The 72,089-nt window shown below is 41.2% G+C and overlaps 2 protein-coding genes across 3 annotated transcripts; both read right to left on the bottom strand.

Moving 5' to 3' along the window:
- Positions 1-18,508: 18,508 nt before the first annotated feature.
- Positions 18,509-48,250, bottom strand: LOC110537732 (uncharacterized). The gene is made up of 3 exons (XM_021624079.3): positions 48,045-48,250; positions 30,142-31,529; positions 18,509-20,078 (listed from the first exon to the last, which is right to left on the bottom strand). Exons 1-3 carry the CDS (start codon positions 48,154-48,156, stop codon positions 19,944-19,946), a joined length of 1,635 nt encoding a protein of 544 aa, XP_021479754.3. The 5' UTR covers positions 48,157-48,250; the 3' UTR covers positions 18,509-19,943.
- Positions 48,251-48,763: 513 nt separating this feature from the next.
- On the bottom strand, positions 48,764-65,765 carry LOC110537731 (non-selective voltage-gated ion channel VDAC1). Of its 2 annotated transcripts, none has more exons than XM_021624076.3 (9): positions 65,392-65,765; positions 61,859-61,928; positions 60,896-60,945; positions 58,671-58,823; positions 58,219-58,271; positions 57,761-57,988; positions 53,627-53,777; positions 53,370-53,427; positions 48,764-49,760 (listed from the first exon to the last, which is right to left on the bottom strand). In XM_021624076.3, the coding sequence occupies exons 2-9, from the start codon at positions 61,923-61,925 to the stop codon at positions 49,669-49,671; spliced, it is 852 nt and encodes a 283-aa protein (XP_021479751.2). In that variant the 5' UTR covers positions 61,926-61,928; positions 65,392-65,765; the 3' UTR covers positions 48,764-49,668. The 2 variants fall into 2 exon arrangements, with proteins under 2 accessions (XP_021479751.2, XP_090048862.1); XM_090192736.1 differs by having other exon boundaries at positions 61,859-63,544; positions 65,392-65,737.
- Between the last annotated feature and the right edge of the window lie 6,324 nt (positions 65,766-72,089).

Raw genomic sequence — 72,089 nt, 5'->3', positions numbered from 1 at the left:
AAACACTTATCTCCCTCACTAGCTTTAAGCACCAGCTGTCAGAGCAGCTCACAGATTACTGCACCTGTACATAGCCCATCTACAATTTAACCCAAACAACTACCTCCTTCCCTACTGTATTTATTTATTTATTTTGCTCCTTTGCACCCCATTATTTCTATCTCTACTTTGCACATTCTTCCACTGCAAATCAACCATTCCATTGTTTTACTTGCTATATTGTATTTACCTCGCCACCATGGCCTTTCTTTTGCCTTTACCTCCCTTATCTCACCTCATTTGCTCACATTGTATTTAGACTTATCTTTCTACTGTATTATTGACTGTATGTTTGTTTTACTCCATGTGTAACTCTGTGGTTGTATGTGTCGAACTGCTTTGCTTTATCTTGGCCAGGTCGCAATTGTAAATGAGAACTTGTTCTCAACTTGCCTACCTGGTTAAATAAAGGTGAAATTAAAAAATAAAAATATATATAAAGAGCCCTTATTGCCTGTAACTTCCATCCATCTCATATTGCTCAAATAAACAGCAAACCTGTTTTCAAAAAACAGATAAAGCAACACCTCGCGGCACAACACCTCTCCCCTATTTGACCTAGATAGTGTGTGTGTATGCATTGATATATTGGCCCCATGTGCCTTTTTAAAACAGTGTGTAGTTCTCTCCTTGAGCTGTTCTTGTCTAATGATGTTCTGTCTTATGTCATTGTTTTGTGTGGACCCCAGGAAGAGTAGCTGCTGCTTTTGCAGCAGCTAATGGGGATCCTAATAAAATACCAAATACCAAATGTAGTAACCAAAAAAGTGTTAAACAAATCTAAATATATTTTATATTTAAGATTCTTCAAATAGCTACCATTTGCCTTGATGACAGCTTTGCACTCTCTTGGCATTTTCTCAACGAGCTTCATGAGGTAGTCACGTGGAGGTAGTCAATTAACAAGTGTGCCTTCATAAAAGCACATTTGTGGAATTTATTTCCTTCTTATTGCGTGTGAGCCAATCCGTTTTGTTGTGACAAGGTAGGTATACAGAAGATAGCCCTATTTAGTCAAATACCAAGTCCATATTATGGCAAGAACAGCTCAAATAGGCAAAGAGAAATGACAGTCCATCATTACTTTAAGACATGAAGGTCAGTCAAGGCAGAACATTTCAAGAACTTTGAAAGGTTCTTCAGGTGCAGTTGCAGAAACCATCAAGGGCTATGATGAAACTGGCTCTCATGAGTACCGACACCAGAATGGAAGACCCAGAGTTACTTCTGCTGCAGAGGATGAGTTCATTAGAGTTACCAGCCTCAGAAATTGCAGCCAAATAAACGGTTCATAGAGTTCAAGTAACAGACACATCTCAACATCAACTGTTCAGAGGAATCAGGCCTTTATTGTGGAATTGCTGCAAAGAAACCACTACTAATGGACACCAATAAGAAGAACAGACTTGCTTGGGCCAAGAAACACAAGCAATGGATATTAGACCGGTGGAAATTTGTCCTTTGGACTGGAGTCCAAATTTGAGATTTTTGTCTCGTGGTGTGGGTGAACGGATGATCTCCGTATGTGTATTTCCCACCGTAAAGCATGGAGGAGGAGGTGTTTTGGTGTGGGCTTAGTGGGACTATCATTTGTTTTCAACAGGACAATGACCCAACACACCTCCAGGCTGTGTAAGGGCTATTTTACTAAGAAGGAGAGTGATGGAGTGCTGCATCAAATGACCTGGCCTCCACAATCCCCCAACCTCAACCAAATTGAGATGGTTTGGGATGAGTCGGACCGCAGAGTGAAGGAAAAGCCGCCAACAAGTGCTCAGTATATGTGGGAACTCCTTCAAGACTGTTGGAAAAGCATTCCAGGTGAAGCTGATTGAGAGAATGCCAAGCGTGTGCAAAGCTGTCATAAAGGAAAAGGGTTGCTATTTGAAGAATCTCAAATATTAAATATATTTTGATTTGTTTAACACTTATTTGGCTACTACATGATTCCATATGTGTTATTTCATAGTTTTGAATTATTCACTATTATTCTACAATTCTACAATAGTAAAAATAAAGAAAAACCCTTGAATGAGTGAGTACATGTTGTAAAACTTTGACCGGTAGTGTATTCCTACACAAGGTATAAGGTACTTTATTGCTTCAGTTCACCTTGGTTGCGTCCCAAATGGGACCCTATTCCCTATACAGCACAATACTTTTGACTAGGGCACACATGGCTCTAGTCAAAAGAGTACACTATAGGGAATAAGGTGCGATTTGGGACACAGCCCATGACTTCATAGAGTTGTGTCTTGCTAGCCCTGTCACACATGGAGGCTCCACACTCTACAGTAATAAGCAGTAATACACCTTTATTAATCCTCTGTCTGAAACCATTTAAATGACGCCATTTAAGTGGCTTTAATGTACCTGTTCTGATGAACCTAATGTCCCACTTCATTCTCTATTCCCCCTGGTTTGCTCCTCCTCACAGAGCTCTGGCTGCATCCTGTCCACCACTGTGTTGTTTATTTTCTCGTTAGCATCTGTTAGGCACCTGTCTAAGGTAATGCCTGTCTCCACACACCACAGGAGCAGCTGCTGTAAAGTCACTGAAGAGGGGAAAAGTTAAGCACCCCAAAAACAGGGGGGGAATCAAATCCACCCTCCTCCACCCCTATCGATTCCATCAGCACTTACTTAATAACATATTTCTTTGGCAGCTTTGCCAGACAAAAGTACTATTGAGGACAACCACAAAGGGACTTTGCGCGACAAGTGTTTATTGTTTGATGGAATGTGGACAAGGAGGCTATGTGAGGGAATTAACGCCATGATAAGGATAGGGAACTTCTATTAGCTTTCAACAAACGTCCGGTAGCAACAGACCAATCAGGTGAGACGTGATGAGAAGCGGACCACACAGATTTCATTGTCTTGTGTTTCATTTCTACAGTTAGGGGGCTTCGTCCAAAATGCCACCATATTCCCTACATTGTGCACTACTTTGACCAGAGCCGTATGGGCCTTGTGCAAAAGTAGTGAATTACATGGAGAATAGGGTACCACTTGGAACACGCCCTAGATGATGAAACCCATCATAGTGTTGTAATGGCCTTTTAGGAGCTGAGCTGGAGGTTAAGGGACACAGGAGGGGTGGACTGTTTTATACAGTGTAGAGACACTATAGGTCTGATCACTGCGATTGCTTTTCCAATGGAGATGGTTAACCACTGTCTCGGATAATTAAAGATTTCTTCTCCATCTTGGTCACGGCAAGTCACAGACCCTTGCTAAATGTTTCCTTTTGAGTTTGTAAAGAGAACAAGACAATCAATTGAGAAGCATACCAGAGGACAAGACAGCGGGAAATCATTACACATTTCTAGCTTTACATCAACAGTTAGATATTCTAGGCAAGGTGAGCAAACTACTGACAGAGCTTCTTTCCCTTCTCCACATTATATTTCCCTTACTACCGCTGCTTTCAAATTATCAAATGGTTTCCCTGACTAGATCCCAGCAAGGATAGCAGTTGTTTTAGTGTTGAGGTTTTAAGAGGGCTATAAAGCATTGCAGGATAACCTGTTTTGACAGAGAGCTATATTTAATCTGGCTGTCCCACTGCCAAATCACCTGCTGAATTTAAATTAAAACCGAGAAGGCTAACTAGAAGAGACTTCTCTATCAAATCATTCTGCCCCATAATCAAAGCAGCATCTTTATCAATATTACAGAGGTGCTCAAACTTTTGGTGGGTCAAAACGTAATCTGAGTGGTGGGCTACGGGGCCAAACAAATAGAAACTATCCATTTAGAAATATAAAAGGTAAACAATAGCTTTTTTTAAAGCATCATTCAAATCATAGCCATATAACTTGATACCTAACAACACATTCTGATTACTAGAATGGCAAGAGTTGTTAGTTTGTTAGAACTCTGCGCTTCGGCTAAAAAGCATTTAACATTGTCAGAAATGCTACAAAAAGGTAGCAGATCGTTTTTTCTTAATGGATGGAAATGTGCACCTGAGAGCGATAAATTCTAAATGTAATAAAAACTGTTCAACCTACAAACTTTTTTTATTTTTTTAGGGGTGGATCAGCTTAATATTGCAGAAAATTGTTGCTTCCATCAATGTAATTTTCTGTATAATTTCCAATCCAAAATATATTTTTGTTGGTAAATATCTATATATCCATATACATACATGTACATACCCATACACATACATATGCATACATAAACATTCATACATATACATACTGTCACGTTCGTCGTAAGGATCAGACCAAGGTGCAGCGTGGTATGCGTACATTCTCTTTTAATGAATGAAACACTTGACAAAAACAACGAAACGTGAAGCTGTACAACTTAGTGCAGACAGGCAATTAAACATAGTCTAGATCTCACAAAACACAAAGGAGAAATGGCTGCCTAAATATGAACCCCAATCAGAGACAACAATAAACAGCTGTCTCTGATTGGTAACCATATCAGGCCAACATAGACATACAAAACCCCCTAGACATACTAAACCCTAGACATACAAAAACTAGAGTACCCACCCTAATCACACCCTGACCTAACCAAAATATATAGAAAAACAAAGATATCAAAGGTCAGGGATTGACACATACCTACATACTACCTACTACCTTTTTTTAGAATAAACTTTTATTGTTCCCCGCAAACCCTACCACAATTCCTCCAATTGGAGTAAACTAATAAACAACAACACTTAGGCTTCTACCTTCAGTTTATACATATTGTACACATTTTACAGACACAATCTATTTTACAATAGTTATATTTTGTTTGTTTTTAGTCCTTCCTCTATTTCTGATGTCCATCCAGTTTCTATTTGTAACTGTACTATTTAACAAAATTCCTGAACCTGTATACATTTGACAGACCCCGTATGTTTTACATTGGTTATCTTGTTATTAGTCCCACCCTTCAGCTCCATTCAACCCCTCCCATCTATCTCTTCTATTTGCCATATATTTTTCAACTGTGCTGTGATGCTTCACAAAAGTACGGAACCTTTCTATTCTCATAGCTTCTACAGATTGTAAATTAAAGATAACATTTTTAGCAAAGATAATAATTATATTATTGATTGACTATGGCTTTTCAAATCACCCAGTATTGCTATCTTCAGCGTTAGTTCTAGGCAAATGTTGAAATTCTTCAGCCATTCCTGGACCTGCGACCAAAAACGAGACACATATGGACAATACGAAAATAAATGATCTAATGACTCTGCCTTCTCACAGCAAAATCTGCAGAGCTGGGAAGATTGTATCCCCCATATTGGTTGCAAGAATTTTGTATAGTAATTTAAATTGAAAAATTCAAAGTTTTGAATTCGGCGTTGTTTTGCGTGTCAATTCATAAACCATGTGCCATGGAATGGGTACATCAAAAATCTCTTCTCAACTATTATGCAATTTATATGGCACAGCTGTACATTTGTTGGTGCTTAAATTAAATTGGTAAATGTTTTTATTTATCACACATTTCTTGAACCATTTATGTTCTTTAATGCAGGGCCGACAGAAAAGTTCCTTACTTTTTTTCCTTTCTACAATTGCTGCAATTAGTTGGTTGTAATTTTGTGTAGAGCAGACATTTCCATATGTCTGTGTTAGCTGCATGCGTGACATAACTCCACCAGTCCTATTTATGATATCATTCACTAAAATTATACCGTTTTTAAATATTTCATCAAAAAATACACTTGTTTTAATCAATTAGTATATTTGAGTTTAACCACAATATTTGTTGTATTATTTGTTCTGTCTTTTCAGGTGGATAAAACTGAAATTGCAACAAACTTTCTAAGGCTTGTTTAAAAAAATAACAATATTTTGGAGATATTTCCTTTGCAAAGAACTGAAAGTGAGCAGTTATAATCTGAATAAAGGGGAAAAGGCCATTCTTGAACATGGGGTGAGACATTCCTACCAATTTACTAGAGAACCAGTTTGGATTGAAGTATAACTTTTGTATGACTGATGCCTTTAATGAGAGGTCTAATGCTTTAATATTTAATTTATGCCCTCCGAAGTCATATTTGTTATATAAATAGGCCCTTTTAAGTTTGTCTGGCTTGCCATTCAAATAAAATTGAATATTTTTTGTTCATATAATTTAAAAAGCTGGTCACTAGGTGTAGGCAAAAACATAAGCAAATAGGTAAACTGTGATATGACCAAAGAGTTCATCAGGATGATTTTTCCACAAATAGACAAGTATTTTCCTTTCCATGGTAGCAAGATCTTATCTATTTTTGCTAATTTTCTATAAAAATGTATATGAAGTTAGATCATTTGTTTATTTTGGGATTTGTATACCGAGCATGTCTACATCCCCGTCAGACCATTTTATTGGTAAACTACACAGTAATGTAAAATTAGCGTTTTTTTTGTGGTCTTATACGTAATAAGTACACTTTGGTTTTAATCCAGAGAGGATAGCAAAATTATGTAGATCCTCTATGAGGCTGTGGAGGGATTCTAATTGTGGTTTTAAAAGAAAACATGAATCATCAGCGTACAATGACACCTTTGTTTTTAAGCCACGGATTTATATCCCTTAATATTATTGTTAGATAAATAATAAATAGATATGCCGATAGTGGACAACCTTGTTTGCACCTACAAATTTAGTCAATTAATCTGACACCTATAATTTGAGCTAGATAGCAGCTGTAAAAAACTTCTTCTTCATCTGATGAGGAGTAGGAAGTATCAGACCAAAACGCAGCGTGGTAAGTGTCCATGTTCATTTTAATAAATAAACTGAACACTGCAATAACCAAAAAACAACAAAGAGAGAGAGTGAACGAAACGAAACAGTTCTGTAAGATGAAGACACACAAAACAGAAAACAACTACCCACAAACACAAGTGGGAACAGGCTCAATCAGAGACAACAGCTGCCTCTGATTTAGAACCATACCAGGCCTAACACAGAAGACTAAGGAACTAAGGTCAGGACGTGACAGCAGCAAGTCATACTCTTAAAACTCAATTGCTAACGACGCTGTTAAGAAATCTGGTATGTGGTTCTCGGTAACAGATGGCTCATTACAAGAGGCAGGGATTGTGTTGTGTACATATTTTCATAGAGGTTGGTGTCATATTGGCTTAGATATAATGATAGGGAGATTTGAATTTAACACTGAGCTTCATCCAATTCCTATATAGACACAGCTATCGTCAGATCAATAATGTATCCTGGATGCCTAGTCACTTACCTCTACCTACATGTACATACTGTCACGTTCTGACCTCTATTTCTGTTGTTTTGTATTTATTTAGTATGGTTCCAGAGCCTTCCTCCTCTCCAGCGCCGCCAGTGCCGCCCGTCTGCCCAGCGCCGCCAGTGCCGCCCGTCTGCCCAGCGCCGCCAGTGCTGCCCGTCTGCCCAGCGCCGCCAGTGCTGCCCGTCTGCCAGGAGCCGCCAGTGCCGCCCGTCTGCCAGGAGCCGCCAGTGCCGCCCGTCTGCCAGGAGCCGCCAGTGCCGCGCGTCTGCCAGGAGCCGCCAGTGCCGCCCGTCTGCCAGGAGCCGCCAGTGCCGCCCGTCAGCCAGGGGCCGCCAGTGCCGCCCGTCAGCCAGGGGCCGCCAGTGCCGCCCGTCAGCCAGGGGCCGCCAGTGCCGCCAGTCAGCCAGGGGCCGCCAGTGCCGCCAGTCAGCCAGGGGCCGCCAGTGCCGCCAGTCAGCCAGGGGCCGCCAGTGCCGCCAGTCAGCCAGGGGCCGCCAGTGCCGCCAGTCAGCCATGGGCCGCCAGTGCCGCCAGTCAGCCAGGGGCCGCCAGTGCCGCCAGTCAGCCAGGGGCCGCCAGTGCCGCCAGTAAGCCAGGGGCCGCCAGTGCCGCCAGTCAGCCAGGGGCCGCCAGTAAGCCAGGGGCCGCCAGTGCCGTCAGTCAGCCAGGGGCCGCCCGAGCAGCTGCCCCTCTGTCCAGAGCAGCTGTCGCCCCTCTGTCCCGAGCTGCTGCCGCCCCTCTGTCCCGAGCTGCTGCCGCCCCTCTGTCCCGAGCTGCTGCCGCCCCTCTGTCCCGAGCAGCTGTCCCTCTGTCCCGAGCAGCTGCCCCTCTGTCCCGAGCAGCTGCCGCCCCTCTGTCCCGAGCAGCTGCCGCCCCTCTGTCCCGAGCTGCTATCGCCCCTCTGTCCCGAGCTGCTATCGCCCCTCTGTCCCGAGCTGCTATCGCCCCTCTGTCCCGAGCAGCTGCCCCTCTGTCCCGAGCAGTTGTCCCTCTGTCCCGAGCAGCTGCTTCACCTCTGTCCCGAGCTGCCCCTCTGTCCCGAGCTGCCCCTCTGTCCCGAGCAGCCCCTCTGTCCAGTGGGGTCATTGAGAGGGGTGGCCATGGTGAGTAAGCCAGGGAGGCGGACAATAAGGCGGACTAAGACAATGGTGAAGTGGGGTCCGCGTCCCGCGCCAGAGCCGCCACCGCGGACAGACGCCCACCCAGACCCTCCCCTATAGGTCAAGGTTTTGCGGCCGGAGTCCGCACCTTTGGGGGGGGGGTACTGTCACGTTCTGACCTCTATTTCTGTTGTTTTGTATTTATTTAGTATGGTCAGGGCGTGAGTTGGGTGGGCAGTCTATGTTTGTTTTTCTATGTTTTGGGGCAGTTCTATGTTTTCGGCCTAGTATGGTTCTCAATCAGAGGCAGGTGTCATTAGTTGTCTCTGATTGAGAATCATACTTAGGTAGCCTGGGTTTCACTGTGTGTTTGTGGGTGATTGTTCCTGTCACTGTGTTTGGTGTCACAGGATAGGACTGTTTTGCGTTTCACATTTCTTGTTTTTGTTAGTTTGTTCATGTGTAGTGATTTATTAAAACATGAATAACCACCACGCTGCGCTTTGGTCCGCTTCTCTTCCTCCTACAGACGAACGCCCTTACACATACTGTATTACCTCAATTACGTCAACTACCTCGATATCTCTGCACACTGACTCGGTACTGGTACTCCGTGTATATAGCCTCATTATTGTTTTTATTGTGTTACTATCTCCTTTTTTGTTTAGTAAATATTTGTCTTACTTTTTAACTGCATTGTTGGGAACAGGCTTGTAAGTAAACTTTCTTTCTTTCTCTCTCTCTCGGAGGACCTGAGCCCTAGGACCATGCCTCAGGACTACCTGGCATGATGACTCCTTGCTGTCCCCAGTCCACCTGGCCGTGCTGCTGCTCCAGTTTCAACTGTTCTGCCTGCGGCTATGGAATCCTGACCTGTTCACCGGGCGTGCTACCTGTCCCAGACCTGCTGTTTTCAACTCTCTAGAGACAGCAGGAGTGGTAGAGATACTCTTAATGATCGGCTATGAAAAGCCAACTGACATTTACTCCTGAGGTGCTGACTTGCTGCACCCTCGACAACTACTGTGATTATTATTATTTGACCATGCTGGTCATTTATGAACATTTGAACATCTTGGCCATGTTCTGTTATAATCTCCACCCGGAACAGCCAGAAGAGGACTGGCCACCCCACATAGCCTGGTTCCTCTCTAGGTTTCTTCCTAGGTTTTGGCCTTTCTAGGGAGTTTTTCCTAGCCACCGTGCTTCTACACCTGCATTGCTTGCTGTTTGGGGTTTTAGGCTGGGTTTCTGTACAGCACTTTGAGATATCAGCTGATGTATGAAGGGCTATATAAATACATTTGATTTGATTACACTGTAAAATCTATACCTGTTGCATTGGCGCATGTGACCAATACAATTTTATTTGGATTTATTAAACATTTTGCAACCAGGTTTCTATGTTCAGAAGGCTAATAACTTGAATATGAGCAGCATTATGGGGGCCCTAAGAGAGATTCGGTTGACCCTTAGTGGTCCTGGTGTGCCAAACCAAACGTCATTGTGGGAACCAGTTTGGTCGACCTGATCAATAAGTATAGATCACCCATCTACATATAAAGCAGTTTTTCAATTTAAAATGTTGTACTCAATTAAAAACCTTAAAAGGCAGGCTAGATGAATGTATTTAGATTACCTTTGGTGTAATCACTGCAGCTACAGGAGAGGAAGTAGAAAACCAATATCGGAAATTGGATGGTGGGACAGAGGGGGGTTCGCTTTTGACACAGCAGTGGTTCTTATTAAAGAAAATAAAAAGTTACACAGAACTCAAAATTGTGTTCAGGAACTATTTGTCCTGTAGAGTTCTTCAGTTCACATTATTCTGTTGTTGTTGTTGTTTTTTCTTAGAGCGTTTGTCCTTTGAGTGTGCACAATCAACACACCCATCAATAGCTCTCTCCCTCTCTCCTCCAGAAAAGCAATTTCCTCGATCCCCGGAGCTCCATTGTACAACATGAATGAACTCATTATTTAAAGCCATGCAAAGGGCCTATGGAGGGCTCAGAGCGAACGGTGTCCCCTGGTGCCCTCACTGCCAGCAGCTGACAGCACCACCACCACTACACAATCATGTCAATGGGCCCCACTGTTCCAGGGCTGTCTAGACTGACCCGGGCCTCCCTCCTGACTGCCAGAATACAACTTCTTCTACAATCCTGAGTCAAGTCATCCACTCAGACATACACTACACTCCTGCTGTATGTACACTCTGTCCATCTACAATACACACACACACACACACACACACACACACACACACACACACATACACACACACACACACAAACACATATTTTAAATGGATCGAAGTCTTTGATCAAGAGCCAAATCTTTGCTTTTCTGACCAGTTGTAAAAGGTTTTGATAGGCGAATAAACAGTAGACATGGGCTAGGTGTCACAGTGAATTCAATAACCTTTATTTCTTCTAGGGAGAAGTAATATCATCAAACCACAAAAGTTCATTCAACACATGGAAAGCAAGGTGATCCCTTTTTTTCTACTCCCAAAATGCAATATAGTCAGAAACATTGAGGACCCCCCTAAAATAAAATCTCTCACCAAGCAAGGTCTGCATAATGTATATATCAGGATTTCATAGCGACCATAAAACATTAATAGGGGCAATAATTTGGGACCATTGTGTTTGACCTGGTATGAGTGAAATTCTTGCTTACTCAGGCGTTGGTAATCGCTGTCACATTGAGAGCTGGTGGAGAGGTCGTTTGTGTGACAGCAGAACGCAGCAGAAATACTGTTACATGAGGGAACGTCCGCCAGTTGGGTGGAGAGGAGGGTGGAGAGGAGGGTGTGTAAGGGGCCTCCTTTGCTGAATATGCACCAGCTCAATGGGGGGGGGGCATTGGAATTGACTTCATTCTTATTTCGGCTGCAGCGTGTGACCTTTGCACACCTCCATCCATATATTGTTCTTCATTATTGCTGTTCCTCTGCAGCGTTGGCGTGACCACGGGCCTTCGTACCTCCATCCCACATGCTCAGCTGTATTTCCCGCTCTTCCTTATAGGAACTGCATCAACCAAAAGAAACTCCACAGAGTCAATGACTGGAATTTTAATGGTGTTCCTTTCAGCCTGGCCTCAGAGCCATGTGAAACATACTTTACGTATTTCTGAACACCTCCAAGACGTATGATACCTACTAATGGTCTAGTTACTTTAGACAGAGATGAAAGTAGGGAGGTTGGTGGAGAAGGATGGGTGGGCGTAATCCGTGACAGTCTAGTGATCAAAAGGTTGTGTGTTTGAGTATGAATAACCCTTATTCTAAAATTAACCCAATTCACCTATCCTGCTAAGTAAATTTACCTACAGATGTAGGATCTATTTTGCAACTATTTTGTTGCAGAGAATCTTCCTGTACAGCAGAAATGCAAACGTCTAGTGAATTTGAGTTTTAAAAAGGCTTCTAAAGTTTTTCATTTCCACTTTGAAACTTCAGACTTGATTTGCCCTAATGGAAAATGTATCAACCCCTACAAAAATGTCCATTAATTATAATACACATAATAATTTGCATTTCCTGTTGCTGCAGGATTATTTTCCTCTTGTAGCAAACTGACTCAAATGAAGATCCTACATCTGTAACCTTCGTCATTTTAGTTCCCCTAACCACCAACGCAAATTATCCCTGTATTTTTAATTTGTTGTTACAGTACAACAAGCAACCTGTCCTCCAAATTGTATGATAAGTTATGTCATCCAATTCGTATGCTATTGTACAACCCGGGTAAGACGTATGATTCTATGCATCCGATAATTTGTATGATGTTGTACGACCGCTACTCCATTCATAATGTAACCTCACGTAACGTAATATATGATGCTAAATGGAGTGCTACAGATTTACTTACAGAATAATACGAATTGCCCAGAGACCACGTGCTTCCTTCAGAATGCTGAGATTGCTCAGTGTTCTAGTCAGTGGTCATGCCTGAGCCTGTTAATCAGGTGTTTTATCGCCCGGGGGACAGAGGGTGACGCATGTCCATGTTGTTGTGACTGGCCACGACTCCCCAATAAATTCACCCTGCCTCGTCACAAGGTGATCCCATGGATTTATAATGGGAGGGGCAAGATGTTGAGGGAACTGCAGATGGTGTCAGTGAGAAATCCCCCTCCAATTCATGCATAGACATACCTACAAATACACAGACATAAAAAACTGCACCGCATCATCAGAGACTGAAGGGAAGATCAAAGTAGCATATGAAGCCACGAGGAGACGCTAGTCTGAGAGCTTTGGACAGAGCTAAGATTATAGCTCCAAACTGAATAAGAGAGATATATGGACCCTGCAGGACTCTGAAGACACTACTGGTAGAGAGAGTAGAAAGGATTTTGAATAGCCCATACAGAGTTGACAGACAGCGTAGACTAACTTACTCCTCCTACAAGAGAGAAAGGGAAGAGGAAATATAAGACAAACAACAAGAGCTAATACCCTGTTCTGAGAGGACCGAAGGAGAAAAGTAAATTGGGGAGATGCTGACGAGGAACTTAAGGCATGAAGCATGAAGCAGCTAACATTTTAGGTCTGACAGAACCAAGCAGCCAGACACTGTATGGCTTAGCATGGGAAGGTAGGTGGAGGCAGGGGAGAAGCACACACACAGATATGTATTCGATTCCAGCCATTGCAATGAGCCCCTCCTCCTATAGCTCCTCCCACCAGCCTCCTCTGGCCTCCACCAACCATCCCAAGCTAAGCCATATAGCAGGGATCATCAACTAGTTTCAGCGGTAGATCGATTTTTGTTTATTGAGCGAGGAGAAGCACACACACACACAAACACAATGGATGCTTAACAGCAATCAGCTGAGAGTAGAACTGGAGGCAGCCGGACCAACATGCCGATTAAGACTACGAAGGGGGTGTCGCTAATACGCAAGAGTTACTGAAGAAGACGGAAGGTTACATTTAAACGTTTTGTTTTTAACGGATGAACCATTTCATCATCTTAAATCAACAAACCAATGACAACCTCTGAGCTAACAGTTTGTTAGAGAAGGAGGAGGAGGGTTTGAAGGAAGGGAGGTGCTTTGATGGTGAGTGAGTATTGAAGGGGAGGATGACAACATAATGAGAGAAGCGAGGGAGGCTCCAGGGGAATGGGCCCCTCAGAGAAGAAGGCAGGCAGTCTTCATTACAGCAAAGAAGACATATGGTGTGGTGTTTATAAACAAGAGGTAATCCAAGAGTCAACACTGTACACTCGGTAGGCTTTCCCCAGACAGAAACTCAGGACAGTAAAGCTATAGTCAATATTAAAACCACACACCCAGATAAAACAAGGCACACAGGACTAGACAGTCTAGACCACGCATCACCAACTAGATTCCGCCACGGGCTGATTCTTTCTTGAGCGGATGGTCAGGGGGTAGGAACATTATTAAAAGTAATTTGTAGACTGCAAATTGACCGCAACAAGCCCAAACAGATATAATACTGTATTTGAGTAAAACATAATCATTTCAAACCTTGCTAACATTTATACAACGAGTGGGTCTAATGCTGAATGCTGATTGGTTAAGACCGCATTCCAGCAGGTGTCTATTCCACAAGTTACCACCGGCTAAATCTATGACATTAAATGGCTATTCACTGTCTCATCAGCCCAGCCAAACAATTAATAAACTTGATCTCCACTATAAAAAGCATTGAGACATTATGTCACATTTCTTTTAGACCAACATTTCATTTTCAACAGCAGATTTGTATAAACCTTGCTGTCTGTCTCTGGCATTTGCAACATTGTTTCAATATTCAAATTCGATCTCCAGCTGTCCCATAGTAATGAACGTGTCGGGAGTCGGGACGAGACAGACAGACAGACAGACAGACAGACAGACAGACAGACAGACAGACAGGCAGGCAGGCAGGCAGGCAGGCAGGCAGCTTTTCTCAACCAGTCAAAATCATGAATCAGCTTTTTATGGATATATACAAAGAAATGTCAATTGAAAAAAGGTTAAACCAAACGAAGTGCTGCTAGTTTGCCGTCTTTCCAGCTTCAGTTGATTGTGTTAGCTGTGTTGTTGGCTAGCTCCTCTGATCAAAGGTGTCCTGATGAGCGAGCAAATTTTCTATGCCAGGTGAAATCGTGCCTTATTGATATGGATGTGTCCAAATAAATGTCTCTAGAAAACAGCTTAAACAAATGTAAACGCTGCTACTTTGCTGTTATTCTGACTGCATTATCACTTAATTGTATCACATACAGTGCATCTGAAAAGTATTCAGACCCCTTCACTTTTCCACATTTTGTTACATTACAGCCTTATTCTAAAATGGATTCAAATTATGTTTGTCCTCATCAATCTACACACAATAACCCATAATGACAAAGTAAAAAGAGGTTTTAGATTATTTTGCAAACGTATTAAAAATTAAAAAGATAAATATCTTATTTACATAAGTGGAGATGGGAGAACCTTCCAGAAGGAGAACCATCTCTGCAGCACCAATCGGGCCTTTAAGGTAGAGTGGCCAGAAAGAAGCCCCTCCTCAGTTAAAGGCACATGGCAGCCTGCTCTGAATTTTCCAGTGAAGCATGGTGGTGGCAGCATCGTGCTGTGGGGATGTTTTTCAGCAGCAGGGACTGGGAGACTAATCAGGATCAAGGGAAAGATGAATGGAGCAAAGTAAAGAGAGATTCTTGATGAAAACCTGATCCAAAGTGCTCAGAACCTCAGACTGGGACAAAGGTTCACCTTCCAGCAGGACAACAACCTTAAGCATACAGCCAAGACAAAGCAGGAATGGCTTCCGGACAAGTCTCTGAATGTCCTTGAGTGGCCCAGCCAGAGCTCCGACTTGAACCTGATCGAACATCTCTGGCGAGACCTGAAAATAGCTGTGCAGCGATGCTCCCCATCCAAGCTGACAGAGCTTGAGAGGATCTGCAGAGTATAACAATTGGGGGGCCCAAAAAAATGATAATCTGCAGCCTGCCAGCTGGGGAACACTGGTGTAGACAAAGAAAAGTACACTATATTCCATCCAGGTGATTTTTAGTTTGAAAGCAACAGGGACAGGACATTTTAAGTGTCAGTGAAGTAATTAGAGGGTAGAGGAGATCAGAGATATCCATCTTACTGCATACTACCGACAATTGTCACATTTTGTGGTAGGGCTACTTGGCTATGTTCATTTCTAAAATTAAGGTAAACGGCACTTCCTGTGGAGCATCAACCACGTTTACATTTTAGTCACTTAGCAGAAGCTCTTATCCAGAGTGACTTACCGTAGTGAGTGGATAAATGTTCAGATATTTTTTTGTACTAGTCCCTCGTCGGAACCAAGTCTCACACAATATGAAAATCAATTACAGAGAATTTTAATAAAAAATAACGATCCATAGAGGACACAGGCCCACAACAGAGGGATATTTTTCTGCATTAACACATTGCATTCACCCATGTGCACACACATTGGTCCACAAATGTCCTCTTTGAAACATACAGCACATATGAAAATACCATAAATGCCAACTATTTCCGTCAACAGCAAACTTTCGCACACCTTGACCTCCCTCTGAAGATAAAGCAACAGCCAGAACATATCGGATAGGTATGATTTGATTTTATTCCAGATTTTTTTTATCTGCGAGGGGGAGGCTCCCCCCCCCCCCCCCCAGTTTCCATATATTGACATGTTAGCACCGGGGAGCCCCCGTGGCATCTGTTCTGCCAAAATATCCAGGTTTATTGAGAGCATTTCGTGATTTTATATTTTTTTAAGGAGCAATCCAGAAGGATGGCGGAAGCGTGAATCGGATGGCGGTGGAAGTGAGGATGAAGAGACTTTTGTCCAAAAGAATGGGAAAATAAGCAAAATTGAAGTTGAAAAGAAAATGTGTAGTGTTGATAATACCCCCATCATATCTGGTAGGAGTACGTTTTCAGGGAGTATTGGTGCCCGACTTGGTGAATCTGTTGAAAATATCCAAAATGGTGGAGAAAGCCTTGGGTGAAGTAAAATCAGTAAAGATTATGAGAAGTGTGCTTGTTTTGATTTCTTGTGTTTCTGCTGATCAGAAAAAGTGTGGGTTGGGTCTCACTCGAGTTGATGATTATGCTGTGTCGTTCTTTGAGCTACGGAGAAGGGCACCTGTCAAGGGAGTAATTTCTGGATATACTAAAGAATATTAATGGTGGTCAATTGGCAGTAAAGTTTTTATTTTTATGTGGAGTCCCTCCCAACATGAGTGCAGCTGGGATATGTGCACTATCCTGTCAGAGCTTTTGTACCCAGGCCTTTGCAATGTCATCGTTGTAAAATGTGTGGACCTGTAGGAAGTGTCTGCAGACAGAAGAAGCCGAGATGTTGGGATGTGTGGGAAAGATGACTTTGAAGGTGATTCCGAATGTGTAGCAGAAGACAATGGCCATTGGCAAAGGAGTAAAGTGTTGCAACTGTGGTGGAGAACATAGGGCGAAATCCTTGGAATGCCTGAGTAGGGTGAAAGAGACTGAGGTTGCCAAAATCTGGGCAGTTGAAAGTGTCTCCAATGCAGAGGCTGTCAAAAGGGTAGAGAGATGATCTCTGAAGGTCCAGTGGTAGTGAATCACCAACAGGACCTAGAAAATCTTCATGTGAAGAAAGTAGACTTAGTGTCTTTTATAGCGATGGTGGTAAACGGCACTGCACAAGTCGAAACGAAGTCAAGAAAGATCGACTTCCTTGTTTATGCAGCTGAAACACTTCTGGGATTAAAATACTTCACATCTGACGAGTTATATGGAGTACTGTCTTGTGCGGTCCCACCCTCTCAGGCCCTAGAGCCTGAGCAGGGTATATGAGTATATATATATATTTTTTTATTATTGTTAATTCCTTTTTTTGTAGTTTGTGTGGATTTGTTTTTTTTTTGTAGGCACTAACGGGGGTTGACTCCGCCATGGCTCGCTGGCCAAAGCCTATGGGGAAATTAATGGGGGTTTTGGATAAACATAAATGCCGAAAATAAGGTCTGTGGTAAACAGGATTAGATCTTATGTTGTTCTATGAGATAATCTTCATCAGCTAAAGTAACTTTTTGTGAATTTATGTAATCAAAATAAGTCCATAAAGCACATACAAGATTCATCATTCTTAAAGGCCATGTTAACTGACTGATATCTCATAGAACAATATATTTAAGATCTCCTAAGCCTGTGTTAACCTCAGACCTTATTTTCGGCATTCATCCCAAAACCCCATTCTTTCCCCCATAACAAAAGCTGAACGGAACAGTTTAATTTCCGCTTTTTAGTACTATAAACTGACAAGCTCTATACGCCCAATATCAGCCAGAATCAACCACCCTGCATAACCTTGACATCCCAATTGTAATCAATATCACTGCATTGGTTTGTCATTTACCCACCATCTTGTGCTTTCATGTATAAATAGAATCTTTGGTTTCAATTAAATTGACAGTGCTTGAGGTTTATGAAATCAACCATGTAAATATACATATTTTTTATTTAACTTCATAAGTACATTCAACTTGCTTACTAACATACTAGGTTTTAGGATGATGGAATAACAGTTCAAGCTAAAACAGTCTTGTACTCAAGCTGGAAGTGCATTTCTGAACGTTCTCTTGAATGGTTGAGCTGCTGTTCAATTGTCTGATCGCCACTGACTTGAAGGTCTCTACTGCCATCCAAGGGCGATATGACTAACTGCAGCCTTACCTGTCATACAGGCCCTTTGGTATGTGCTTCCTTCAAGAACACGCCCAGCTCATACCAACCTCTCTCAATAACATCAGACAGCTTCTAACACAGAACCACCATGCAAGCTCAAAATGCTATTGACACTGCTTAGGATTCAGGATTACTCACTGGGGTGCTTGGATGGATCAACAAACAAGGATATGACAGATGTAAGCATGGCTGTCCTCATACAAAACAATAGCAATGGAATGATTGAGTGGATAGGGTAGTCATGTGGTCACCACAGGCTCATTTCCAAGGACATTTCCAAAGCATTCAATACTCACGACAAACAGTTTTTTGATGACTCTTAAAACCTGGTGTGGATGTTATGTTAATTTACAAGAAACAAACTAAAAACAGATTTTTCAAAATGTATTTCTTAGAAAACAAAGCATTAGCAAGAGGAAAAACAAAAAGGGGCCCCCAAATACAATTGTGCTTTATTGACAAATACAATTGTGCTTCATCGGCAAACGATTGTACAATCTCTACAGTTGATTGCAAAGGCAGTGTCCATCCACCAAATACCATATGAAAGCTACACAATATACGTCCTGTTCCATGCATGACAAAACCTCCCCTCCATGCTTTAGCTATTGTTGTGACACTCAGATTACAATGCTTTTCCACGGTCCTGAAAAGACAGCTGTAAAAAGTATTGGGGATTGAGAAAGTGCATGAGAATTGATTGATTCTGGATTCACGTCACAGGATATGGCATTAGAATTGAAGACTCGTTAAGCTAATGACGAGTGAGCGACGGTGGTTGTCATCGTTTCCTCTAGACTGAGGTTGATTCCCAAATGGTACCATATTCCCTATATCTATAGTGCACTACCTTTGACCCAGAGCCCTAGTGCCCCGTTCAAAAGTAGTGCACTACATAATAGGGTACGTCCCCAGATTCGACAATCAGTTCTCTGTCCCCTAAAGTAATGTGTTGAAGTAGTGTTTCACATGCACTCCGGTCGAGTCCACATTCTCATTGAGAAACGAATTGAGAAATCTAAGTGAGGAATCTTTACCCGACATCTGAGACTTCAAAGTCATAAAACAAATACAAAAAAGGGGGCAGCACTGGGATTAGTGCATAGCACAATCTGGCCAACGTTTTAATAAGAACCAGTAAAATGCCGGATTATGGAAAAATACAATTTCAGGCAAGGGAATTACTGCCACCATATCACAATGTGGTGGGCTCTGTCATGTCAAAAGTCCTCACTTGTCTAATGGATTTAGCGTAAGAAATAACCACAAGTTCTGAACATGAATGTATATTGTGTAGTACGCTACATACGTACAATATTAACTTTTACAACTACAAATGCAGATTGTACTGCAACGCCTTGTGGAATGAGGGCTTTGAGGCGAACCACTACAAATAGCCTTCACTCATTGCAGGGCAGATTAGTGACTAGCAAGTAAAGTACAGCATCATTGGTATTGATTGACAATATTTACATTCCAATTTTCTGAGTGTGTAATCTGCAATCAGCACAAACACTTAAGAGTGTGCAAAACAATAAGTGTAGAAGAATAGTAAGGCTTAAACATGGTGAGAACATATTTCATACAGACCAGTATAGGCCACCCAAATAAATCAAATACTAAATCATAATTCATTTCAAAAACGTAGGACTATGGTTAACAAAACAGAAATTAATATTTCCAGCATACGTGGGCAAACATCGAAAACGTGTATCGATTACAGAGTGGTAGTACCATCAAACTCCCTCCTGCCCAGGTTTTTCATGAAGCAAGAAAAAAAAAAGTGGGGCAAGCTTGTGGGCAAGCAAGCGTTTCAACAATGCAGCTGGAAAAAGGCTCGTATTAGTTCTTTCAACTTCCTTCTCTGCTCAGAAGATGTAATCTTGAGTCATCTTGAGGGAAGGCATGGCCTCGTTGACATTCTGGTCCAGCCGATGATACTCCACATTGTTGCGAGAACACAGGCCGTCCCTCCAGCGCCGACTCTGGGCTAGCAGGAAGATCTGGAGAGAGGGGAGAGTGGATATTCAAGTTAACCTTTAACCTTTTTTATTGAATTCTGGGCTGTCCATTCATAAAGTGTCTCAGCGTAGTAGTGCTGATCTAGGATCAGGTCCCCACTGTCCATGTACTCCTATTCATCAAGACCTAAAAAGGCAAAGCTGATCCTAAATCCGCATTCTTACTCAGATGCTTGATACATACGGACCCAAAAGTAGCTAAAATAAGCGCCATCAGGGTGATATTCAAAGGAACACAAAAAAGGCTATGAATGGAGACTACCCATGCTAACAATGTAGCTAGGCTACCTAAAAGGGAAGTAAATAGTCTCAATAACAAAACTCCAACTCAATATGCATTTCTGCATAACGTTATTAATTTAAGATGACTAAAGTTCATATTTAAATTGGGCAACTTTGATAGGGGTGGGGACCACAAAAAAAATATGGCTCACGGGACTGTGTAGCCACATCCATACCCACACAGGCAGTCAGAGCCGACCCCAAGCAAATTTTTGTTTCAAAGTAAATATGCTGCAATTATACACAGTTTGTCATGGGTGTAGAGAATATTTTACAATTATACACAGTTTGTCATGGGTGTAGAGAATATTTTACAATTATACACAGTTTGTCATGGGTGTAGAGAATATTTTACAATTATACACAGTTTGTCATGGGTGTAGAGAATATTTTACAATTATACACAGTTTGTCATGGGTGTAGAGAATATTTTACAATTATACACAGTTTGTCATGGGTGTAGAGAATATTTTACAATTATACACAGTTTGTCATGGGTGTAGAGAATATTTTACAATTATACACAGTTTGTCATGGGTGTAGAGAATATTTTACAATTATACACAGTTTGTCATGGGTGTAGAGAATATTTTACAATTATACACAGTTTGTCATGGGTGTAGATAATATTTTACAATTATACACAGTTTGTCATGGGTGTAGATAATATTTTACAATTATACACAGTTTGTCATGGGTGTAGAGAATATTTTACAATTATACACAGTTTGTCATGGGTGTAGAGAATATTTTACAATTGTACAAATTCTGCCATGGGGCAGAAATGTTTCAGTTTTACAGCTAATTTCTTGAAATTCTACACATTTTGACATAGGGTAGATAGAAAAATGTTTGCAGTTTAATATACAGTGCCTTGCGAAAGTATTAGGCCCCCTTGAACTTTGCGACCTTTTGCCACATTTCAGGCTTCAAACATAAAGATATAAAACTGTATTTTTTTGTAAAGAATCAACAACAAGTGGGACACAATCATGAAGTGGAACGACATTTATTGGATATTTCAAACTTTAACAAATCAAAAACTGAAAAATTGGGCGTGCAAAATTATTCAGCCCCCTTAAGTTAATACTTTGTAGCGCCACCTTTTGCTGCGATTACAGCTGCAAGTCACTTGGGGTATGTCTCTATCAGTTTTGCACATCAAGAGACTGACATTTTTTCCCATTCCTCCTTGCAAAACAGCTCGAGCTCAGAGAGGTTGGATGGAGAGCATTTGTTAACAGCAGTTTTCAGTTCTTTCCACAGATTCTCGATTGGATTCAGGTCTGGACTTTGACTTGGCCATTCTAACACCTGGATATGTTTATTATTGAACCATTCCATTGTAGATTTTGCTTTATGTTTTGGATCATTGTCTTGTTGGAAGACAAATCTCCAAATGTTTTATACATTGTAAGGCTGCATGACGAGACTAATGATGATTTGAAAAAAGTCGGTACTTTGTTTTTTGCGCAGGCTGTACACACTGCATCAATCACTCATTCACAATTTGACTAGCACTTTATAATGCCTCGAATTTTACGGCGACTTCCTCTTTGTGTGGCCATAATGCATCCTAAAAAAATCCATGCCTTTTGCGGTCAGTGGTTATTGTGCCCTTGGCGATCAGGTTTCTCACAGGCTACAAGTGAAGACAGACACGTCGGGGACGCATCTGCGCGCATCCTTATCCAATTCCCAGGTGCATATTGAAGATACTGGAAAAAAACTGTCCACATTTACTTTGTCAGCCAACAAGATGAGTAGGCCAAACAGCAAAAGCCTAAGTAAATCTACTATCCCCCATAGTAAACATTTAATTTTTATTTTTTTAAAGACCTATTCTATTCTGTGCGAGAAATAAATATTCCAAACATAGTCTGGGACAGTTGTGGGATGCGATTGATCCCAAATTAATACAACCACTACGTAATTGTTTTTATGCTAATGTGGCTGACGCAACAGATCAGAACGTTTAGCTTTAAAATGTTGAAAACTCCATTATCAAAAGTGACAGCAAATGCGATAATGCTTGTATTGCTTCTGTTATAAAGGTGCAATTTACAGTGAAAATGAACTTCCAAGCTTGAAACACATACGCTGCTTATTTATTCATCACCTTTATTTAACTAGGCAAGTCAGTTATTAACAAATTCTTATTTTCAATGACTGCCTAGGAACAGTGGGTTAACTGCCTTGTTCAGTGACAGAACGACAGAGTCAGCTCGGGGATTCAATCTTGCAACCTTTCGGTTACTTGTCCAACGCTCTAACCACCAGGCTACCTGCCACCCCATATGTACAGTGGGGCAAAAAAGTATTTAGTCAGCCACCAATTGTGCAAGTTCTCCCACTTAAAAAGATGAGGCCTGTAATTTTCATCATAGGTACACTTCAACTATGACGGACAAAATGAGAAAAAAAAAAATCCAGAAAATCACATTTAAGGATTTTTAATGAATTTATTTGCAAATTACGGTGGAAAATAAGTATTTGGTCAATAACAAAAAGTTATATTTTGGTTTCATCTGACCATATGACATTCTCCCAATCTTCTGCTGGATCATCCAAATGCTCTCTAGCAAACTTCAGACGGGCCTGGACATGTACTGGCTTAAGCAGAGGGACACATCTGGCACTGCAGGATTTGAGTCCCTGGCGGCGTAGTGTGTTACTGATGGTAGGCTTTGTTACTTTGGTCCCAGCTCTCTGCAGGTCATTCACTAGGTCCCCCCCCGTGTGGTTCTGGGATTTTTGCTCACCGTTCTTGTGATCATTTTGACCCCACGAGGTGAGATCTTGCGTGGAGCCCCAGATCGAGGGAGATTATCAGTGATCTTGTATGTCTTCCATTTCCTAATAATTGCTCCCACAGTTGATTTATTCAAACCAAGCTGCTTACCTATTGCAGATTCAGTCTTCCCAGCCTGGTGCAGGTCTACAATTTTGTTTCTGGTGTCATTTGACAGCTCTTTGGTCTTGGCCATAGTGGAGTTTGGAGTGTGATTGTTTGAGGTTTATACTGATAACAAGTTCAAACAGGTGCCATTAATACAGGTAACGAGTGGAGGAAAGAGCAGCCTCTTAAAGAAGAAGTTACAGGTCTGTGAGAGCCAGAAATCTTGCTTGTTTGTAGGTGACCAAATACTTATTTTCCACCATAATTTGCAAATAAAATAATTAAAAATCCTACAATGTGATTAGGATTTTTTCATTTTTTTTCTCATTGTCTGTCATAGTTGAAGTGTACCTATGATGAAAATTACAGGCCTCTCATCTTTTTAAGTGGGAGAACTTGCACAATTGGTGGCTGACTAAATACTTTTTTGCCCCACTGTATGCCAGTTAGGCTCTATAGCCCTTGTAAAACCGGATAAATGTGCTTCATTTTAAGAAGTTATTTGGCCACTTTAGTTGTGATACAAACCTTATCAAAACATATAGGTATGGGCTAGACAACTTGACTTGACAGCCTTGCCCACTCTTGGCAGTCTCTCAATCAACTTCATGAGGTTGTCACCTGGAATGTATTTAAATTAATTGGTGTACTTTAAAAGTTAATTTGTGGAATTTCTTTCCTTCTTAATGCGTTTGAGCCAATCAGTTGTGTTGTGACAAGGTACGGGTGATATACAGCAGATGGTCTTTTCTCAAATAGGGCTAAGTCCATATTATGGCAAGAACAACTCAAACAGGCAAAGAGAACCGACAGTCCATCATTATTTTAAGACATGAAGGTCAGTCAATCCAGAAAAAGTCAAGAACTTTGAGGGTTTCTTCAAGTGCAGTCGCAAAAACCAAGCGCTATGATGAAACTGGCTCTCATGAGAACTGCCACAGGAATGGAAGACCCAGAGTTATCCTCTGCAACAGAAGTAAGTTCATTCGATTTACTCGTGAATCAGGCATTCATGGTTAAATTCCTGCAAAGAAACCACTACTAAAAGGACACCAATAAGAAGAAGACACTTGCTTGGGCAATGAAACACGAACAATGGACATTAGACCTGTGGGAATTTGTCCTTTGGTTTGGAGTCCAAATTTGATATTTTTGGTTCCAACCGCCATGTCTTTGTGAGATGCAGTGTGGGTGAACAGATGATCTCCATGTATGTGTATTTCCCATCGTTTCCCCACACTTAACCAGCATGGCTACCAAAGCATTCTGCAGCAATACACCGTCCCATCTGGTTTGGGCTTAGTGGGACTATTATTTGTTTTTCAACAGGACAATGACCTAACACACATCCAGGCTATGTAAGGGCTATTTTACCAAGAAGGAGAGGGATGGAGTGCTGCATCAGATGACCTGGTCTCCACAATCCCCCGACCTCAACCAAATTGAGATGGTTTGGGATGAGTCAGACCGCAGAGTGAAGGAAAAGCAGCCAACAAGTGCTCAGCATGTGGGAACTCCTTTAAGACTGTTGGAAAAGCATTCCAGGTGAAGCCGGTTGAGAGTGTTCAAAGCTGTCATCAAGGCAAAGGGTGGCTATTTGAAGAATCTCAAATATATTTTGATTTGTTTAACACTTTTTTATTTACTATATGATTCGTTGAGTGTTATTTCATAGTTTTGATGTCTTCACTCTTATTCTACAATGTAGAAAACAGTAAAGATAAGCGAAAAACCCTTGAATGAGTAGGCGTTCTAAAACTTTTGACCGGTAGTGTATGTGTGAAATTTGTTTTGATTTAGAATGGACAATTATCATGGACCTGTATCGAAACAGGGGCAGCAGGAAGAAATACATGTAATCTATGCACTTAAATAGCAAATGGAGATCACTTTTCCTGTGGTTCATTTTCATGCCAGCCAGGTAGGCTATACTCCTGTTGTAAAGATAAGCAATGTGTTTAACATTAGGAAAGTTGAGAAATAAATATAGTAAGGCTGGGCGATAGAAAGCTGACAGGATCCTCCTCTTTTTAAAAGGCCATCATTGTGGAGGGACTGTAAGAAATACCTGGGCATTTCCTCCCAAATATGTTCTCACTCGCCTATAGTAGGCAACCCAGACTTGCCAAAAGCCCTGAGGGATGCCAACTTTAATCTTTGGCATACTCTAGGAATCAGGACCTTTTCAGACCTATTTCATCAGAAAACCACTACACTGAAATCCTTTCAAGAGCTCTGCAGTGAATTCGATGTGCCAAGATCCCATTTTTTAAAATATCTTCAAATTAGACATGTAATTTCCTCATTTACCTCCAAGAGGAGGTTTAGAACTCAGTTGAATGAAGTTGAAACCCTTCTTGTCACAGCACAATCCATTAAAGGCAAAATATCTTACATCTATAGACTCCTTTCTGAGAAAGGAAGCTCCTCCTTTACTCCTTTGAAAATAATCTGGGAAAAGGACCTTGGTCTGACTATCAGTGATGAGTTATGGGCGGAGGTTTGCGACAGGGTATACTGCTCCTCTACCAGTGTAAAAATGAAAGAATCTAATTACAAATTTTTGTACAAATTTTATTATACTCCTTTGAGACTCCATAGAATGAAAACAGATATGTCTCCTAACTGTAAAAGATGTACCTCTGAAAGCGGAACCTATATGCATGTATTTTGGAGCTGTAGGGAGATTGCCAGATTCTGGCAATCTGTACATACTGCTGCACAGAAAATACTAGATGTACAGTTTGATATGACCCCGTGTATCTATCTTCTTAATGCCCAGCAGGACTTTGTTCTTGATCCTGACAGAGAAAATTTGCTTATTACTATTACATACTCTGCTAAGAAATGTATTCTTCTATTGTGGGCCTCTAATACCCCTCCTACATTTAAAATGTGGATTGACCAGATTGTTGACTTTCTTCCTCTTGAAAAGCTCACTTATGACCTCCACAAGAGACAGCCCAAGTTTGATAGACTCTGGTCTCCACTATTCAACTATATTTCAAACTGGACAGAGTGAACGGGGTGACTAGGGAAATGCGCAGATACATGTTGTGTAAGGTACTGTAAAACCTAAAAACGAATTATTGGCCCGTCGTCTCAGCGAATGCTTGAAATAGCTGATAAGAACCTTGATAGTGCTGCTGCAAGTGTTATATGTTTTTTTTTTTTTTTTTTGTGTGTTTTTATTTTAATTTAGTTTTTGAGTACGTGTGCGTAGGTGTGTGTGTATGTATATGTGCGTATGTATGTACGTACGTATGTGTGTATGTATATATGTACCAAGGAAAATATATAGATTAAGAAAAATAAATGCTTTTATTTGACTTTATCATTCATTTTAATTGTATTTTTATTTTTTCAAAAGTATTATTATTTTTTTATTTTTTATTTTTTTAAAGCCTGTCACATCTGTGAATGTGGAATGTGTTCTGTTGGTTGATTGAAAAACAAGAAAACTTAATAAAACTTTAAATTTAAAAAAAAAAGGCCATCATTCAGTTTTCAAGTAATTGCATAGCCTATAGAAATGTTGTGCATCATGAGCTCATGGGCTCTCATGAAGTGTTTGATTAGATTTTCAATTACATTTGCATTGATGTCAGAGTGATTTAAAGAGATAATAGAGTGCTGAGTACCAGGCAGTTAGCAAGTCTGGTAGGCTACTAATGACCAGCAGCAGCATCAGAGCTTGGAGAGGCCTAATTGGAGTGGCAGGTAGCCTAGTGGTTAGATCATTGGGCCAGTAACCGAAAGGTTGCTAGATCGAATTCCCGAGCTGACAAGGTGAAAATCTTTCATTCTACCCCTGAACAAGGCAGTTAACCAACTGTTCCTAGGCCGTCATTGTAAATAAGAATTTGTTCTTAACGGACTTGCCTAGTTAAATAAAAAAGGTTAAAAATAAATAAATTAGCATGATTAAAACTGTCACGTGGAATTTGACTGCCTTCGTGATTCGGGACCGCCGGTGTGGCGGTAATACGTTCCTAGCCGCAACTCAATATTAGGAATGTGTTCCTGATGTTTTGTGCACTCAGTGTATAGCCAAGGCTACTAGTTTACGAGCTAGAGAGAAGAGGAAGAGATGGGCGGTTGCCAGCCAGAGATGCATGAATTACAGTGAAATATCCGCCAGAGTTTAGGCTACCATTTTTCAATAAGTGGTTGCACCGATTTTAGATAAAGCACTCAAATTAAAATGTAGGCCTAGTGTCAACATAACCACCCAATGCTTCACTAAAATGTATTGGTCAATGGCTGATATGCATGCAACCTGTCCATAGCCTGTTTCTATTCAATTGTTGTCCATTTTATAGCCTAGCCAGCCAGGTAGGCTATACTCCTGTTGTAAAGATAAGCAATGTGTTTAACATTAGGAAAGTTGAGAAATAAATATAGTAAGGCTGGGCGATAGAAAGCTGACAGGATCCTCCTCTTTTTAAAAGGCCATCATTGTGGAGGGACTGTAAGAAATACCTGGGCATTTCCTCCCAAATATGTTCTCACTCGCCTATAGTAGGCAACCCAGACTTGCCAAAAGCCCTGAGGGATGCCAACTTTAATCTTTGGCATACTCTAGGAATCAGGACCTTTTCAGACCTATTTCATCAGAAAACCACTACACTGAAATCCTTTCAAGAGCTCTGCAGTGAATTCGATGTGCCAAGATCCCATTTTTTAAAATATCTTCAAATTAGACATGTAATTTCCTCATTTACCTCCAAGAGGAGGTTTAGAACTCAGTTGAATGAAGTTGAAACCCTTCTTGTCACAGCACAATCCATTAAAGGCAAAATATCTTACATCTATAGACTCCTTTCTGAGAAAGGAAGCTCCTCCTTTACTCCTTTGAAAATAATCTGGGAAAAGGACCTTGGTCTGACTATCAGTGATGAGTTATGGGCGGAGGTTTGCGACAGGGTATACTGCTCCTCTACCAGTGTAAAAATGAAAGAATCTAATTACAAATTTTTGTACAAATTTTATTATACTCCTTTGAGACTCCATAGAATGAAAACAGATATGTCTCCTAACTGTAAAAGATGTACCTCTGAAAGCGGAACCTATATGCATGTATTTTGGAGCTGTAGGGAGATTGCCAGATTCTGGCAATCTGTACATACTGCTGCACAGAAAATACTAGATGTACAGTTTGATATGACCCCGTGTATCTATCTTCTTAATGCCCAGCAGGACTTTGTTCTTGATCCTGACAGAGAAAATTTGCTTATTACTATTACATACTCTGCTAAGAAATGTATTCTTCTATTGTGGGCCTCTAATACCCCTCCTACATTTAAAATGTGGATTGACCAGATTGTTGACTTTCTTCCTCTTGAAAAGCTCACTTATGACCTCCACAAGAGACAGCCCAAGTTTGATAGACTCTGGTCTCCACTATTCAACTATATTTCAAACTGGACAGAGTGAACGGGGTGACTAGGGAAATGCGCAGATACATGTTGTGTAAGGTACTGTAAAACCTAAAAACGAATTATTGGCCCGTCGTCTCAGCGAATGCTTGAAATAGCTGATAAGAACCTTGATAGTGCTGCTGCAAGTGTTATATGTTTTTTTTTTTTTTTTTTGTGTGTTTTTATTTTAATTTAGTTTTTGAGTACGTGTGCGTAGGTGTGTGTGTATGTATATGTGCGTATGTATGTACGTACGTATGTGTGTATGTATATATGTACCAAGGAAAATATATAGATTAAGAAAAATAAATGCTTTTATTTGACTTTATCATTCATTTTAATTGTATTTTTATTTTTTCAAAAGTATTATTATTTTTTTATTTTTTATTTTTTTAAAGCCTGTCACATCTGTGAATGTGGAATGTGTTCTGTTGGTTGATTGAAAAACAAGAAAACTTAATAAAACTTTAAATTTAAAAAAAAAAGGCCATCATTCAGTTTTCAAGTAATTGCATAGCCTATAGAAATGTTGTGCATCATGAGCTCATGGGCTCTCATGAAGTGTTTGATTAGATTTTCAATTACATTTGCATTGATGTCAGAGTGATTTAAAGAGATAATAGAGTGCTGAGTACCAGGCAGTTAGCAAGTCTGGTAGGCTACTAATGACCAGCAGCAGCATCAGAGCTTGGAGAGGCCTAATTGGAGTGGCAGGTAGCCTAGTGGTTAGATCATTGGGCCAGTAACCGAAAGGTTGCTAGATCGAATTCCCGAGCTGACAAGGTGAAAATCTTTCATTCTACCCCTGAACAAGGCAGTTAACCAACTGTTCCTAGGCCGTCATTGTAAATAAGAATTTGTTCTTAACGGACTTGCCTAGTTAAATAAAAAAGGTTAAAAATAAATAAATTAGCATGATTAAAACTGTCATGTGGAATTTGACTGCCTTCGTGATTCGGGACCGCCGGTGTGGCGGTAATACGTTCCTAGCCGCAACTCAATATTAGGAATGTGTTCCTGATGTTTTGTGCACTCAGTGTATAGCCAAGGCTACTAGTTTACGAGCTAGAGAGAAGAGGAAGAGATGGGCGGTTGCCAGCCAGAGATGCATGAATTACAGTGAAATATCCGCCAGAGTTTAGGCTACCATTTTTCAATAAGTGGTTGCACCGATTTTAGATAAAGCACTCAAATTAAAATGTAGGCCTAGTGTCAACATAACCACCCAATGCTTCACTAAAATGTATTGGTCAATGGCTGATATGCATGCAACCTGTCCATAGCCTGTTTCTATTCAATTGTTGTCCATTTTATAGCCTAGGCCAGGTGTTTCCCAACTCCAAGTACCCCACAACAGTACACATGTGTGTATATTGAAGGGGTTCGGTACAGCAGAAATCAAACAGTCTCGTATGGATTAATAAAGTACTCCCCCTCTGCTTACCTTCCTCTTGTTGTGGTAGGTGATGTATACAATGGCCACCAGGAAGGCCAGGATGACCAGGTGGAAGAAGAAGTGGGAGTCCTCGTCCTGGGTGGTGTAGATGTTGGTGTCCTTCATACGTACATCTATCTTCCCAGCACTCTTTGCTGGGCTGAGCACCACCTGGTCATCATCATCGGCGTCCACCATGCCGTCCACCATGCCGTCATCGTTCTCCTCGTTGAGGTCTTGGCCGCCAAAGTTCTGGTTCTGGTCCTGGTCCAGAGGGACCTTAACAGCGGGTCCCATGTTATAGTCTTCACCACCTTCTTCCTCATTTTCTCTGTCGTACATGTCTGTCTGGGACTCCAGGGTGTTGATAGGCACTTGATCGCTCTCTTGCTCATCCTCTGTTGCGTCCATGGGGCTGACGAGCTTGGTGTTAGAGGCAGGGCTTGGTTTCTCCAGGATGGGCTTGGCAGGCTCTGGGGCTTTGACTGTGGTGGTGCTGGTGGCTGGAGCTGCAGTCATGGCAGCATCAGCATCTGAATCAGCAGGTTTGGGAGGTAGTTTTTCAGGAGTCAGTCCTGATTTATCAAATTTGGTTTTGTTCTTGTCTGCAGTTATTGCATACTTGCCAACAGTTGTTTCAGCATTAATGGCAGTGGATTCAGCTATAACCTCCCCTTTGGTGTATGGTGCATCATCACGTGCTATTACACCATCGATAGGTGTGTCTTCTATAGGTGTGGCGGCAGGGTCCTTGATGGGTGTGGCGGCAGCGTCCTTGATGGGTGTGGCGGCAGCGTCCTTGATGGGTGTGGCGGCAGCGTCCTTGATGGGTGTGGCGGCAGCGTCCTTGATGGGTATGGCGGCAGAGTCCTTGATGGGTGTGGCGGCAGGGTCCTTGATGGGTGTGGCGGCAGCGTCCTTGATGGGTATGGCGGCAGCGCCCTTGATGGGTGTGGCGGCAGCGTCCTTGATGGGTGTGGCGGCAGCGTCCTTGATGGGTGTGGCGGCAGCGTCCTTGATGGGTGTGGCGGCAGCGTCCTTGATGGGTGTGGCGGCAGCGTCCTTGATGGGTGTGGCGGCAGCGTCCTTGATGGGTGTGGCGGCAGCGTCCTTGATGGGTGTGGCGGCAGAGTCCTTGATGGGTGTGGCGGCAGAGTCCTTGATGGGTGTGGCGGCAGAGTCCTTGATGGGTGTGGCGGCAGAGTCCTTGATGGGTGTGGCGGCAGCGTCCTTTGCATCTGCTGTTCCAGCCTTCATTACTGTTGCATCATTGTCACTGGTTACTGTGTCTGCTTTGCCGTCCGTTGTACCAGTACCGATGGCTGTTTCTGCATCCTTGCTGGCTGTTGCCAAAGGCAAGGGTTCTAAATCATCAACTCCTGGATCCAGTAAAACTGCTGAAGTAGGAATTGAAAACAAAACAGTCACCACACTCATTTGAACCTCTGTTCACATTCTACACTTTACAAAACAAGTCATGGGGTTTAATCTTTTTGTAGCTTACAGAACATTTGAAAATAAGCGTGGTGAAATCTTTAGTGGAAAAATGTAGCCAAGTTATATAGCGTAGGCCTAATCATCAAATTGTACATGATACACACATCTTATCATTCTACATCTGACCTGTAATGGTTGAATGTGTTTTGTGTTAAATAAAAGAAAATAATAGGTTCACTTTGCCCTCGGAGTTGGGTGTCCAATCAAAAATGCATATTAAAAAAAAGTGTACCAATGGTCCAAACCTCATAATCCGTTAAGTTTTTACCCTTGTAAGATGGCTAAAAGTATGGTGACTCAATGGAGGCCAGAGAAAGTGGGAAAAAAAGGCTGAATTGTGCAAAAATGAAGGTTACTTGCTACCTGACATGCTCACTTTCCCGTTGAACTCATCTTCTCGAATCCGCAGAACATAAAACAATAGACGTTATGTCTCAATCGATATCCCATCATACATGTAGCATTTTAGTATATGCTTTTCATATTAAATTGAAATCCCTGTCCTTTTTAAAAGATTATTCAAAAACAAGCATCTCTCTAATGTCAACTGCTTTTATTTTCAAAGCCGATTACATTTAATTCAGCTCGTATCATGCGTATTTAGCTTTTTCCGACCCGTGGAAACAACTGACGACAACAAAATGTAAAATCCTCAAAAGTTATGAGAAACCTCCATACCTACAGTACCAGTCAAAAGTTTGGACACACCTACTCATTCAAGGGTGTTTGTTTATTTTTACCATTTTCTACATTGTAGAATAATATTGAAGACAAACTATGAAATAACACATGAAATCCTGTAGTAAAAAAAAAATGTTTTTTTAACAAAGTAAAATATATTCTAGATTTGAGATTCTTCAAAAGTAGCCACCCTTTGCCTTGACAGCTTTGCACACTCTTGGCATTCTCTCAACCAACTTCCCCAGTAATGCTTCTCCAACAGCCTTGAAGGAAATCCCACATATGCTGAGCACATGTTGGCTGCTTTTCCTTCACTCTGTGGTCTGACTCATCGCGAACCATGTCAATTTGCTTGAGGTCGGGGGATTGTGGAGACCAGATCATCTGATTCAGCTGGTGTCCTTTAGTAGTGGTTTCTTTGCAGCAATCTGACCATGAAGACTTGATTCACACAGTCTCCTCTGAACAGTTGATGTTTAGATGTGTTTGTTACTTGAACTCTATGAAGCATTTATTTGGGCTGCAATTTGAGGTGCAGCTAACTCTGAAAACGTATCCTCTTCAGCAGAGGTAACTCTGGGTCTTCCATTCCTGGGGCGGTTCTCATGAGAGCCAGTTTCATCATAGCGCTTGATTGGATGAAAAACGTTCCCATTTTAAACAATATATTTTGTCACGAAAAGATGCTCGACTATGCATATAATTGACAGCTTTGGAAAGAAGACACTGACGTTTCCAAAACTGCAAAGATATTGTCTGTGAGTGCCACAGAACTGATGTTACAGGCAAAACCCAGATAAAAATCCAACCAGGAAGTGACGCATTTTTTGAAACCGCCTCATGCCAATGACTCCTTATATGGCTGTGAATGAGCTACGAATGAGCTTATGTTTTCCACGTATTCTCAAGGTGTCTACAGCATTGTGACGTCTTTTTACGCATTTCCATTGAAGAATAGCCGTAAGGGAGCATATTTAGCAAGTGGTCACATGGTGTCTCCCGCAGAAAATCTTGCGTAAAATACTGAGGTAGCCATTTTTCCAATCGCTTCTTATGAGAAACCAATTGCCTCGACGGATATATTATCGAATATATGTTAAAAACACCTTGAGGATGGATCCTAAACAACGTTTGCCGTGTTTGTCGATATTATGGAGTTCATTTTGAAAAAAGTTCAGCGTTGATGAACAAACGGGAGCTATTTCGCCTACAAAAATAATATTTTTGGAAAAAAGGAACATTTGCTATCTAACTGGGAGTCTCCTGAGTGAAAGCATCCAAAGTTCTTCAAAGGTAAATGATTTCATTTGGTTGCTTTTCTTATTTTCGTGAAAATGTTGCCTGCTGCCAGCAGAGCTAGCATAGCCCTATGCCATGATAAACTTACACAAATGCTTGTCTAGCATTGGCTGTAACGCATATTTAGAAAATCTGAGATGACAGTGTTGTTAACAAAAGGCTAAGCTTGTGTTTGAATATATTAATTTCATTTGCGATTTTCATGAATATGAAAAGTTACTAGGGGTATTTATGTCCGCTGCGTTATGCTAATTCGTTTGAGGCTATGATTACGCTCCCGGATCCGGGATTGCTCGTCGCAAGAGGTTAACTTCTTTGAGATAGGGGGCGCTCTTTTAATTTTTGGATAAAAAACATTCGTTTTAAACAAGATATTTTGTTACGAAAAGATGCTCTACTATGCATGTAATTGACAGCTTTGGAAAGAAAACACTCTGACGTTTCCAAAACTGCAAAGATATTATCTGTGAGTGCCCCAGAACTAATGCTACAGGCGAAACCAAGATGAAATTTCATACAGGAAATGGTCCAGATTTTGAATGCCCTGTGTTCCAATGTCTCCTTATATGGCTGTGAATGCGCCAGGAATGAGCCTGCACTTTCTGTCGTTTCCCCAAGGTGTTTGCAGCATTTTGACGTATTTGTAGGCATATCATTGGAAAATTGACCATAAGAGACTACATTTACCAGGTGTCCGCTCGGTGTCCTCCGTCGAAACTATTGCGTAATCTCCAGGTGCGTGCATTTTACCATTTGGTTCAGAGGAGAAAGTCAACTGCCACGAATGATTTATCATCGATAGATATGTGAAAAGCAACTTGAGGATTGATTCTAAACAAAGTTTGCCATGTTTCTGTCGATATTATGGAGTTAATTTGGAAAAAAGTTTGCGTTGTAATGACTTAATTTTTGTTTTTTTTCTTACCCAAACGTGATGAACAAAACGGAGCGATTTGTCCTACACAAACAATCTTTTTGGAAAAACTGAACATTTGCTATCTAACTGAGAGTCTCCTCATTGAAAACATCTGAAGTTCCTCAAAGGTAAATTATTTTATTTGAATGCTTTTCTTGTTTTTGTTTAAATGTTGCATGCTGAATGCTAGGCTAAATGGAATGCTAGCTATCAATACTCTTACACAAATGCTTGTTTAGCTATGGTTCAAAAGCATATTTTGAAAATCTGAGATGACAGTGTTGTTAACAAAAGGCTAAGCTTGAGAGCTAATATATTTATTTAATTTCATTTGCGATTTTCATAAATAGTTAACGTTGCGTTATGGTAATGAGCTTGAGGCTATAAATAGGATCCCGGATCCGGGTTTGCGCGTTGCAACAGGTTAAGGAACTTTCAAAGTTCTTGAAATGTTCCGCATTGACTGACCTTCATGTCTTAAAGTAATGATGAACTGTTATTTCCTTTTGCTTATTTGAGCTGTTCTTGCCATAATATGGACTTGGTCTTTTACCAAATAGGGCTATTGTCTGTACACCACCCCTACCTTGTCACAACACAACTGATTGGCTCAAAACGCATTATGGAAAAAAATTCCACAAATTAACATTTAAGAAGGCACACCTGTTAATTGAAATGCATTCCAGGTGACAACCTCATGAACCTGGTTGTGAGAATGCCTAGAGTGTGAAAAGCTGTCAAGGCATAGGGTGGCTTTTGAAGAATCTCCAATAAAAAATATGTTTGATTTGTTTACCTTTGGGTTACTACATGATTCCATGGGTGTTAATTCTTAGTTTTTATGTCTTCACTATTATTCTACAATGTAGAAAATAGGAAAAATAAGGAAAAACTTGACTGGTACTGTATATCAGAGCTCGGTGCTTATGTTATGAAATCTCAATTTTTGGATATAATGTTAATGATATTGTAATGTAACAGGCAGGGAGCAGGTCTCGAACCCTCGACCTTCTAGCCCAAAGTCCGGCGCGCCATCGACTGTGCCGCAGAAGCATGCTCGTGCGGCAGAGTCGATATCCGCGCTTATAAACCCAGGGTCGTTACAATATGTTAGAAAAAGACCCCACTCAGCAATTCAGAACATGAATAGTCTTACTTGTCTTATGTTATTAAAACAAATATGACTAAGTGAAATTTCATCACCAAAGCATGTTCACACACGCTGGGCAGTGGGTGGACACCCTACTCTGAGTTTATCAGTATACACTTCTCACTGTAGAAATGTGCAGTGTACTGTACAGTAAATATTAACTTAATTCATATGCATTCTGTCACTGTACAAAACGTTCAGTCAGGGATCCTATGAGAGGGATGTTTGTTCTAGCTCCTGCCATCTCATGCCTTTGGCCGGTCCTCTTAAATCAATGACCCGATTCAACCAGAGTCAACATGATTTTATACTCATGCCAAATTAGCAGTCGCCACAAAGAATGGGAGTATTCATTCCTGGAAGCTACTGCCAGCATCAACATTGAATAAGAAGATGCAAGGCCGTCAGAAGATGATTAGGGATGGGGGTGGGTTGGGATAATTACTTCTCCCCATGCTGCAGGCGGCTATTTCGATCCGCTCAAACAGTAAAGGCCCAGTGCACTACTTTTGTGGGAAGAAAAAAATAAATACAAAATTTAAAATCAGGGAGTGCTGCAGCACACTCAACAACCCTACTTCCCGTGGCTATGGAAAGAGGGGTGTGAGACAAAACATACTCTTTAAATAGCCAAGTAAATGGCTGGAAAATATGGCCCATCTGCTCTGTGTAGGGACATCCAGACATCACGCAATACGTTGTCTACTCAATATTCTTAAGTGGGACGATTTCTTCCCTCTTGCAATCTCAGTCATTGCATTGCAATCTCTGTACCTAGTCTAGCATACCAAAACGGTTTGGTAGTAGATCTGTTTGTTGTTGTCGTCACGGTTCAAGTCTACCAGCGCAGCTCCCTTACATAGTTGGAGCGCGCAACATGCCTGCTCCACTTACATCTCGATCACACCAACAGCATCATTGCATTTTGGTACACCAGAAGTACATTCATTTTCAACGGAACGCTGCGTTTTTCTTGCAGCATTGCGTTGAAAAGGCAGTTGCAGTGCATACAGTATGTTGTATTTATCTAATGCATGCATCAAAATGGTATGCAAACTAGAGGTCGACCGATTATGATCAATGCCGATACCGATTATTGGAGGACCAAAAAAGCCGATACCGATTAAAATCTGCCAATTTTTATTTATTTATTTGTAATAATGACAATTACAACAATGCTGAATGGACACTTAATATAATATAGAAATACAAATCCATTTAGCCTCAAATAAATAATGAAACATGTTCAATTTGGTTTAAATAACGCAAAAACAAAGTGTTGGAGAAGTAAAAGTGCAATATGTGCCATGTAAAAAAGCTAACGTTTAAGTTCCTTGCTCAGAACATGAGAACATATGAAAGTTGGTGGTTCCTTTTAACATGAGTCTTCAATATTCCAAGGTAAGAGGTTTTAGGTTGTAGTTAATATAGTATTTATAGGACTATTTCTCTCTATACCATATGTATTTCATATAGCTTTGACTATTGGATGTTATTATAGGCACTATAGTATTGCCAGTGTAACAGTATGGCTTCCGTCCCCCTCCTCGCCCCTACCTGGGCTCGAACCAGGAACACATCGACAACAGCCACACTCGAAGCAGCGTTACCCATCGCTCCACAAAAGCCACGGCCCTTGCAGCCGGGGAATAACGGGAATAACGACGGGAATAACGACTCCAAGTCTCAGAGCAAGTGACATTTGAAACGCTATTAACGCACACCCAGCTAACTAGCTAGCCATTTCACATCGGTTACACCAGACATTAGGCTGATAGGCTTGAAGTCATAAACAGCGCTGTGCTTGCGAAGAGCTGCTGGCAAAACGCACGAAAGTGCTGTTTGAATTAATGCTTACGAGCCTGCTGCTGCCTACCATCGCTCAGACTGCTCTATCAAATCAGACTTATTATAAGATAATAACACACAGAAATGCGAGACTTAGGTAATTTAATATGGTCGAATCCGGAAACTATCATTTCGAAAACAAAACGTTTAGTATTTCAGTGAAATACGGAACCGTTCCGTATTTTATCTAACGGGTGGCATCCCTAAGTCTAAATATTCTTGTTACATTGCACAACCTTCAATGTTATGTCCTAATTACGTAAAATTCTGGCAAATTAGTTTGCAATGAGCCGGGCTGCCCAAACTGTTGCATATACCCTGACTCTGCGTGCAATGAACGCAAGAGAAATGACACAATTTCACCTGGTTAATAATGCATGCTAACCTGGATTTCTTTAAGCTAAATATGCAGGTTTAAAATATATACACTTGTGTATTGATTTAAAGAAAGGCATTGGTGTTTATGGTTAGGTACAGTCGTCCAACGATTGTGCTTTTTTCGCAAATGCGCTTTTGTTAAATCGTCGCCCAGCGTTGCATCGATTATATGTAACGCAGGACACGCTAGATAAACTAGTAATATCAACCATGAGTAGTTATAACTAGTGATTATGATTGATTGTTTTTTTATAAAGATAAGTTTAATGCTAGCTAGCAACTTACCTTGGCATCTACTGCATTCGCATAACAGGCAGTCCTTGTGGAGTGCAATGAGAGGCAGGTGGTTAAGAGCGTTGGACGCTTGGGGTATGTCTCTATCAGTTTTTCACATCGAGAGACTGACATTTTTTCCCCATTCCTCCTTGCAAAACAGCTCGAGCTCAGTGAGGTTGGATGGAGAGCATTTGTGAACAGCAGTTTTCAGTTCTTTCCACAGATTGATGCTGCCACCACCATGTTTGACAGTGGGGATGGTGTGTTCAGGGTGATGAGCTGTGTTGCTTTTACGCCAAACATAACGTTTTGCATTGTTGCCAAAAAGTTCAATTTTGGTTTCATCTGACCAGAGCACCTTCTTCCACGTGTTTGGTGTGTCTCCCAGGTGGCTTGTGGCAAACTTTAAACAACACTTTTTATGGATATCTTTAAGAAATGGCTTTCTTCTTGCCACTCTTCCATAAAGGCCAGATTTGTGCAATATACGACTGATTGTTGTCCTATGGACAGAGTCTCCCTCCTCAGCTGTAGATCTCTTGCAGTTCATCCAGAGTGATCATGGGCCTCTTGGCTGCATCTCTGATCAGTCTTCTCCTTAAATGAGCTGAAATTTTAGAGGGACGGCCAGGTCTTGGTAGATTTGCAGTGGTCCGATACTCCTTCCATTTCAATATTATCGCTTGCAGAGTGCTCCTTGGGATGTTTAAAGCTTGGGAAATCTTTTTGTATCCAAATCCGGCATTAAACTTCTTCACAACAGTATCTCGGACCTGCCTGGTGTGTTCCTTGTTCTTCATGATGCTCTCTGCGCTTTTAACGGACCTCTGAGACTATCACAGTGCAGGTGCATTTATACGGAGACTTGATTACACACAGGTGGATTGTATTTATATTTCATCATTAGTCATTTAGGTCAACATTGGATCATTCAGAGATCCTCACTGAACTTCTGGAGAGAGTTTGCTGCACTGAAAGTAAAGGGGATGAATAATTTTGCACGCCCAATTTTTCAGTTTTGATTTGTTAAAAAAAGTTTGAAATATCCAATAAATGTCATTCCACTTCATGATTGTGTCCCACTTGTTGTTGATTCTTCACAAAAAAATACAGTTTTATATCTTCATGTTTGAAGCCTGAAATGTGGCAAAAGGTCGCAAAGTTCAAGGGGGCCGAATACTTTCGCAAGGCACTGTAGCTGGGATCTTTCTACCTCGCCATATCAACATGATTATATTGCTGACATTACAACTCTAATCGATAGATCAAGTGGTTACAGCCTATCAACAACCTGATAGATGTGCCATATTCGTGTCATAAGCCCTCCCCCCTAAAATAACATTTAGAAAAATGTAATACGTCAGCAGTCAGTCACTTGCAAAGTATATACTGCTGGGGTCATTTTCAGTGGCAATAGGCTCCCTCAACAAAATGAAGGAGCTGATCGTGGACTTCAGGAAAGAGCAGAGAGCATGCCTCTATCCACATCGACGGGACCGCAGTGGAGAAGGTGAACAGGTTAAAGTTCCTCGGCGTACACGTCACCGACAATCTGAAATTGTCCACCCACACAGACAGTGTGGTGAAGGCGGCGCAACAGCGCCTCTTCAACCTCAAGAGGCTGAAGAAATTCAGCTTGGCCCCTAAGACCCACAAACTTTTACAGATGCACAGTTGAGATGCACACTCCATGCACACTTTTACAGATGCACACTCCACAAATTTCTTATTAACAAACTATACTTTTTGTAAGTCGGTTAGGACTTCTACTTTGTGCATGACAGAATACATTTATCCAACAATTGTTTACAGAAATTATTTCAATGTATCACAATTCCAGTGGGTCAGAAGTTTACATACACTAAGTTGACTGTGCCTTTAAACAGCTTGGAAACTTCCAGAAAATTATGTCATGGCGTTAGAAGCTTCTGATCTCCAATTGACTCAAATTATGTAAATTAGGCCGTGTACCTGTGGATGTATTTCAAAGCCTACCTTCAAACTCAGTGCCTCTTTGCTTGACATCATGGGAAAATCAAATGAACTCAGCCAAGACCTCAGAAAAAAAATTATAGACCACAAGTATCTGTACAAACAATAGAACATGATTATAAACACCATGAGACCACGCAGCCATCATACCGCTCAGGAAGGAGACGGGTTCTGTCTCCTAGAGATGAACGTACTTTGGTGCGAAAAAGGGAAAATCAATCACAGAACAACAGCAAAGGACCTTGTGAAGATGCTGGAGGAAACAGGTACAAAAGTATCTATATCCACAGTAAAACGAGTCCTAAATCGACATAACCTGAAAGGAAGCTCAGCAAGGAAGAAGCCACTGCCCTAAAACTGCCATAAAAGGGCCAGACTACGGTTTGCAACTGCACATGGGGACAAAGATCGTACTTTCTGGAGAAATGTCCTCTGGTCTGATGAAACAAAAATAGAACTGCTTGGCCAAAATTACCATTGTTATGGAGGAAAAAGGGGGAAGCTTCCAAGCCAAAGAACACCATCCCAACCGTGAAGCACGGGGGTGGCAGCATCATGTTGTGGGGGTGCTTGCTGCACGAGAGTCTGGTGCACTTCACAAAATAGATGGCATCATGAGGACGGAAAATGTGGATATATTGAAGCAACATCTCAATCAGTCAGGAAGTTAAAGCTTTGTCGCAAATGGGTCTTCCAAATGGACAATGACCCCAAGCATACTTCCAAAATTGTGGCAAAATGGCTTAAGGACAACAAAGTCAAGGTATTGGCGTGACCATCACAAAACCCTAGATAATTTGTGGGCAGAACTGAAAAAGCATGTGCGAGCAAGGAGGCCTACAAACCGGACTCAGTTACACCAGCTCTGTCAGGAGGAATGGGCCAAAATTCACCCAACTTATTGTGGGACGCTTGTGGAAGGCTACCCAAAACGTTTGACGCAGGTTAAACAATTTAAAGGCAATGCTACCAAATTCTAATTGAGTGTATGTAAACTTCTGACCCACTGGGAATGTGATGAAATAAATAACAGCTGAAATAAGTCATTCTCTCTACTATTATTCTGACATTTCACATTCTTAAAATAAAGTGGTGATCCTAACTGACCTAAGACAGGGAATTTTTACTAGGATTAAATGTCAGGAATTGTGAAAAACTATTTGGCTAAGGTGTATGTAAACTTCCGACTTCAACTGTATATATCACGTCGCAAGGCATATGAACGAACATCTTGGCTTCCCCAGTGATTTTACCCTGCTACTGATAATAATGTGAACAGTTGCCATATACAGTGGCAATGTGAACCCTTTGGAAATACCTGGATTTCTGCATAAATTGGTCATAACATTTTATCTGATCTTCATCTAGATCACAACAAACAGTCTGCTTAAACTAATACACAAACAATGATAAGTTTTCATGTCTTCATTGAACACACCGTGTAAACATTCACAGTGCAAGGTGGAAAATGTATGTGAACCCTTGGATTTAATAACTGGTTGACTCTCCTTTGGCAGAAATAACCTCAACCAAATGCTTTCTGTAGTTGTAGATCAGACCTGCACAACGGTCAGGAGGAATTTTTGACCATTCCTCTTTACAAAACTGTTCCAGTTGAGCAATATTCTTGGGATGTCTGGTGTGAACTGCTCTTGAGGTCATGCCACAGCATTGCAAATCGGGTTGAGGTGGGCTCTGACTGCACCACTCCAGAAGGTGTATTTTCTTCTGCGTTTTGGGTTGTTGTCCTGTTGAATCACCCAACATCTGTTGAGCTTCAATTGGTGTTCAGCTTCAATCTTTCAAATTGAGACCATAAAATGGGAAATTAAGATAAACAGAGGTCAAATTCTGATTGACAAAACATTTTTGAAGTAAGATAAAGCGAATAGGATTTAGTAATCAGCGCTGACATCCTGTCAAATCAGTCTATAGGAGTTCTCTGAGAAGAGGTTTCTGTCATTAGAACTGGCAGGGACAAAGGTGAGTGGTATATTAGGTGGATGTACAGGATATGTAAGGTATGAATTTCCCATGTTGCTATGGGCTTGTTTTTAGATGAGCTTAGAGGTCGACCGATTAAATCGGAATGGCCGATTAATTAGGGACGATTTCAAGTTTTCATAACAATCGGAAATCTGTATTTTTGGACACCGATTTGGCCGATTTTTACACCTTGATTTAACTAGGCAAGTCACATTCTTATTTTCAATGACGGCCTAGGAACGGTGGTTTAACTGCCTCGTTCAGGGGCAGAACGACTGATTTTTACCTTGTCAGCTCGGGGGATTCAATCTTGCAACCGTACAGTTAACCTTACAGTTAACTAGTCCAACGCTCTCATATTTAGACTTATGGATGCCACTCGTTAGATAAAATACGGAACGGTTCCGTATTTCACTAAAAGAATAAACGTCTTGTTTTCGAGAGGATAGTTTCCGGATTCGACCATATTAAATTACCTATGGCTCGTATTTCTGTGTGTTATTATGTTATAACTAATTCTATGATTTGATAGAGCAGTCTGACTGAGCGGTCGTAGGCACCAGCAGGCTTGTAAGCATTCTTTCAAACAGCACTTTCGTGCGTTTTGCCAGCAGCTCTTCATTGTGCTTTAAGCATTGCTCGGCTTATGACTTCAAGCCTATCAACTCCCGAGATTAGGCTGGTGTAACCGATGTGAAATGCCTAGCTAGTTAGCGGAGTGTGCGCTAATAGCGTTTCAAACGTGGGAATATTGAAGACTCATGTTAAAAGGAACCACCAGCTTTCATATGTTCTCATGTTCTGAGCAAGGAACTTAAACGTTAGCTTTCTTACATGGCACATATTGCACTTTTACTTTCTTCTCCAACACTTTGATTTTGCATTATTTAAACCAAATTGGACATGTTTCATTATTTATTTGAGGCTAAATTGATTTTATTGATGTATTAATTTAAAATAAGTGTTCATTCAGTATTGTTGTAATTGTCATTATTAAAAATCACATTTTTTGGTCTTCCAATAATCGGTATCGGCATTGAAAAATCAATCAGTCGACCTCTAATACAGCCTAACATTCTCCTGCAAAATGTCTTGATAAACTTGGGAATTCATTTTTCCGTCGATGATAGCAAGCTGTCCAGACCCTGAGGCAGCAAAGCAGCCCCAAACCATGATGTTCCCTCCAGCATACTTTACAGTTGGAATGAGGTTATGTTGGTGTGCTGTGCCTTTTTTTCTCCACACAGTGCTGTGTTTCTTCTGTCTACAGAATATTTTGCCAGTAACGCACTTTTGCAAACTTCAGACGTGCAGCACTGGGTTTTTTTTAACAGCAGTGGCTTCTTCTGTGGTGTTCTCCCATTAACGCCATTCTTGTTTTGTGTTTTTAGGTATCGTAGACTCGTCAACAGAGATGTTAGCATGATCCAGAGATTTCTATAAGTCTTTAGCTGACACTCTAGGATTCATCTTAACCTCATTAAGCATTCTGCGCTGTGCTCTTGCAGTCATCTTTGCAGGAAGGCCACTCCTAGGGAGAGTAGCAACAGTGCTGAACTTTCTCCATGTATAGACAATTTGTACTACCGTGGACTAATGAACATCAAGGCTTTTAGAGATACTTTTGTAACCCTTTCCAGCTAGATGCAAGTCAATAATTCTTAATCTTATGTCTTCTGAGATCTCTTTTGTTCGAAGCATGGTTCACATCAGGCAATGCCTCTTGTGAAAAGGAAACTCAAATTTTGTGAGGGTTTTTTATAGGCCAAGGCAGCTCTAACCAACATCTCCAATCTCGTCTCATTGATTGGACTCCAGGTTAACTGACTCCTGACTTCCAATTAGCTTTTGGAGAAGGCATTAGCCTAAGGATTCACACAATTTAAACGCTCATAGTGTAGGTTGGGAAAAGTATGTTTTCAATATAGACAAGAAAAATACGATAATTTGTGTGTTATTAGTTTAAGCACACTATATTTGTCTATTGTTGTGACTTAGATTAAGATCAGATCAAATTTGATGACCAATTTATGCAGAAATCCAGGTAAATCCAAAGTGTTCACATACTTTTCCTTGCCACTGTATGCTCCCAGCAGGCCCAGTTATTCAGGAAAGCTTGCTCTGCCTTTCCGTTCTGACCAGCTATTCTTTATGTGTGGCATAAACACAACCAGTCAAAGTAGTAATCTGATTAGGCTAGTTCAAAAGTCTCCTGTCGGCCACTTGCGCACATTCATCCAAAATATACGAAACAAAAACAAAATATCTGAAGTGTTTGTCCAATGTTTCATGAGCTGAAATACAAGGTCCCGAAAATTTGCCATATGCACAAAAAGCTAATTTCTCTCAAATCCTGAGCACAAATTTGTTTATATCCCTGTTAGTGAGCACTTCTCCTTTGCCAATATAATCCATCCACCTGACAGGTGTGGCATATCAAGAAGCTGATTAAACAGCATGATCATTACACAGGTGCACAAAGGCTACTAAAATATGGAGTTGTCACAACACAATGCCAAGTTGAGGGAACGTGCAATTGATATGCTGACTGCTGGAATATCCAACAGAGCTGTTGCTAGAGTTCAATTCTCTACCACAAGCTGTTTCCAACATCTTAAGAGAATTTGGCAGAGCATCCAACTGACCTCACAACCGTAGACTATGTATAACCACACCAGCACAGGACCTCCACATCCGGCTTCATCACCTGCAGGATTGTCTGAGACCAGCCACCCAAACAGCTGATGAAACTGAGGAGTATTTCTATCTTTAATAAACATTTATGGGGAAAAACTCATTCTGATTTGTTGGGGCTGGCTGCCTAGTGGGTGGTCCTATGCCCTCCCATGGCTACGCCACTGCCCAGTCATGTGAAATAAATAAGGCCCTAATCTATGCATTTCAATTGACTGATTTCCTTATAGGAACTGTAACTCTGTAAAATCATTGAAATTGTTAAATGTTGCGTTTTATATTTTTGTTCAGTATATAATTCCAGCATCCAAAATGTGCAGATTGTAGTGTTGAAAATGCAAACCATGTTGAAGCGCCCAAAGTATTTTGCCTATTGGTTATGGTGTATTTGGAAAATCCGTTGCATACATTTTATATATTACATCAAAATTTTGAAAATCAGATTTGCACCAAGCTGGTCATTGTCTGCAGCCGGCTCTGATTGTATTGTAGGTCTAATGAAAGAGGCAGGGAGAGTTAGCTCATCCGTAGTGGTCTGCGAACCCTCAACCTTCTGGCCCGGAGCTCTGTGTGGCATCGACTGTGCCACAAAAGCATTCTGAAGTGGTAAAGTCGATATCCACGTTTATAAACACAGGGTCACTACAGTTATTGTTATTTGTGGCCATAAAATGTTGAACTGTCCCTTAGGTGACTTGGTGAGAGGTATCAGCAGTTTAATTAGTTGAAACTTAATTACTCTTCACAAAACAATGTCCATAAAGGCTAGAACACTTTACAATGAAAGATGATACCAGTAGCTTCCAGCATTGTAGGCTAACTTTCCTTGCTATGCTAGCTGACAGCTAAAACTAACAAATTCACTAGCCTAGTAGTTTCTTGTTGATAATGTGCAAACCATAATGTAACATATGCTGGTTTCAAAGATGATTGCCACAAAAACATTACTAATTCACTTAAAAAGCAGTCTCTTTCTCACATCTCTCTAAGATGATATACTGCCTCAGCGAACTAACTGACTGTAGGGCTCCGATGGGCAGATTTGGATACAAGGTATCTCATAATTTACTTTTCGTAGCAGGTTAGGAGAATTTACGCATCAGGTTAGGATAATTAATGTAGCAGGTTAGGAGAATTTTGTATTTATTTATTTTTCATTTAACTAGACAAGTCAGTTAAGAACAAATTCTTATTTACAATGACGGCCTATCCCGGCCAAACCCTAACGACGCTGGGCCAATTGTGCGCCACCCTATGGGACTCCCAATCACAGCCGTTTGTGATACAGCCTGGAATCAAACCAGGCAGTATCTAGCACTGAGATGCAGTGCCTTAGACCACTGCGCCACTCGGTATCGGGTTAGTAGAATTAACGTAGCACGTTAGGATAATTAGGTTAAGGGTTAGTTTTAGCTAAAACGAAGAAGAAAAAAAAACTTGATGTCAATTTGATAAACTGCATCCCAAGATTACTGGTTAAAGATAGTGCTTTTTTTTTTTTTAAATAAGCTACTTCTATACAAATAAGTCCCAAATTTCAGAGAAACTGATTTCCATGAGGCTAAACAAGCTCAATAACTCAATGCATGCACACACTCCTACTGAATACACATTCACCTGTATTGATTTACCCAGAGATTTGCCATTCAACTAAATTACCATTATGTTATGTCGTTAAATTGGTAAAAGTCAAATTGATTTAATGAATACATGGCCTTCTCTGAAAAATATTGACGTAACAATTTTCTAATGTAATGATGCCCAACGATTGCAAAGAGCAGTAGCTGAGTTTATATGTCTGGATCAAGTGTCATTCTGTGCCTTTGGCTAATATGCCTTTTTTTGCTGTGGTATCGTTTTGGTATTGAGTATTGTGATATTTAACATGGTAAAGAAATGCTCTCATAACAGGTTAAATGCAGTAGGATGACAGGTCGACAGATGGGCTCTTTCCGTAACTCAAGAAACTATGGGGGCAATCGCATCTGCCGGCACAAGGCACAGTGAATGGGCTACTGTTGAGAATGATTAGACTGTTATGGATAGCATGTCATGTCAATTTGGATGCCTGTAGGAATAGGCCACATGGTTTCACTTTCCGTGAATGTGGCATCATGCAATGCTCCTAAAAGAGGAACAATGATCCTAAAAAAGGAACTCATAGCAGTTCGGCTTTAGCACAAAAGGGACATGACTAGCTCTATATGAGACGATAAGGCCAGAGTTGTAGTTTTTCCCCCCAAAAGAATCTACTCTGGTATCGAAAAATGATATTTTCCTCGTCCTCAAGACATTTTCAGAAGGCAATAAGGACCTTGGAAAAGTATTCCCATGAAGATAAGCTCTATATCAATACCATATACAGCATTATCAAGTAAAACATGTTGATATTAAAATGATGTACAGGCAGAAAACGAAAATATTTTATAAGTAGGCTTGTGATAAGGAAATCATTTTGTTGACATTTCCTTATTGGGCCTCCGCTTAGAGAAGTGTTTCCATTTCACTGACAGAATGGTTATTATTTCAGATACATGGTGAGGGACACCTGGTCGGACAGTCCAGTCCAGTTTCTCTCAGTCAAACCTGGAATTAGAGTCCAAGACCCCCAAATAACTCGCTAACTGTAGCTGGCTTGTTACCACCAAAATAGTATCTATAAAGTGGGTTTTCTAACCATTGAGATAATATTAAATTCATATTCGAATAATTAATTATATGATTCTAACACGAAAGCATTGTGCTACTAGCTAGCTAACTACCAATTATCAGCAGAATCGTTGACAAAATGAATCTTCACTTTCACTCTGACGCCAAACTAGCGAACCCGCTGAGGCTAGGATTGGAAACTGTAACGTTCGTTACGTAAAGTTCATGGTCACTGATGACAGATTAGATGATTAGGCCTGTAAAATTTTAACCCGGACTTCTATTTCTGACAGAGTTGGCTGCCATGCTCCTCATCTGACACCTTGGCAAGTCACTAGGCGGCACCCATTTAACTCAATCGGCGGCACAGCAGGAACTGGTCGTCGACTAGCTACTGTAGCTAGGTGAAAGCTGAACGCAGATACTAATTCAGGTAAAAGCAGATACTGGTTCAGGTGAAAGCTAGCTACGTTAGCTCATATAGCTCCCTCTCAACATAAAACTAACCATAAAACATGGTAACTTCGTTTTGAATATTAAACATACCGTTTTGGGTTGCCGGCGGAGCCGAAATACAGTTGGGAGTAAACAGTTGTAACAAAATAAACACGAAACATTGAATTTTCCAGCTACGTCTCATCTTCCTGCAAGTCGCCATCTTGTTTGTGAAGGATCATTAAGGGGCGTGGTTAAAATGCAAAAAGGTGACGTAGAACAGATGACAACCGAAACTGAACGGTCCTTTCTTTGTACTTGACACCTGAGTGGGGATTAGGACTGTCTGATCAGTTGGAAAGATAGCTTTATGTATGTATACTGAACAAAATTATAAACGCAACATCAACATTTTTACTGAGTTACAGTTCATATAAGGAAATTAGTCAATTTAATAAATTAATTAGGCCCTAATCTATGGATTTCACTACTGGGCTGGGGCCCACCCACCGGGAGCCAGGCCCAGCCAATCTTTACAGACAGAATTACTCCTCACTTTCATCAGCTGTCCTGGTGGCTGGTCTCAGACGATCCTGCAGGTGGAGAAACCGGATGTGGAGGTTCTTGGCTGGCGTGGTCACACGTGGTCTGCGGTTGTAAAGCCGGTTGGACATACTATCAAATTCTCTAAAACTATATTGGAGGAGTCTTATCGTAGAGAAATTAACAGTTATAGTCTAAGTTAGATGTGAATATAGGCCTACAGCAAATCCAAGGCTTTTTATTTCCATTATCATTGCATTATGGGTGGGAAGAAAAGCACAGAGGAATTCAAGATGTTGTTCTTTATTTAACGGAGTAACAACGTCAGGTACAGAGTGTGTCTGTTCCAACACCATCATCGGAAGACTAACATTCCTTGTAAAATCATTTGTGTTAAGAGGGATGTTGTATAGTGTGTGCAGGACAGGTTACCTTTCTATTTGGGAACAATTGAGGTTTGCCTTAAACGTCACAGACAGGTTAAGTATTCAAGAACATTGTTAATATATTTTTGCTATATGTAATAAAAAATAATTCACACCAAATGCACAGAGAGACGAGTCAAAAACAGGTTTGATCCTAAATGGCACCATATTCCCAAAAAGTAGTTAGTGCCTCAGAGCTAATGCAGCTTAAGTGAAGGACCACTTACCCATCCCATAATAATATCTTAGACACTTCCCTTCTTTGTCAGAGGGTTTACAAGGAGAGAACTCTCCAGTACAGAGGAATATTTCACCTTGGCCAAGGAATGTTTATGTTGTAATCCAGTACCAGTGATCTGTTTAATGCAACAGCCCCACCATGTGGACAAAAAGTAAACTATGTTTACCAAATCCTTTAAAATTTTTTATCTACAGTATCTTATTTTCTCTTATCCGCTTTGAAAATATATATAAATAAATTAGTGTTTACATGAGACCTTAACAGACCTTTATCATTTTTACATGTTGCCGACCATTAAAACATCTTAGTTTTATTCTAAACTGGGCCCTGTATTCCAAAATATTTTATCTGAAATGGTCCTGTAAGAGTGGAATATCAACTGTAGTGCGATTTCACCACGTGTGCCGCCTCACCTCAACCAAAGCACATCTACTGTAAGGGAAACAAGGTTGTGAGGATAGCTATTTCAATAAAATATTTGGTTGTTGTAAAAGGTTTTGGGGTTGTTGTTGTGTTCCTTGCCTTCTTATGCCTCAAACTCTAGGCCAAGGCCGAGCTTGTGCCCACCGGTGTTAATGTTTTTCCCATCCAGGAGAGCAGAAAGGGTCAGCTTAATGCCTGTAGACAGAGAGACAGAGACAATACATCAACAAGGGGGAGTAACAAGTGCAGCTGTGGTGATCACAAAATTTTATCAGCCGGTAATTGTCAAGTTAATGTAAAATTAACATTTAGCATCTCCTGGCTTCCAGACCTTTGGAACATCTACATTTTTAAAAAAGTCTAATAAATCCATGTAACATAGCCTACACCTTCACAATACATCCATTATTTATTGTATACAGATCTAAAGAAGCATGATATGAATAAAATGTAGTCTATTTCAGAAGAACAGAATAGCATACTCGGAGTTGCCCTTATGTTAGGTCCTGATATGGCTATGCCAAATGGCTATAGGCTACACTAGTTAATTTAGCAGACAAGATTTGCTAAGAATTTGGGTGACATTATTTGTATTTTATAGTATGAAGAATGCAATTGAAAAAAAACTGAATAAAATAGGATATTTTCTCCAAAATATTTGAGGGAGTGCGCACATGCGGCTATTCTGTGTTGAGCGGTTAACAAAGAAATAGGTAATCCTATATGCTTAATTTACAGTTATTAATATAACTTTAGTTGTTCTACAAACATTGGGGTATATGTTTGATTTTTAAAACATTGTAAGGCTGCATGATGCGACTAATGATGATTTGAAAAAAAATAGCTTGAAAGTCATGAGCTCTGCCTTGTTTCTTGCGCAGGCTGTACACGCTACATCAGTCACTCATTCGCACTTGATATTGCCTAGAATTTCACAGCGGCATCCCCTTTTTGTGGCCATAATGCACCCTAAAAAAATGGCCAGTGGCCGTTGTGCCCTTCTCCCTGAGTGCTGCGCACTCAATCACGTGATCGGGTCTTTCTCACAGGCTACAAGTGCAGATAGACACATCGGGGACACAACTGCACGCGTCCTTATCCAATTCCGAGGTGCATATTGAAGATATTGGAAGAACTGTCCACATTTACTTTTCATCAGCCAACAAGATGAGTAGGCCTAATGAACAGCAAAAGCACTAGCCAATGTCAATATACTATTCCCCATCGTAAAAAGATTGACCTATTATATTCTAAGCAAGAAATAAATATTCCAAACAGTCTGGGACAGTTGTGGGATTCGATAGATCCAAAATTAATACAACCACTAGCATGAAAAAAACGTGTTTTACACAATGTGGCTGACGCAACAAATCAGAACGTTTAGCTTTAAATGTTGATAAACTATTAGGCTATTTCTTCACATTATAGGCGCAGCAATGTGCACATGGTAGTAGGCTATAAGAGCAAATGTTCCATTAACAGAAAACACCATTATCAAGTGACCACAAATACAATTATTTTATTATAAAAAGTGCATTTTTATGCTGAAAATTATCTTCCCCAAACTTGAAACCCACGTGCTACTTATGTATGCGTTAGGCTCTACACCCCTTGTAAAGCGGATTAATGTGCTTCATTTTAAGAAGTTATTTGGCCACGTTGTGATACAAACCTTATTAAAACATATAGGCCAGGCTACATGAGGTGTGCGACTGATTCGAAAAAGTCACACAAAAATTGATAATATATAATTCACAAGTGATAGGCCAACATTGTCACCCATCAGACTATTATTGATTTAATCTTGTCTTTACATATACTAAATAATATGCGAATGGATCCTAATCATGCACCTGTATCGAAATAGGCGCAGCGGGAAAAAAAATACATGGAATCTATGCACTTAAATAGCCCACAAGGGTGCGTTCTGAGCCCTCTCCTGTACTCCCTGTTCCCCCACGACTGTGTGGCCATGCAATCCTCCAACTCAATCGTCAAGTTTGCGGACAACATTACAGTGGTAGGCTTGATTACCAAAAACGACGAGACGGCCTACAGGGAGGAGGGTGAGGGCCCTCGGAGTGTGGTGTCAGGAAAATAACCTCACACTCAACGTCAACAAAACAAAGGAGATGATTTTGGACTTCAGGAAACAGCAGAGGGAGCACCCCCCCTATCCACATCGATGGGACAGTAGTGGAGAGGGTATTAAGTTAAGTTCCTCGGCGTACACATCACGGACAAACTGAATTGGTCCACCCACAAAGACAGCGTCGTGAAGAAGACGCAGCAGCGCCTCTTCAACCTCAGGAGGCTGAAGAAATTCGGCTTATCACCAAAAGCACTCAAAAACTTCTACAGATGCACAATCGAGAGCATCCTGTCGGGCTGTATCACCGCCTGATAAGGCAACTGCTCCGCCCACAACCGTAAGGCTCTCCAGCGGGTAGTGAGGTCTGCACAACGCATCACCGGGGGCAAACTACCTGCCCTCCAGGACACCTACACCACCCGATGTCACAGGAAGGCCATAAAGATCATCAAGGACAACAACCACCCCAGCCACTGCCTGTTCACCCCGCTATCATCCAGAAGGCAAGGTCAGTACAGGTGCATCAAAGCAGGGACCGAGAGACTGAAAAACAGCTGCTATCTCAAGTCCATCAGACTGTTAAACAGCCACCACTAACATTGATTGGCTGCTGCCAACACACTGACTCAACTCCAGCCACTTTAATAATGGGAATTGATGGAAATTGATGTAAAATATATCACTAGCCACTTTAAACAATGCTACTTAATATAATGTTTATATACCCTACATTACTCATCTCATATGTATATGTATATACTGTACTCTATATCATCTACTGCATCTTTATGTAATACATGTATCACTAGCCACTTTAAACTATGCCACTTTGTTTACATGGCCTACATTACTCATCTCATATGTATATACTGTACTCGATACCATCTACTGCATCTTGCCTATGCCATTCTGTACCATCACTCATTCATATATCTTTATGTACATATTCTTTATCCCTTTACACTTGTGTGTATAAGGTAGTAGTTTTGGAATTGTTAGGTTAGATTACTCGTTGGTTATTACTGCATTGTCGGAACTAGAAGCACAAGCATTTCGCTATACTTGCATTAACATCTGCTAACCATGTGTACACATGTGACAAATAAATTTGATTTGATTTGAGAATGGAGGACGCTTTTCCCTGTGGTTTATTTTCATGCCAGCCAGGTAGGCTATACTCCTGTTGTAAATATAAACATTAATATTAGGGAAGTTGAGAAATAAATATAGTAGGCCTAGCCTATAGAAAGCTGATGCTCCTCTTTTTAATAGAGGCCATCACTCTATTGAAATTTTGCGCAACATGCAGCGTGCAGGTTTTGATTAGATTTTCAAATACATTTGCATTGATGTCAGAGTGATTAAAGGGACAATAGGGTGCTGAGAACGAGGCAGTTAGCAAGTTTGGTAGGCTACTAATGACCATTAGCAACATCAAAGCTTGGAGAAGCCTAATTACCGTAACTAAGTCATGTGGAATTTGCCTGCCTTCATTACTCGTGACCGCCGGTGTGGTGGTAATACGGTCAACACAACAGTCCTAGTGACAAGATCAGGGTCCTTTGACTGGCTGAGGAGGTCAAAGATCAAGTGCACGCTGCTGTTCTGTCATTTCTTCCCAAAATACAGTAGAAAGGTATTTCAACTGCACATTTAATCTACACTGGCATGGAGAAAAATAATATTTTGCAAAACATTTTAAAATTACTAACCAGGCTTCAGAGTCTGAGTGTATCCCAGGCCCACAAGGCTAGAGTTGTTCACTCTGGCCTGTTGGAGAAATGTATAGATTAGAAACAGGATTAAAAATCAATTTAAAAAAATAGGACTCAAAATGTACTCAACAATACTTCCACAGATCATTTTAAACTTATTAGCCTAGTAACTCCCTCTACCCGTCCCCTGAATGTGACCCCAGGCGGAGGTCATGTCTCAGCCAGTAAGAGGACAAGCTAGAGTGGCCCCTTACCGAGAAAGATGCGTCGGCATCAATCTGGTACTTGGCTGCAATGCCAAAGTGGGTGTTGCTGTTGCCAGCGGTCCAGGCCAGGTTGACTGCTGTCTCCAGCTGGTCATTCACCTTCTGGTAGATGGAGCCCCCGAACTCGGTGCCGTCATTTCTGTCATAGGGGGAAAAAACGGTTGGTCATTATTACTATGAGAATGGGGAACTAACATGTATGCAAGTATATTGCAACATCACTATTCATTCCAGTATTCATGTTCAACAAAAAAACTGAAACGAGAACTGTTACAACTACCTAATATCACATGAACTGCAATCAGAAGATAAATATTCAGTCTAAACTAGCAAACTGAGGGTACAAAACATTAGGAACACCTTTCTAATATTGAGTTACAACCCCCTTTTGCCCCCAGAAAATATCCCAATTCGTCAGGGCACGGACTCTACAAGGAGTCCAAAGCGTTCCTCCGGGATACTGGCCCATGTTGACATCGATTCCTCCCACAGTTGTGTCGAGTCGGCTGGATGTCCTTTGGGTGTTGAACCATTCTTGATACAACACGGGAAAATGTTGAGCGTGAAAAAAACAGCAGCGTTGCAGTTCTTGACACACTCAAAATAGTGCCCCTGGCACCTACTACCATACCCTGTTCAAAGGCACTTAAATCTTGTGTCTTTCCCATTCACCCTCTGAACAGCACACATACACAATCCATAACAGTGTTTGTATTAGAGGTCGACCGATTATGATTTTTCAACGCCGATACCGATTATTGGAGGACCAAAAAAGCCGAAACCGATTAATCGGCCGATTTTAATTTTTTTTGTTGTAATAATGACAATTACAACAATACTGAATGAACACTTATTTTAACTTAATATAATACATCAATAAAATCAATTTAGCCTCAAGTAAATAATGAAACATGTTCAATTTGGTTTAAATAATGCAAAAACAAAGTGTTGGAGAAGAAAGTAAAAGTGCAATATGTGCCATGTAAGAAAGCTAACGTTTAAGTTCCTTTCTCAGAACATGAGAACATATGAAAGCTGGTGGTTCCGTTTAACATGAGTCTTCAATATTCCCAGGTAAGAAGTTTTAGGTTGTAGTTATTATAGGAATTATAGGACTATTTCCCTCTATACCCTTTGTATTTCATTAACCTTTGACTATTGGATGTTCTTATAGGCCCTTTAGTATTGCCAGTGTAACAGTATAGCTTCCGTCCCTCTCCTCGCTCCTCCCTGGATTCGAACCAGCAACACAACGACAACAGCCACCATCGAAGCAGCGTTACCCATGCAGAGCAAGGGGAACAACTACTAGAAGGCTCAGAGCGAGTGACATTTGAAACGCTATTAGCGCGCGCTAACTAGCCAGCCATTTCACTTCGGTCACACCAGCTTCATCTCGGGAGTTGATAGGCTTGAAGTTATAAACAGCGCAATGCTTGACGCACAACGAATAGCTGCTGGCAAAACGCAAAGAAAGTGCTGTTTGAATTAATGTTTACGCGCCTGCTTCTGCCTACCACCGCTCAGTCAGATACTTGTATGCTCAGTCAGATTGTATGCAACGCAGGACACGCTAGATCATATCTAGTAATATCATCAACCATGTGTAGTTAACTTGTGATTAAGATTGATTGTTTTTTATAAGATAAGTTTAATGCTAGCTAGCAACTTACCTTGGCTTACTGCATTCGCGTAACAGGCAGTCTCATTGTGGAGTGCAACAAGAGAGGCAGGTCGTTATTGCATTGGACTAGTTAACTACAAGGTTGCAAGACTGGATCCCCCGGGCTAACAAGGTGAAAATCTGTCGTTCTGCCCCTGAACAAGGCAGTTAACCCACCGTTCCTAGGCCGTCATTGAAAATAAGAATGTGTTCTTAACTGACTTGCCTGGTTAAATAAAAAGGTATAAAAAATACATTAAAATATATATTTTTTTAAAACATGGGCAAACGGGTGCCCAAAAATACAGATTTCCGATTGTTATGAAAACTTGAAATCGGCCCTAAGTAATCGGCCATTCCGATTAATCGGTCAACCTTTAGTTTGGATATGCTTATTGGTCATAGTATTGATATAGTTAGCATGCCAAAGTTCCCAGATGTCGTACTACATTAGCCAAAATACAAAATATACAAGCAATGGACACTTGTTCCATGCTTTTCGGGTCCATAATGCAATTCTTCAGAAAATAGGCATTGCTTCACAACGTTTTCAGAGGATAATGGCGGAAAACATGCAGCCGAAGTCTGGCGAATGCGGATACCAATTTGTTGCTTTAACAAATTATGACAAATGTTAAGAAAATGTTGAGCAATGTAATAAAGTAATTACTTTTCAAATAAATTACTATACAGGTTACGTTGGCTGACAATTTGCTAGCTACGCTATCCTTACGAACCGCATACCCAGGACATACTGGTGTAATGATATGCTATGTTTAGCTACCTACTGTAACGTCAGTTGGCTACTAATGCTAACTACCCAACATTTATTCACTTGATTATTCACGTAATTTATAGCTTAGCTAAATGGTAAAGTGGTTTGGGTGTCACTGTAAATTCACTTTGGCTACCTACTCCGATTTCAGAGCACTCTGGTCTGACTGTGCCAGAGCGCAGAATAACTGATGAATTTACAAAAAGCTCAACACCCGTTGAATGTGGCCGGTGTCAGTAAATGTCGGCAAAAAAGTGTAATTAAATAGTTGCCAGCAGCACCATTACAGTTACCAACACTCTGGATAACTGCCTAACCAGCTCTGCTAGGGTGAGTAAAATGGTTAGAGTGAGGTGTTCTCTCATTTGTGTCTGGAAGCAACTAGCCAGTTAGCTTGGGTGCTTGACTGCCAGTGAGAGGTCAGAACACTCAGATCATTCCTAGATCCTAATCCTCGGCCAGAGATTCCAGTATGCGCTCCAGAACGCACTCTTCAACACTCCAGATTGAATTTACAAACACACCTGAAGTCTAGATAGTAATTTGTTATGCTAACAAGCAAGCAAGAGGTTGCATAGCAACAGCATCAACTTCCAGTAGACAGAGTAAGTAAGTATATAGTGAGTAGTATACACTCATTATGTAGTATACAGTATGTTCGTATGGGTATGCAAACACAGATCAAGTCTCAATTGTCTCAAGGCTTAAAAATCCTTCTTTAACCTGTCTCCTCTTCATCTACACTGATTGAAGTGGATTTAACAGGTGACATCAACAAGGGATCATAGCTTTCACCTGGATTCACCTGGTCAGTCTGTCATGGAAAGAGCAGGTGTTCCTAATGTTTTGTATACTCAGTGTATATCAAGGATCAGCTGTCAAAGGATTAAATAGCCATGTCTCAGAGCTAATTGACCTTGTCAAAAAAGTGATCATGAATGGAAGGCCAGGTTGCGGCAAGAGGTTAGCTTACTATCCTACCAACAAAGCCCTATGACAAATCCCATCACTGTGGGATACATAAAATAACTGCCAGTCTGCATCTGAGGGGACCAGAGAGACATCAAGTGCTTTGGGCTGCTAGTGTCCAGACAACGTCAGCTCTCATAGTTCAGAGCTGGAAACAAAATGTTAGTGACTAGTCGTTCAAAAAGCTCAGTTGGTTGGAGCATGGTGCTTGCAACAAAGTTGGCTGGTGTGCCAAAAATACAAAATACTTCACTGTAAATCATTTTGGATAAGGGTCTTAAAGACCATAAATATGGTCCCTAAACCCCATCGCTGGCTTACTGTCAGTGTTGTTGAGCCCCATCGCTGGCTTACTGTCAGTGTTGTTGAGCCCCATCGCTGGCTTACTGTCAGTGTTGTTGAGCCCCATCGCTGGCTTACTGTCAGTGTTGTTGAGCCCCATCGCTGGCTTACTGTCAGTGTTGTTGAGCCCCATCGCTGGCTTACTGTCAGTGTTGTTGAGCCCCATCGCTGGCTTACTGTCAGTGTTGTTGAGCCCCATCGCTGGCTTACTGTCAGTGTTGTTGAGCCCCCTTCTTACTTCCATTGTTTGCTGAGTTGCGGAGGCCTACCTGAACCATATTTTTGCATCTATACAATGACGGGGTAGGCAGTCATTGTACATAAGAATTTGTTGTTATCTGACTTGCCTAGTTAAATAAATATATCTACTCACACATTTGTGTGGAGCTGGAACTCGTCGGTCTTGTAGCCCACGGCGAAGTTGCTCTGGGTGACCCTGTTCTTCCCGGCCTCGAAGGTCATCTGGTAGCCGGCCAGCCAGCCCTCGTAGCCCACCACCGCCATGCCGTGCACAGCCGTCCCGTTAATGTCGTAGTCCACATCACACCCCAGGTTGATGTGCTCCCTCTTGTAGCCAGTCTTGATCTTACCACTCTTCTTGCTGGAGGTAGGGATATGAGAGGAATGGAAGGAAGGAAAAACTTGTGAGTATGAGGTAATATAGGAATCACAGTGACAGAATGGCAAATACATCCAACAATCTACATTGAGCTGAGCAGGACAAAATAAAATGGCAACATGTATTGTGTGACATCATTGATTGCAATTAATTAACATTGTGAAACAATTAAATGCTACCTTCAGTGAATTAATTGGATAGCCACTTCTTACCCAGTGTTTGGCGAGAAGGAGGAATCAAACTTCAGTTTAAGCCCTTTGGTCAACTGAAGGGAGAAGGTGAGAGAAAGATGGAGAGGATAAGAAAGCATGAATGATTCATAAGTAAATTAATTTCCGAGGCAGACGGAAAGAACTATTAAGAAAGCATTGTTGCGTAATTAAAAGGTATATTGCTCTGAGCATTTCACGCCTTAATAGGGTGGGAACAGACTCATACAGCCCATAGGGAACAGACTCCCACACGAAGAAGACTAAACATGTAAAGTTATGTATATATTGTCTTAAAATATATAATAAAATCAATGAAACAAGTCAGTGACTGCTGATCTTTTTTATATTTACACGAAGGGATTACTCATTGGCTTATAGCACCCTTCAAACAATGACAGATTGAAGAAAACGGAATAGAGTACACCCTGATCTAAAGAACACATAGTCCTGACCTGGTCCTCCAGAGTGATCTCGGTGCCCAGAGTGTTGTCGGTGTTCCACTTCTCAGTGAAGGTCAGTCCGTGTTCGGCCCACTTGTACTTGGTCTCCAGGGTGCCGGCCACTTTGCTGGTCTCGGTGTTGGCAGAGCCCGTGCTGGTGAACTCCTGGGATTGGGGTCAAACAGAGGTCAGCGGTGAGATGTGATCACGTTATTTTAGCATCAGACATTATTAGTGAGGATTTGGATGGCTGAGGACCACATTGGTCCTCTCGGAGACAATCCGAGAGGTCTTTGACGGGTGTTGATGAGTCAGATAACTAAACGGAATAAAAATATAAAAACAACAAGTAAAGTGTTGGTTCCATGTTTCATGAGCCGAAAAAAAAAAATCCCAGAAATTTGCTATACGCACAAATTGCTTATTTCTCTCAGATTTTGTGCACAAATGTGTTTACATCTCTACTGGTGAGCATTTATTCTTCCATCTGACAGGTGTGGCATATCAAGAAGCTTATTAAACAGCATGATCATTATACAGATGCACCTTGTTTTGGGGAGAATAAAAGACTACTCTAAAATGTGCAGTTTTGTCACAACACAATGACACAGATGTCTCAAGTTGAGGGAGAGTGCAATTGGCTGACTGCAGGACTGCAATGCTGACTGCAGGAATGTGCACCAGAGCGTTTGCCTGACAATTGAATGCTCATTTCTCTACCATAAGCTGCCTCCAATGTCATTTTAGAGAATCTGGCAGTACATTCAACTGGCCTCACAACCGCAGACCAGGTGTATGGAGCTGTGTGCGTGAGCGGTTTACTGATGTCAATTTTGTGAACAGAGTACCCCATGGTGGCGGAAGGAGTTATGGCATGGGAAGTCATAAGCTATGGACAACAAACCCAATGCATTTTATCAATTTCAATGCACAGAAATACTGTGACGAGATCCTTAAGCCCATTGTGAGTCCCATTTTTTTTGATGGTATCTGTGACCAACAGATGCATATCTGTATTCCCAGTCATGTGAAATCCATTGATTAGGGCGGATTTCCTCATAACAACTGTAACGCAGTAAAATCGTTGAAATTGTTTAATGTTGCGTTTATATTTTTGTTCATATTTTTGATATGACGAACATATCAAGGACAGCTTTCTTCCATCTACGTAACATTGCAAAAATAAGAAACTTTCTGTCCTAAAATGATGCAGAAAAATGAATCCGTGCTTTTGTCACTTCTAGGTTAGACTATTGCAATGCTCTACTTTCCGGCTACCCGGATAAACCACTAAATAAACTTCAGTTAGTGCTAAACACGGCTGCTAGAATCTTGACTCCAAAAAATGTACTCCAGTGCTAGCCTCTCTACACTGGCTTCCTGTTAGGGCAAGGGCTGATTTCAAGGTTTTACTACTAACCTCAAAAGCATTATATGGGCTTGCTCATACCCACCTTTCCGATTTGGTCCTGCCGTACATACCTACACATACGCTACGGTGATACGCTACGGTCATACCTACACAGACGCAGGACACCTAATTGTCCCTAGAATTTCTAAGCAAATAGCTGGAGGCAGGTCTTTCTTCTATAGCGCTCCATTTTTATGGAATGGTCTGCCTACCAATGTGAGAGACGCAGACTCGGTCTCGACATAAGTCTTTATTGAAGACTCATCTCTTCAGTAGGTCCTATGATTGAGTGTAGTCTGGCCCAGGAGTGTGAAGGTGAACGGAAAGGCACTGGAACGACAAACCACCCTTGCTGTCTAAGCCTGGCCGGTTCCACTCTCTCCACCCCCCCCCCCTCCCTCTAGTGGTGTGGGGGCTATGCTTTGGCAAAGTGGGTGGGGTTATATCCTGCCTGTTAGCCCCTGTCCAGGGGGGTATTGTCAAACAGGGCCATAGTGTCTCCCGACCCCTCCTGTCTCAGCCTCCAGTATTTACGCTGCAATAGTTTGTGCCGGGATGCTATTATATGCTGTTATATCTGGAGTATTTCTCGTGTCTTATCCGGTGTCCTGTGTGAATTTAAGTATGCTCTCTCGAATTCTCTCTATCGGAGGACCTGAGCCTTAGGACCATGCCTCAGGACTACCTGGCCTGATGACTCCTTGCTGTCCCCAGTCCACCTGGTCGTGCTGCTACTCCATTTTCAACTGTTCTGCCTGCGGCTATGGATCCCTGACCTGTTCACCTCTTTTGGCTCAAGGGGTATACGGACTGCAGTGGAACTTACCAGTCCATTATCTGACTTTGTTTTCAAGTCCAGCTTGATGAGACCAAAACCTGAAAGGCACGGAAGAAAATGAAATCAAACTGTTGTAATTACAACATATTCTATGAGTGCTTTTCAAACTGATGATATATTCCTGTTCAGTTCATTATTTCCACTAACATTCCTAGCAATCCCCGTTAACGCATGGCCTCTGTTGTTTTCAAAATAAGCATGCCGTCTCTTGCAGACTTATTTTATCACTTCATAAACACATAGTGCTTATGAAGTGACGTAACAAAATGTGGAAAAAGTCAAGGGGTCTGAATACTTTCCGAATGCACTGTAAACCACTGTTCAATAAATCCCTCTCTGAGAAATACCAGTCTAGGCTATCACACATTACAACTATTACATAACATTGATAGATTGAGTTTATTGATTTGATGTGGTTTCTACCAGGGCTGTGACGATACCAGTATCACAATATTCTTTTCCAGAAATGTGACTCAGGATGACTACATAATGGATGTTTGTTTCCCAACATTTTTGGCTGTTGTCCTAAAGTTAAATCTGCTTTGTTTCCTTGCCACGATACTAACGAGTATTGCGATACTGGTATCTTCCCGGCCCTAGTTTCTACACTGGAGTCCATTGTCACGTCAGGCACAGTTCACTGCCCCAGCTTCCTTCCCATCCATCTCTGGGAGGCAGTGTGCTGGTCATCCCACCCTCGCCTGGGGGGGATTTACCTGGGAATCCCCACAATGAGGCCTAGACCTCAATAGCTCAGTACAGCTGTGTGTCTCTCAGTCAATAAGCTGCCTAAGGACAGCCAGTCTAAACTAGAGGGTTTACCAAATGGCTATAACACTAGTCTAGTACGACTACAGTCCACTCCTGATTCTCTGCAGGACAGGAGCAAAGGCTGAGTTGAAGAATGATCTAGGAAATAGTGGGTAGAAAGTAGTACTGCTCAGTGCTCACCGTATCCCTTGGTAAAGACATCCTTGGCGGACTTGCCAAGGTCAACATAGGTAGGAGGAACGGCCATTATCTGTAAAAAATCAAAAGAAAAAAAGGAGACAGCTTTGTGTTAGGCTACTGCTTAGCACAAAGCGCTGTGAGATAGCAATGGGGCAATGGCATACATAAAGCATTAGCAGTGTGCTAGGCCTTCACTGACATAGCAACTGAGGAGAGAGCACTGCGTGTGGGGGAGGAGGTGGGAGAGGATTGAGGTCATTGATGGACGGGGTGGGCCGGTAGGGGGAGGGGCAGACAGACATGCCTCACATCTGCCTGAACAGACTAACCCGTTTGCTCTGACTCATCAGAAAAAGAGTGATGTGCTTGCCTTGCCAGGCTAGAGATTTCACAACAGCAGCCAAACCTGATACACTGGACTGACATCCAAATTAAAACGCAAAACACAGAAGGGTCAGCTTATGAATCAATAAGTGATTTCTTAATGGAAGGTTAGACGTGATTTAATATTTGTTAGATGACCTCAACTCCACTCTTACTATACGAGAATGTGTGGGCAGAGACTTCAATGTTGAGTAACAGGAGGAGAAAATCTGCTTGTTGCAGATTCCAAAAACTATTTCAGCATTGATCGTGCTTTTTCATCCAAGACTATGCTTAAATTGGAACACTTGCCCTCTGCCCATGTGCACAATGCTAATTTGCAAATAGAATAGCCTATAGCCCAAATGGCTATTTTGTACATCAGCGCATGCCACATAGCCTACAGCCTGGATCACTTCCTTCAAACACTATTTCATAGAATATTAATGATAATTACTACACCTTTCTCCCGGTCATACACTGAACAAAAATGTAAATGCAACAATTTCAAAGATTTTACTGAGTTACAGTTCATATAAGGAAATCAGTCAATTGAAATACTTGAATTAGACCCTAATCTATGGATTTCACATGACTGGGAATAAAGACATCTGTTGGCCACAGATATCTTAAACCAAAAAGGTAGGGGTGTGGATCAGAAAACCAGTCAGTATCTGGTATGACCAGCATTTGCCTCATGTAGCCCGATACATCTCCTTCGCATAGAGTTGATAAGGTTGTTGATTGTGCCTGTGAAAAGTAGTCGCATTCCTATTCAATGGCTGTGCGAAGTCGTTGGATATTGGCGGGAACTTGAACTCACTGTCGTACACGTCGATCTAGAGCATCTCAAGCATGCTCAATGGGTGACATGTTTGGTAAGTATGCAAGCCATGGAAGAACTGGGACATTATCCGCTTCCAGGAATTTTGTAGAGATCCTTGCGAAATGGGGCCGTGCATTATAATGCTGAAACATGAGGTGATGGCAGCGGATGTCACAGTATCTCTGTGCATTCAAATTACCATCGATACAATCCAATTGTGTTCGTTGTCCGTAGCTTATGCCTGCCCATACCATTACCCCATAGTGGTGGTGGGGTTATCTGTTCACAAAGTCAGCAAACCGCTCGCCCACACAACGCCATCTGCCTGGTACAGTTGAAACCGGGATTAATCCGTGAAGAGCACACTTCTCCAGCATGCAAGTGGCCATCGATGGGGAGCATTTGCCCACTGAAGTAGGTTGCAATTCCGAACTGCAGTCAGGTCAAGACCCTGGTGAGGATGACGAGCACGCAGATGAGCTCCCCTGAGACGGTTTCTGAAAAACGATGTTGGAGGTGGCACATGTTAGAGAAATTAACATAAAATTCTCTGGCAATAGCATACCAATTGCATGCTCCCTCAAAACCTGCGACATCTGTGGCATTGTGATGTGACAAAACTGCACATTATAGAGTGGCCTTGTATTGTTCACCTGCACAAGGTGCAGTGATCAGGCTGTTAATGATCAGGCTGTTAAATCAACTTCTTGATATGCCACACCCGTCAGGTGGATGGATTATCTTGGTAAAGGAGAAATGCTCACTAACAGTGATGGAAACAGCTTTGTGCACAAAACAAGAAAAATATTATAATAATGTGCATATGGAACATTTCTGGGACCTTTCATTTCAGCTCATGAAACAAAGGACCAACACTTTACATGTTGCGTTTATATTTTTGTTCAGTGTAAATGCATGGTTTAGTGACACCCAAAATCAAAACCAATTATTACACATCTCTCATTTCTACACGCTTTGAAATTCAGTGGGGTGGCAGGTAGCCCTGTGGTTAGAGCATTGGTCCAGTAACCGAAAGGTTTCTGGATCGAATCCCAGAGCTGACAAGGTAAAAATCTGTCGTTCTGCATTGCTCATGGGTAGATATGCCTTGCTCAGGGGCAGAACGACAGATTTGTTCCCCTGACGCCAAAGACGTGGATGTCGATTAAGGCAGCTCCCCGCACCTCTCTGATTCATTGGGGTTAGGTTAAATGAGTTAGGCACATTTCAGTTGAAGGCATTCAGTTTTTAATACAAGACATCTACAGTGACCAACAGGCACTCGCTAGAAGGGGACCACGGTAGGAGACAGGAAGTGTCAAACATCAGGCGTTCCAGAATACACACACACACACATCCCGTTCACACACATTACACAAATACACACAAAGGGAGGAGCACTGAACCTTTGAGGATCATTATTGGTGGGAGAGGTTAGAATATTAGGCCATACAGCGAAGGTCTTGAGGAATGCACTAGCTAGTCTACATAACCGGGTCTTCAAGGAAAGCCACAATGTGTCCTTCTGGTCCCTCTTGAGACAGAAATACTCCATTGCAGAAAGTCAATGAAATCTCATCAGACGATAGCTTTTAATATAGCTAGATTTTTTTTGCGTTGTTTAATTTTCAAATAAGCATACCTGAACAGAAATATTAAGGGAACGTCGACTGAAAGGACCTTGAGATAGGAGATTGAGAACGAGCATTGTTGCATTAGACCCGTGTCAGGCAGGTGGTTTCACGTTTCACATGCACTAGAGAGATGGAAATGCAATGTACATGTTTCCCAGACAGTTGTCACAGAATCTGCAACCTGCTGCCTGATACGAGCAGTTCTTCTGCCTGGCTGCCTGATGATGTCCAAGGGGTTATGCAACAAGGCGGCAGACACATCACTGCTTGCGCTTGAACATCTTTAGCTTACTTGCTAACGAAGTAGAAAAACTAGCTAGCTGCTGAGGTTAGCAAGCAATTGGTGGAGAGCGGGACAAACGCATACACTGCACATGATCGCTGGCTATAGCGAGTAACTTTAATCAAATTGCAGAGAACAGTACCTAAGCTCATTAAATTCAAATAATAATGCGTCAGGTTATTAGCTAGTTACTCGAGGCCATGTTCACATAGCCAGCTAGCCAGAGAGCTAACTCATCAGGCTAGCTAGCTGTATGCTGATCAGCATTTCTCCTCCTGGACAGCTTCTAACGCAACGTTACTGGTTGCGTGGTGGATGAGCGTGCTACCTCTTCCGACTCAAGCCAAGAAAGAGGTCCATGTCTATCACAACAGGGATACAATAGTGCACCATAATATGACACAATATTAACTTCATTTCAACATACCTCTCTGTCAGTGCTTTCCAATCCTGCCTGAGGAGATTCCTGTCAACTAGACAACAGGAGGGGTGAGAGGAGGTGCCACAGCGTTACACACGCTAGAAGTCAAACAAGCTTATGAAAAAAAAAGAGGCATGACTCTGGCGTTGTCTTGGTGGCGCACGCGCTGTTGATCGTTTGACGTCCGCATAGCGCGTCATCGGTGGGCTCCAAACCCCGCCACCGTTAACAACCGATCTAGAATCAGCTCGTCCCACCTCATCACCAATCCTCATCATTATGTGCTTATAACAAAACCGTCCATAGTCAACGAGTAGTCTAATCGCTGGAATGCAGGAATGTCGCATCAACGCTGCACAGGAGAAGAGCCAGGATGTGACGTTGAGCAGTCGTCACAGTCGACTTCTGTACGGCACTATCTGTAACCCTAGCAAATCCTGGCTGTTTTACGCAGTGTATACATTCAAAATGTGCATATTGTGAAGGCCTTTGTATGTGTAACCCTATCATGCAGTTGCTATTTTGAACTTTTTTTTGTCATATACAACTCACCTCAGTGCCAGTTTTCATACTGTGTTCTGCATTCTTGTGAGCCTTATGAGTGTAGTGTATGGCAGCATGGGTGCAAAGCTTTTTGTGAAGTAGTGTGTAACTTGTTTTCATAGAATAGTGTGGAAGTGGTTGTGTGGAACCCTGCCAAACCCCATGACTTCCTCTGTCATAGTTAGGGTGCAGCTGGCAGCAAATACCTCCAGGTATTATCTAGTGAAAATAACTACAATGTGTACAATGTCTATAGCAGTTCACTTTCAATGTCAGATCAGTTATATTATGCTCAAGATAACATATTTTATATATTCTATAGGCACACAGGTAACCCAGGAAGTAGAAATGCAAAGCTAGGCCAATAGAGAGCATGCTCATCTTCGAAACTATGATATGCACCTACGGTAATTATGTCTCCCTTTATCTAATTATGTTTCTATCTTTGCTGCTACGAAATAGGCAAAATACCCTACAAATAAAGACATTTGGAAAGCCGTTTGTTTTGAAAGCATTTATGAACATTTGCAATCCCAAATGTGCTAGAGTGACTTCTAGGAAGGTTAGTAGCACTACAATATCTTCAGAGGACAAGGAGACCATGAAACTGCCTAATCAAAGAAACAAAGGAGAGGCCGCAAACTGAATGAGGGAATGGAAGAGGCTTCGAGCTGTTTTGGCCAGTAGGTGACAGTGTAAGCAATGTAATGTGACTCCTCTCTGTTTCCAGAAAGCACAGTGAAAGTCTCCTCAAATTACAAAAAAAAGCAACTAAAAACTTAAAATTCATTTGAATAATTTGATATGTTGTGGTAATCAGTCACTCTCGAAATATTCATATAGTATTTTCTTGAAGTTATTTGATTGATTAGAAAAGGTTAGTTACACTATGAACTTAAACTATTTGTATTTCTAAAAAAAAAATCGATTTGGTTTCAATGTTAATGATAAGATGAATATACTGCTAAAAATAACATGTACTGTTGGGTTTTAGCTCAGTTGAAAATAATAAGGAACATGTTGTATTTCTCTGACAAATAAACACATTAATATCACATAAAATAGCAACACCTCAAATTAAATAAAAAGTCTCAGCATTTTCAAATAATTTCTGTAAACATTCTCATACTGTCAGACAGAAAATAACAACTACTATGAAAATGATTTCAGTGTTATGTAGCTACCTAGCCATCTGATCGATTCATTTACATTTGCCTTAATCTTAATAGCAACATTTCAATTATTATTGTAATTGATAATACTTTGTGGCATTTATGTTATTTCATTTGAGCTAATTCCTCAAAGTAAGTAGGAGCTGTTTTTGTCATTTAATTTCTGTAATAATTGATTCATTCCAAGATAATATCATGCAGTGTTTGAGGCAGTTCTTTTGTGATTTTATTTTCCTTAAGATGGCATGTAGTAAGTAATGTCAGTGAACAATAATTAATTATGTTAATTATAACAGCAGAGCAGTTATAAACAGCATGATTCATAACTAACAAACAGTCTGTCATTGATGCAGAGACTCTTATATTTATTTATTTCCCAACAGTGACTGATTATTTTAATCAATTCAAGTTAGAGCTACAATCCATAGTTGCTACATCCATTTTTGGACTTATAAATGTATGATATATATCCATTGATTCTTCAAGAATATAACTTGTAAATGCCTCATGAGCTTTAGTTCAACTGTTTTACCACATCAGAACCCCAAATATAATCTTGTTTTGCTGCAATATTTGTAAACAATGTGAATGAAAACAAACACTGTATAGCCTCAAAACATGGTTTAACTCAAAATGTTCTATCGTGGGGTAGTTAGTCCTTGCATCCATAGCTCTGTCTATGAATTTAAGAGTGGTTGCATTTCTTCGTTTTTTTTTTAACCAAAACAGAAGCAGTTTTGTTATTGTTGCAATAAAGGATTCTAGCTTTGAGGTATTTCCTTTCCTTTCCATTCTTGAACTGCTCTTTTGTCTTGAACATGCAAAATTGCATTTTGTTGTTCTTGTGTCATTGTATGCTGAATCACATTTGACCAACAATTTCTCGTTTGTTGCCTTTCTGTCGCCTGCAGATGAAGCCAAATTCATTTTAAAATGATCCTCAAGTAATATCTGGATTCTCCTTTCATCCCCACGCTTCAAAGCCAACCAATGCACACTTCAAACAGCCATCATCAACTGCCAATCACGTATCTAAAGATGACAAACACAACAGAAAATGCTAATCAACCCAGTTCCCGCATCTACAAAGTAAATAAAGAAATTATAAACAGATGCCATAATTTACAACATATGGATAAATAAAGCACTATGTCATCTTTTTCAAAACAGTGGTTCAAGCGAGGTCCAAAACCCTCCCATCCAACCAAGCCTCTCATGAGTCAATGACTTCACTGGAGCCTGATGTATGTTGATGATTTTTCCATTCAGCACTGAATGGAAGTCCGCAACCCAGACTCTGGTTATGGTTGTGTAAATAATTTTATTTTCCCCAAGTTCCTACTCAAACAGCCACTCTCCAAAGACCTTCGAACTTCAATTAACTATCGGCAGCGATTGAATATGGTAACTGACGTTTTTGAAGATGGGATGGTTTATTGTCTCGCACTTTTCTAAGTAAAACATAATTTCTATCAATGATTGGAAATGTTTTTTAGAGAGGGGGTGACACAGAATACAATATGTAGTTAGCAGGAGATTCAGTCAACCTTTTCTGGACTTCTTGACTTTTTGAAATCCCCATCGTCCACTGTTGGCTGCCCTGACCTAGCACATAAAGTTAGTGATGCCAAAGACGAGCTAAAACAATATGAAAGTTGTACTTTGAAAGGCTTTGTTTTTTCTCTTCAGTTCAACGTCACAGAAGTTGATAACATTATAGGGGGGAAAAAATGTGTGTGTTTCCTGACTGAACTTTGGTAAAAGGTACGAGAAATGTCAAGGCTTGACTGTGGTCAAAGCTGTTCTCGCATACGTACACACACACACACACATTTGAGCCTTGAGTCACTCTTGCTATGCCTGCTTGTTTTGTTTTGTTTTGTTTTGCTCTAAGTGTGAGAGACTGAGATCTTTATCTAGCTACCATGCACTGTGGTCCAAGGAATACAGTAAGATGGGTAACAGACAGTTTCACAGTAGTGGAGAGATCTGTGCTGATAATTGGGTATGCTCAGACGCACCCTTTTCCAGTATAGAACAAGCTTTGTTGTGGGAACAAAAGTATTTTTGCAATCGCCCACTTTCTATATCCCAAATCACCTCGCAGTGTAACACTGTAGTAATAATTCCATAGATATGTTATCAATCTTTCCTGGGCCAGGGTGTCTAGATTCATATTTTCAACACTAAACTGTGCTTGATCAGCAACAACTGATCATTCACACAATTAGGATATTTTTTGGCCATTGATAATAACAACACAGGTTTGGCTCAGAGAAGGGAGAGATGTTCAGCATTGAAGTTATTGAACAACCGCTATGAAGTTCATCAGAGAGGCCTGCACCTCACTGTACCCAACATCAACATGTGTACTGAATATGTGATCATCTAATCAGCAGATTCTCCATATTCTCCCTGCAGGTGTCTGCACATCAAAGGGGCAAAGGGTGGAATGGTATCTCTATGCCTGCACTTACTACTGTGAACAAGCCTGGTTTTAACCCCCTAGACATGGCCAAGAAGAAACCTAGGAAATTGAATTTCCTTACTCTACCGCTGCCTGGTTGTGTTGGTATCATTTGCAACCTTTAGGTAAGGTTGGACCACAAAAGAAAAACAGAAACAAAGCCCTAATTAAGATTCATTGTCAAGTAAGTACTACAATACTTTGAATCAAATCAAATCAAATCAAATTTTATTTTATTATTTATTTGACAAGATGTAGCACAGAGAAAGGACAATTTAATCAATCACACAATCACTCAACCCTTTTGAAATGAACGTATTTTCAAACACAGCAAGCAGCAACTGAGAGGCCATAATGGATGATAACTTCCAAACTGTTATGCAGTGGAAACAAGCTTTTTGCTTGTTGTGTAACACCTTACTGAGACATTTGCAGCTCCTTTATCTAAAGTGTAAAGAAATCAGACAACAAAAGGAGATGTCTACTCCAAGGCTTGGCATATGTGCTAGCTTTGAGGAGATAGACAGGAAACCTTAAATGCCAGGCTTGCGTCTCTGAATAACGAACACACAGTACATCCTCAGACCGTCTTGTCACATCCAAGCAACCCTAAAAAAAAATACTTCTTATATACATACATCATTGCTTTTCCCCTCAGTATGAGAAATATCAGTCTCAGTCCATCATCTTTTATAGTTCCGAGGAGGAGACGTTGTGTTCCCCAAAGGCCCCAATAGAACCCCTTTATTAATTCTGGTCCTGGATAACGAAATGACATACATTTTTTTAACATGATGTATTGCTGTCTTTCTCGTTCGACTCACTATGGACTGTAAAGCCAACTTTAGTGTTGGTGCGACTTTGGCTTGCTCAGTGTGAGAGTAACACATTTACAAAACTTTACATACAGTGGGGCAAAAATGTATTTAGTCAGCCACCAAATGGGCAAGTTCTCCCACTTAAAAATATGAGAGAGGCCTGTAATGTTCATCATAGGTACACTTAAACTATTACAGACAAAATGAGAAAAAAAATCCAGAAAATCACATTGTAGGATTTTGAATTTATTTATTTGCAAATTATGGTAGAAAATAAGTATTTGGTCATCTACAAACAAGCAAGATTTCTGGCTCTCACAGACTTGTAACTTCTTCTTTAAGAGGCTCCTCTGTCCTCCACTCGTTACCTGTATTAATGGCACCTGTTTGAACTTGTTATCAGTATAAAAGACACCTGTCCACAACCTCAAACAGTCACACTCCAAACTCCACTATGGCCAAGACCAAAGAGCTGTCAAAGGACACCAGAAACAAAATTGTAGACCTGCACCAGGCTGGGAAGACTGAATCTGCAATAGGTAAGCAGCTTGGTTTGAAGAAATCAACTGTGGGAGCAATTATTAGGAAATGGAAGACATACAAGTCCACTGATAATCTCCCTCGATCTGGGGCTCCATGCAAGAGCTCACCCCGTGGGGTCAAAATTATCACAAGAACGGTGAGCAAAAATCCCAGAACCACACGGGGGGACCTAGTGAATGACCTGCAGAGAGCTGGGACCAAAGTAACAAAGCCTACCATCAGTAACACACTACGCCGCCAGGGACTCAAATACTGCAGTGCCAGACGTGTCCCCCTGCTTAAGCCAGTACATGTCCAGGCCCGTCTGAAGTTTGCTAGAGAGCATTTGGATGATCCAGAAGAAGATTGGGAGAATGTCATATGGTCAGACGAAACCAAAATATAACTTTTTGGTAAAAACTCAACTCGTCGTGTTTGGAGGACAAGGAATGCTGAGTTGCATGCAAAGAACACCATACCTACTGTGAAGCATGGGGGTGGAAACATCATGCTTTGGGGCTGTTTTTCTGCAAAGGGACCAGGACGACTGATCCGTGTAAAGGAAAGAATGAATGGGGCCATGTATTGTGAGATTTTGAGTAAAAACCTTCCATCAGCAAGGGCATTGAAGATGAAACGTGGCTGGGTCTTTCAGCATGACAATGATCCCAAACACACCGCCCGGGCAACGAAGGAGTGGCTTCGTAAGAAGCATTTCAAGGTCCTGGAGTGGCCTAGCCAGTCTCCAGATCTCAACCCCATAGAAAATCTTAGGAGGGAGTTGAAAGTCCGTGTTGCCCAGCAACAGCTCCCAAACATCACTGCTCTAGAGGAGATCTGCATGGAGGAATGGGCCAAAATACCAGCAACAGTGTGTGAAAACCTTGTGAAAACTTACAGAAAACGTTTGACCTTTGTCATTGCCAACAAAGGGTATATAACAAAGTATTGAGATAAACTTTTGTTATTGAGCAAATACTTATTTTCCACCATAATTTGCAAATAAATTCATTAAAAATCCTACGATGTGATTTTCTGGATTTTTTTTCTAATTTTGTCTGTCATAGTTGAAGTGTACCTATGATGAAAATTACAGGCCTCTCTCATCTTTTTAAGTGGGAGAACTTGCACAATTGGTGGCTGACTAAATACTTTTTTGCCCCACTGTAGCTATCTCTTTCC

This window comes from Oncorhynchus mykiss, chromosome 12 (assembly GCF_057628025.1).
Source record: "Oncorhynchus mykiss isolate SJ-2025 chromosome 12, ASM5762802v1, whole genome shotgun sequence".
Classification (NCBI taxonomy): domain Eukaryota; kingdom Metazoa; phylum Chordata; class Actinopteri; order Salmoniformes; family Salmonidae; genus Oncorhynchus; species Oncorhynchus mykiss.
This window is presented reverse-complemented; position numbering and strand designations above follow the sequence as displayed.

Coding starts and splice junctions, on each gene's coding strand:
- LOC110537732 (XM_021624079.3), bottom strand. CDS start 48,156: ATGGCGACTTGCAGGAAGATGAGACGTAGCTGGAAAATTCAATGTTTC. Junction 31,530..48,044: donor TCCGCCGGCAACCCAAAACG/GTATGTTTAATA, acceptor TTCCTACTTCAG/CAGTTTTACTGGATCCAGGA. Junction 20,079..30,141: donor CCTACCACAACAAGAGGAAG/GTAAGCAGAGGG, acceptor CCCTCTCTCCAG/ATCTTCCTGCTAGCCCAGAG.
- LOC110537731 (XM_021624076.3), bottom strand. CDS start 61,925: ATGGCCGTTCCTCCTACCTATGTTGACCTTGGCAAGTCCGCCAAGGAT. Junction 58,824..60,895: donor CAAAGTCAGATAATGGACTG/GTAAGTTCCACT, acceptor CCCCAATCCCAG/GAGTTCACCAGCACGGGCTC. Junction 57,989..58,218: donor TCCTTCTCGCCAAACACTGG/GTAAGAAGTGGC, acceptor CCCTACCTCCAG/CAAGAAGAGTGGTAAGATCA.